Source organism: Heptranchias perlo, unplaced genomic scaffold, assembly GCF_035084215.1.
Source record: "Heptranchias perlo isolate sHepPer1 unplaced genomic scaffold, sHepPer1.hap1 HAP1_SCAFFOLD_56, whole genome shotgun sequence".
Lineage (NCBI taxonomy): Eukaryota > Metazoa > Chordata > Chondrichthyes > Hexanchiformes > Hexanchidae > Heptranchias > Heptranchias perlo.
Window position 1 is genome coordinate 4,859,257 of NW_027139581.1, and position 72,089 is coordinate 4,931,345.

The 72,089-nt window shown below is 45.0% G+C and overlaps 1 non-coding gene, 1 pseudogene and 1 gene segment (V, D, J or C); all 3 read left to right on the plus strand.

Annotated features, from left to right (window-relative positions):
* The first annotated feature begins 14,881 nt into the window (after positions 1-14,881).
* Positions 14,882-33,429, plus strand: LOC137315724 (Ig heavy chain C region-like). The segment is given in 7 exon segments: positions 14,882-14,990; positions 15,279-15,606; positions 16,847-16,896; positions 23,896-24,204; positions 24,318-24,638; positions 25,657-25,965; positions 32,979-33,429. Coding segments are annotated over 7 exon segments (1,755 nt in total).
* Positions 33,430-43,334: 9,905 nt separating this feature from the next.
* On the plus strand, positions 43,335-43,417 carry trnal-uaa (transfer RNA leucine (anticodon UAA)). Its single transcript has one exon. It is a non-coding gene; the product is annotated as a tRNA-Leu (tRNA).
* A 15,932-nt stretch (positions 43,418-59,349) lies between these two features.
* The window catches only part of LOC137315769 (zinc finger protein 84-like), a 19,636-nt pseudogene continuing 6,896 nt past the window's right edge, over positions 59,350-72,089 (plus strand).

Here is a 72,089-nt window from a genome sequence, read left to right on the forward strand (position 1 = left end):
TGTTTGATGGACAGTGTAGAGGGAGCTTTACTCTGTATCTAACCCATGCTGCTTGAGGCTAAAGGCCGTGAGAGAAAAGGCCCGGTTGCTCCCTCTACACTGCCCCATCAAACAATCCCGGGGCAGGTACAGCATGGGTTAGATACAGAGTAAAGCTCCCTCTACACTGTCCCATCAAACAATCCCGGGGCAGGTACAGCATGGGTTAGATACAGAGTAAAGCTCCCTCTACACTGTCCCATCAAACACTCCCGGGGCAGGTACAGCACGGGTTAGATACAGAGTAAAGCTCCCTCTGCACTGTCCCATCAAACAATCCCGGGGCAGGTACAGCATGGGTTAGATACAGAGTAAAGCTCCCTCTACACTGCCCCATCAAACAATCCCGGGGCAGGTACAGCATGGGTTAGATACAGAGTAAAGCTCCCTCTACACTGTCCCATCAAACAATCCCGGGGCAGGTACAGCACGGGTTAGATACAGAGTAAATCTCCCTCTACACTGTCCCATCAAACAATCCTGGGGCAGGTACAGCACGGGTTAGATACAGAGTAAAGCTCCCTCTGCACTGTCCCATGAAACACTCCAAAGAGATAACTCTTCCCATGCACTTCATCTCGATATGTGCAGAACTCAAACTGTTTATCTTTTCCCAAACCGCAAGGAGGAGAAATTGTTCCCTCAATATATTAAAGAATAATGCCCCGTAGTTAGTTTGGAAAGAGTTCAGATGCCTTAGTTTGCAATCTCAACACTTCGCGCGACCACAGAATAGAATCACAAAATCACACAGGAGGTCATTCGGCCCATCGTGCCTGTGCCAGCTCTTCGAAACAGCTGCCCAATCAGTCCCATTCCCCTGCTCTTTCCCCATGGCCTCCACGAGTTTTTCCTTTTCAAGTATTTATCCAATTACCTTTTCAAAGTTACCATTGAATCTGCTTCCACCCACTTTCAGGCAGCGCATTCCAGATCAAAACAACTCGCTGCGTTAAAAAAATTCTCCTCACCTCCCCTCCAATTATCTTAAATCTGTGTCCTTTGGTTACCGACCCTCCTGTCAGTGGAAACAGGTTCTCCCCATCTACTCTGTCAAAAACTGCTTATAACTTTGAACACCTCCATAAAATCTTCCCTTATCTTTCTCTGCTCTCATGCGAACAATTCCAGCTTCCAGCTGCTCTGATGGTGCACTTCACGCTGTGCAAAACACCAGTTTCAGGAGGCGGTCTGCCTCGGTTATTTAGAGCTCTTTGTATTTAGAAATTGCTGACACTTTTATATGGGCCGATTGGAATTTGCTTGCATATTTACAGACGTGGCGGTATAACTCCTGGAGAAGGTAAGAGAAATCGCCCCTGTCAAGGAAACGGATCAGTTTAAGGCAGGGTTCAGGCCCTCAGTTTATGATACGCTGAGCTTAGGAGTCAGCCGTGAATTGGTGATAGCACTCGCTCTCTGTGTTAGAACGTCGTGTGTTCGAGCCCCACTCCAGAGAATTGAGTTCCATATTGGCTGACAATCCAGTGCAGTACTGGCGGAGTGCTACACTGTCGGAAGTGCATTTTTTTGGATGAGACGTTAAATTGAGGCCCTGTCTGTCCTCCCAGGTGGACGTGAAAAATCCCACTGCTATATTTTGAAGAAGAGCATGGGGTTTCTCCTGCGCCAATGTTTATCACTCAATCAGCATCACTGAAACAGTTTATCTGGTCATTTATCTCATTGCTGTGTGTGGGATCTTACTGTGCGAAAATTGGCTGCTGTATCTTTCTCCATCTTGCTTTCTCCCTAACTGTTTCCCCATCTTCCCTCTCCCTTTCTCCTTTTGCTCTCTCTCCCTGTTCCCCATTCTTCCCTCTTTCTGTCCCCTCCCTCTCCCTTTCTGTTTCCACCTATCTTTCTCCTTCTTCCTCTCTCTCCCTGTTTCCATTCTCTCTCCATCTCTGTTCCCCCTTCTCTCTGTTTTTCCCTGTTTCTCCCTCCCTCTGTCTGTTTCGACCTGTCGCTCCCTCTTCTTCTGTTTCTAACTCTCTCCCACTCTCTCTATTGCTCCCTCTATCCCTCTTTTCAGTACTCATTATCTCATTGCTCTTTGTGGGATCGTGCTGTGCGCAAATTGGAGGCCGCTTTTCCCACATTCAACAGTGACCACACGTCGGAAGTACTTCATTGGCTGCAAAGCCCTTTGGGATGTATGGAGGTCATGGAAGGCGCTATGTAAATGCAAGTCTTTCTTTTTAAATGTCAACATTTGAAAATACAAGTTGCGACATGTTAAAAGCTCAGAGATTAATGCGTCTGTAGAACATTGCTCTGGTCATTGCTTTAACCTGTTTACTTTACATGGGTTAAATGTTCCACAAAGTTGACATCCAGAGGAACACCAGCCTCTTTAGGAATGTTCGACTGATTTCTGCAGCCGAACTGGGTTCTTAATTTTCATCTTTTTTCCACTTTGATACAAATAACATCTGTTCTAATTGAACAAAACCGCCACCGATGCCAATGTTCGAGACATTTCTATTTCTTTGGACCAACTGTCAATATTCTGAAAATTAAACATATTTGTGAGATCAAACAAATCAATAACTGACGTTGATGATCTGGGTTTGCTGCCGTGAACATTTCACCGAAACCAAAGGCGCTTATGTAAATAATCACAGAAATAGAAGTCCCAGATTAGAGTGTTGAGCACCGAAAATCAGCACCACATGTTCCCCCAACACAACCCAGAATAAAGAGAGAGAGAAATGCAAATCTCTCAACGAATTCAAACAACAATTGTTTTTGGTCCATTTCTATAAGTTATCGGAGAATTAAATAAAGATAATATCGACGTTCATAATCATGGAATCATAGAAAGATTACAGCACGGACGGAAGCCATTCGGTCCGTCGAGTCCGTGCCAGCTCTCTGCAAGAGCAATCCAGCTAGTCCCACTCCTCCGCCCTATCTCGGTATCCCTACAATGTTTTTCCCTTCAAGTACTTATCCAGTTCCCTTTTGACGGTCATGATTTAATCTGCCTCCACCACCCCATCAGGCAGTGCATTCCAGATCACAACCACTCGCTGTGCAAAAAAAGTTTTTTCTCATGTCGCCTTTGATTCTTTTGCCAAACTCCTTAAATCTATACCCTCTGATTCATGTCCCCTCCGCCAATGGGAACAGTTTCTCTCGACCTACTCTCTCCAGAGCCTTCATGATTCTGAATACCTTTATCAAATCTCCTCGCAACCTTCTCTGCTCCAAGAAGCACATCCTCAGCTTTTCCAGTCTATGCAGGTAATTGAAGTCCCTCATCCCTGGAATCATTCCAGTAAATCTCTTCTACACCCTCTCCAAGGCCTTCACATCCTTCCGAAAGTGTGATGCCCAGAACTGGACACAATACTGCAGTTGTGGTCGAACCAATGTTTTATAAAGGTTCATCACAATCTCTTTAGTTTTGGACTCAATGCCTCTATTTATAGAGACCAGGATCCCCTCTGCTTTCTTAACCACTTTCTCAACCTGCCCTGCCACCTTCAACGATTTTTGCACATGTACCCCCAGATCTCTCTGTTCCTGCACCCTTTTTAGAATTGTGCCCTTCAGTTTATATTGCCTCTCCTCATTCTTCCTACCGAAATGTATCACTTCACACCTTTCTGTGATAAATTTCACCTGCTATGTGTCCGCCCATTTCACCAGCATGTCTATATCCTCTTGCAGTCTATCACCATCCTCCGCACTGTTCACTACACTTCCAAGTTTTGTTTCATCTGCAAATTTTGAAATTGTGCCCTGTACACCCAAGTCCAAGTCATTAATATATATCAAAAAAAGCAATGGCCCGAGTACCGACCCTTGGGGAACACCACTGTGCACCTCCCTCCAGTCCGAAAAACAACCGTTCACCACTACTCTCTGTTTCCTATTACTTAGCCAATTTCGTACCCATGCTGCCACTGCCTCATTTATTCCATGGGCTTCAACTTTGATGACAAGCCTACTATGCGGCACTTTGTCAAACGCCTTTTGGAAGTCCACATACACCACATTAACTGCATTGCTTTCATCGACTTTCTCTGCTCCCTCATTAAAAAACTCAACCAAATTGATTTAACACGTTTTAACAAATCCGTGCTGGCTTTCCTTAATTCAACCACACCTGTCCAAGTGACTGTTAATTTTGTCCTGGATTATCATTTCTAACGGATTCCCCACTATCGAGGTTAAGCTGACTGGCCTGTAGTTGCTGGGTTTATCCTTGCACCCTTTTTTGAGCAAGGGTGTAACATTTGCAATTCTCCATTCCTCAGGCACCACCCCCGTATCTAAGGATGATTGGAAGATTGTGGCCAGCACCTCCGCCATTTCCACCTTTACTCCCCTCAGCAACCGAGGGTGCATCCCATCGGGATCGCGTGCCTCATCTACATTAAGTACAGCGGGCCTTTCTAGTACCTGTTCTTTCTCAATTTTTAGCCTAATGGATAAGGATTCCCTCTCGTATTATGGGGAAGTACTGAGGGAGCATTACTCTGCACCTATCCCATGCTGTATATGAATTGAGAGTGTTTGATCCGGTTGCATCGGAATGAGTTGTACCTTGATTCCAACCTGTATTCTGTCTGACTGAGGCGTGTTTGATGGAAAACTGTAGGAGGAGCTATTTTTTCATGTAACTCTATCTGTGTTACCTGGGAATGCTTATTGGGGTCGTTTAACGTGCTTTGTTTTTGTCTCCAACAAGTATTGTGTTTTAAGTAGGTCTCTTTAACGGGACAGTGTGGGAGCAGATTAATTTTTCAGATAACTTGTGTTGTGCCTGATCTGGGAGTGTTTAATGGGACAGTGCGACTCGTTTACCTCAGCAACATGTTTACAATAAGTGCAACTTCATGCCTATTGCATTAGGGTGTTGTCAGTATGACGTGTTTACATTAACAACACGTCATCGTCGCGTGACATCATCGCAGAGACAATGCCGCGTCATCAGTGTCACTTGAGCGCTGTAGCAACATCGGTGCACCCTCCTAATCTCAGCAAACACGGAGTGCTCAATGTGACCTTATCAGTATGGTAAACAAGGGGTGAAATTGGACATGGTGGGGATGGGGGAGGAGGCGGGAGAGTGTGGCGGGGGGGGGGCGCAAAACGGACGATATTGAAATTGACACCCTTTTTACGTCCCGCCCGATAGTCCAACCCCTGTAATTCCACAGGATTGAGTATCAGGCGTGTCCTATAACGGGCGGAAAACACAATGTAATTTCTTTAATGGAAGAAAAATCAGGGGCTGCTGGCGTGCACACTTGCGACAAGCTGTACAGCTGAAACAGAAAATGCATATCCATGTTTAAAGGCTGAAGGCATTACATATCGGCGTGGGGTGATCAGCAGGCCCTGGTAGTACGTATCCAAAAATTGGAAGAGGTTGCGAGGGAAATAGTGGAGGTAATGGTCAAAAAAAGACTGTGGAAACAGAAATAGTACGAAAGTCGCTGGAGAGTAGCAAGTGTTGCATTCCCCTCCCATTAACGGAAATAATTAAGTTCGAGAATTACACACTTATTAACGTTACATTCATTTCTACCATCACTTGCACAAATCATCACACACTCCAGGTTTATATCATGAACTTTTGTGTGATGCTGAGATGATCACTTGACAATAAATCAGAGAGATTCCATGGTAGCAGGCGTTTGAGTTCCCTCAATGCACCGTCCCCAATGAATATTCTATCCCTGGAACGTTAAAGAGGAACATTTCACCGCTGCAGTCCATTATACGGGATGATATTAATGAACACTTAGAAAGGCGAGGGCTGATCAGGGACAGACAGCATGGATCTATCAAGTGCAGGTTGTGCTTGAGGATTTCAACTGGAGCAGAGATGAAGGGAAAGGGCCTGTTTTGTGTCTATGGATTTTCAGGAAACGTTTCCTAAGGTGTTACATTAGAGACTTGTTGCAAAAAGGAAGGCATATGGTAGTGAAGGGAATGTGGCTATTCGGACAGAGCGGTGGCTGAGGGGCTAAAGTGAAAGTGTAGGTGTAACTGGATTTTGTTTTTGCATTCACAGGAGGTGGTCAGTGGCAGACTATAGGGATCTGTGCTCCGGCCCCTTTTGTTTTATGTTTTTGTTGACATTTACACAAATGGTTTGGATATAGACAAAAGACGAATGCGATCACAGTTTGCTGATGGTTCCAAATTATAATCCCAAAGCTATGAAGAATAATTCAGAAGATTACAGGACTTGGGCCGGTTAGTCGAAAGATGAGATAGGTGACAAATGCTGTCGAATGCAAGGAAATGTGAAGTAACACATTTGTGGGAAAAAAATATTGAAAGCTAGTATAATACAAACAGCAACACACTTGAGAGTTGGAGGGAGAGATCATCAGAGAATCATAGAGCTCATAAGGAGAAGATTAGGCCCATTGTGCTGGTTCTTTGAAAGAGCTATCCAATTAGTCGCATTCCCCTGCCAAGGAAACTGTCTGCTTTTTAACAACTTTATCAATTTGTTCTGCCACCTTCAAAGATTTGTGTACGCGCACCCCAGGTCTCCCTGTTCCTGCAACCCCTTTAAATTGTACCATATATATTGCGTCTCCTCATTCCTCCTTCCAAAATTCATCACGACACACTTCTCTCCGTTAATTTTCATCAGTCATGTGTCTGCCCATTTCATCAGTCTGACTATGCCTTACTTAAGACTGGTACTATCCTCCTCACTGTTCACTGCATTTCCGAGTTTTGCGCCATCTGCAAACTATACCCAAGTCCAGGTCATTAATATATATTAAAAAGAGCTTGCTAATACCGACCTCTGGGGACACCACTTTATACTTCCCTCCAGTCTGATAAACAAGCGCTCACCTCTGATATATTTATAAATATATATAACACAGAGAGTACGGACATTAAAGGGAATAAAAAGGTGACTGTATTACTGAGTTTCATACATTGGGTCATTGAATTTAAAAGCTAGGACGTTATGTTACATTTGTACAAATCATTGGCGATTTGTATTGAGTTCTGAGTACCTCGTTATAGCAATGATATCAAATCCATGGAAAGATACATCGAAAATTCTATAGTTATGGTTGAAACAGTTGATGTTGTTCCCTTCCCCCTTGCCCCACAGAGATAGAGATGATTAAGTGAAGGGACAAAGAGCTTTTCAAAGTTCTGAAAAATTTTGAAAGGGTAAATAATAAAAGATTGCTTCCACTGGTTGGCCATTCACGCGGTATGGGATCAGTGTTATCACGAGGAGAGCAGGAGGATGTGCTGGGAGATTTCTTTTCACGCAGAAGGTTCCTGGATTGTTTTAGCCATCTCCACGATTGAAGGTGAACCGATATCCTCACTTACAAGGTTATTGGTTATGTAATTGCGAGGAAGAACATCGAAAATACACCGTAAATCGCAGGAACATGAAATCCGAAGGCACATTTGAAGGGGAAGCGCCGCTGTTGCCAAACGGCGGCCTTCAGTGTCGCACCTTATATGATTCTAGGATAGGTTTAGCTATTCATTTTGTGATCTCATCACTTTTCCAACAGAACACTTGGGACAAGCTTGCCTTGTTAACAGGATGGTCAGCGTGACATCGTTTTCTAAAGACGAGCACTCAGGGGAATGAGTTATAAATAAATGTTAAAGATATAAACGATCTGTAATGATATTTTTAATATCAGAAAATAAAATGCTGAAAATAATTGGTGAAGATAATAATTTATCTTTGTGGAATGTACTTGTAACCATTAAGAATGATATTCGTTGTACACTCACACACACACATATACAAATAGCAAACACTTTGATTGGGCTCTTTTCAGTTGTTCCTTTTAACCAGATGAGAGTTAGAGCAGTTTGAGGGATTTAGGACCCTGCAGCAGCCCAAACGGCGGTGCTGTGAGTGCACAGTTCCGGGCTCTGCCTAACAGAATCAGTGTTAGCTAATTAGAAAATACTGCAAGAAAAAGATCCTTCACATAAAAACAACTGCGATCAATTGGCACAGTTCAATACAAGTGTGAATTATTAAACATTCACACAGCAGATTTTGCCACAAAGTAGCGCTGTTCCTGCCCTATAGTCTCACTCAATCCCCAATCGTCTCTGGAAGATTGTTGCAAGATTCATCCCCAGCCTTTCAAAGCGAATATTACGACATAATAGTAGATACATTACAAATTGCACGCAGCTGCTGATAGTTATTAACAAGAATAAACGTATGCGCCAAACCAAAAATTATTGTATGCTCCCACCCTCGCAAAATATATATTTATATATATTTATGTTAGTGTCCGTCCGTGTGTCAGTCTGTCTATCTATCAATATATCTTCCTATCTATCTATCTATCTATCTATCTATCCATCCATCTATCCATCTATGTTTCTATCTATCTATCTATCTATCTGTCTATCTATCTATCTATATATTATATGTGTCTGTGTCTATGTAAAGGATATATTACACAGATACACAGATTGATAGATATTGCAGGGCGCACTGTTATGAAGAAAATAGCTTGACCAAAATTGATCAACGTGAAGCACATGCCACAATCTCAGTAATATCTTTTGGGATATGTTCAAACTGATTGAAACAAAGAGAAGCCTGTCTGAGGGATGGAGATTCCCTTCCCTCCTGTTTCACATTTCAGCTGCCCTGCTGTCCGGCGAATTGAGAGCAGCAGCGGGAGAAAATCACTTGGATTGGTCTGGCGCGGCCCCTAATGGACGTTCTCAAGTTCGCATCGGTGTCGCTGAGAGTCAGCTCTTTGTCGGCCCCGTGTGAGCGTGCGCATGCGTGCCCGAGACATTCATGGAAATGCAGCTCAATTTCAAAGGGAATAGTTCGTCATCATTATTTAGTGGAAAACAAAATCACTAAAAAGCTACTAGTAGCAGCGAACTCATAAAAAGATATTCTGCAACTCAATGACTTTGATCTAACTTTCATGGACCTTCTTTATAGGTTCAAAGCCAATAAGTCGGCAGGGACAAATGTTGTATCGTTCAGGCCCCAAAGCTTGAGCGGGGCCGAGGTCAAACCCCCAGCGCTCCCTCCACGTGGACTCCACGACAGGGGCGAAGGAGCTGCCAACAATTCTGTAAATGATCTCGAGAGGTGGAAAATCGGCAGGGGTAAGAGTCACCTCTTTGTAGTTGGCAGAAATCCCGCAACGTCGAAGATACGGCCCAACTTCACAATACAATTACTCCTGGGCCAAGATCTATCAATGGTTGACAGTAATAATCAATGAGTGAATAAATGCAGGAGAGGTTCGACTGCAACGAGAACTAGCCAATGTCGGACCTATTTCAAGGAAGGTGACAAAACAAATTGTTCGCTTTCGGCAAACTAATTTTACAGCAGTGCAGCAGAATCATTGAAAGGGACCAGAAAGAACAACATTGAGAAGAGGTTATACCGAAATTCTCCAGGAAGTGTCAGTCCAGGAATTTCGAGAGGGACAGATCCTGTCTTGTCAAACCTCTTGACTTTTTTCAGGATGTGACATTTCAAGTGGACATTGGACATTCGTATGCTCTGTTATAGGTACATAGGAATACAGGGATTACAGAGAGAAACGGTAATTGCAGCCCATCTTACTGATCCCAGTACTTAGTGAATATAATGCACAATACCTTTCATCCACCTCATGATCAGTCATGATCTATTTGAGTGTCGGAACAGGCTCGAAGGACACCAATAGAGGGAGATAGCTAAAGCTGTGATTGAGTACAGTGATACAGAGAGACACCAACAGAGGGAGATAGATAAAGGTGTGACTGAGTACAGTGAACGATACAGAGACACCAACAGAGGGAGATAGATAAAGGTGTGACTGAGTACAGTGAACGATACAGCGAGACAACAACATCGGTAGATAGGCAAATGTGTGAATGAGTACAGTGAACGATTCTGAGAGACACCAACAGAGGGAGAACGATGAAGGTGTGACTGAGTGCAGTGACTATGATCCACATGCCTTAATCACACCATCATCCTTTAACGCCTTTCCTCTGTTGTCCAGCTTGGCGGGACTCACCTTGCTTCGGTCAACCTTGCCTACCTTATTGTAACCAGAGTATCTTTACCAATGATTTCTCTTCCGACCTCCATACCGTCAAGTCACTTCCTCATTCTCTTATAGACAATTTAAATTGATGACCCCTCATCACTGACTCCCCAAATGGAGGTAATAGTCTTCCCTTATGGACTCACTCAAAACACTTTCTAATTTTCTACAAGGTCTTGACAAAGTCATACTTGGAGAATTGCATTCATACTGATGCCCATACATGTTGGAGGGGAATATAGAGGGGGATATCGATGGGAACATAGAGGGGGATATAGAGGGGGATATAGAGGGGGTTATAGAAGGGGATATAGAGGGGGATATGGAGGGGAATGTAGAAGGAAATATCGAGCGGATTATAGAGAGGGATATGGAGAGTGGGAAATAGAGGGGATTATAGAGGGGACAAAGGAGAGGGGATATAGCAGAGGATATAGAGGGAGATATAGAGGCGAAATAGAGGGAATATAGAAGGGCATATAAATGGGAATATAGAGGAGAATATGGAGAGCGAAATAGAGGGAATATAGAGGGGGATAAAGAGGGAATATAGAGTGGAATATAAAGGGGGATATAGATGGGAATATAGAGGGGGATATAGAGAGGAATATAGAGGGATATATAGAGGGGGATATAGACTGGAATACAGAGCGAATATAGATGGGTATTATAGAGGGGAAAATAGATGGCAATATAGAGGGAGATATAGAGGGGATATAGACTGGAATATAGAGGGGAATATAGAGGGGAATTATAGAGGGGAATATAGATGGCAATATAGAGGGGGATATAGACAGGAATATAGAGGGGAATATGCAGGGTTATATAGTGAGGATTATAGAGGTGGAATATAGAGAGGAATATAGAGGGGATATAGTGGGGGATATAAAGGGGGATATAGAGGGTGATGTAGAGGGACATATCGAAGGGATTATCGTGGGGGAATATAGTGGGATTATAGAGGGGCAATGTCGATGGGATATAGAGGGCGATATAGAGGGGAAAATAGAGGGGGATACAGAGGGGAACGTGGAGGGGGACATTGAGGGAATATTGAGGGGATTATAGAGGGGGATATAGAGGGACTTATAGAGGGGCGTATTGGGGGATTTAGAGTGGGAAATAGAGGGAGGTATAAGGGGGAATCGATAGGGGGATATCGAGGAGAGTTTATGGGGGGATATAGAGAGGGAAAGAGAGAGATATAAAGGGGATATGTGGGAAATGTAGAGCGGAATATGGAGGGAATATAGAGGGGGAAATAGAGGTGAATATAGAAGGGAATACAGATGGGAATATAGAGGAAATATAGAGGGAAATATAGAGGGGAATATAGAGGGGGATATAGAGAGGAAAATGGAGGGGAATGTAGAGTGGAATATAGAGGGAATATGGAGGGGAATATAGAGGGGGAATGTAGATGGGACGAAAGAGGGGAAATCGAGATAATATAGAAGGGATTAGAGAGGAGGAATATAGAGAGGAATCTAGAGGGGTATAGAGAGGGGAGATAGAGGGGTATTTAGAGAGGGATATAGAGGGTGATGTAGAGGGGGTAAAGAGGGATTATAGAGGGGCATATAGAGGAGAATATAAAGTAGATTATAGAGGGGAATGAAAAGGGGGATTATAGAGGGAATATAGATATGGATATAGAGGGTGATGTAGAGGGGGTAAAGAGGGAATAGAGAGGGATATAGAGGAGAATATAAAGTAGATTATAGAGAGGAATAAAGAGGGGGAATATTGAAGGAATATAGAGATGGATATAGAGGGGACCATCATGGCCCTAAGGAGGTGCAGACCAGGGCAAGTAAAATGGCACCCAGTCTCAGGGTATTTAGGTATCAGGCTCGGCTGAAGGAGTTGGAGCTATTTTCATGAGTGAACTCAGGCTTAGAGCAGATGTGACAGAATTTTATATTTTATTTGAAGGAAATAGATTGTGATGAATTGATGGGATATTTGAGACGGAGAGCAATGGAAGAAGTACATTATATGCTTCTTAAACAGGTAGGCAAAGAATTAAGGCAGCTGTTCGGAAGTTATCTTTTAACAGACAGTCTAACTGCACCAGTCTCACAGTAAAATGGGAAGAAGGGAGACATGGAGAAAGAAAGGGTTTTAAAGACCGACCACGTTTCTGTTGTAATTGACTGAATTCAAATAAAGACAGTGTGAAACCTTTTGTCACACACAGATTGACACATGTTGCATGTCTGAGACTCTATCTCTCCTCAACCCGGTCAGATTTCCGCTTTATCTCTTTCTGATGAAGATTTGCCCTGATCAGACTAGACTTACAAGAAGCGGATGGAAAGCCTCAGCCTTCTATTAATGAATAGGTAGAGCAACTCAGGCAATTGGATGTGGATATTGTAGGAGGCCGTATTATCCTGCAAATCAGGAGGGATTGGGGGAATGATTCAGGCAGCGCTTGTGATGAGGGGCCTACCTCAGTCTAGGAAACAAAATTCATGCAAAAATGTGAATGTACACAAGCACCTTTTACATCCCACAAATCGATCCAAATCTACCCGTCCTGCAATCCATCCATCCATTGTTCCGTCCGTCCGTCCATCTCAATTATCTATCAATTACCCTACAACTTCATTGTGCATAATTATAGCTTCTGTTCCGGTTTTCGGCCCGGTTGGTGACTGAACCGCTGAGCTAACTTCCCTCCACGGCCATAAAAGTAATGACAGCTGCGCTTTATTAAAGTGCCTCAATCAATGGCCAATAATTCTGTCTTTAAAAATTGATCTCAATACAACTTAATACAACCAATGGGGTACGTTGTAACGTCAGTATCATTTGTTGCTGGGTAGATCTGTGTACCTTTAGGCTTTACTCACAATGAATGGAGGTTGAACTTGGCTTTCAACTCTGCGGTCAGTTGTCAGGAAACAGATCATGGATTTACTCCACAGAACCCGCAGATGCTTCTTGTAAATTACATTGTGAGTTTTCGCCATTTCCTGACAACAGTAAGACGGACTGCCCGCCAAGGAATGTTTTACAGATATGGCTTGAGTGTGGGTTTAAACAAAACGAGGTTTAACTACTCAGCAAAAGCACGTCTTTAACATGCGATAACATCTAAAGTCTAATTGTCTGCAAATCCCCCCTGTACAATATAATAAAATGCGATTATAGAATGTGAGAACCTTGAGATATTATTTAAATAATTTTCAATCCCGAGTACAGACCATTCTGGCTTTGATTCTTTCCATAACCTACGATAATCCGGCAGTAGGCTGGGGAATATGTGTTACATCCACAAAAATATAAAGGCGGTTATTGATATGAGGAACAGAATAACCGATAAAATACAAGCATTTTATGAAATGATTCTTTCTTTACAGGACTCGGGAATACTGAAAGCTGTTCGTTTATAATCAAAGCGAACAACAGCAACGAACACTGAGACGGGGAAATATAGTTACAAACAGATCTGGTCTGACTGTAATTCCAACACTGAATTCACGTTCAATTTAAAAAATGAAGTATATGTATATATATATATACATATATATACATATATATATCCAGGGAACGTACCATATATAATATCATATATTTAATATATACACACAGAAAAAGTGTATATACATCCATTGACTGTGTGTAATTAAATTGCACAGCGCGCAGAATCTGTTGGTAATTATTCAGTTCCGTTGATTTGTAATTGGAATCAAAAGTTAGAAGAGGCGCTGTAAATTTTGAAATGAATTTACATGTACAGTTTCTGCGATAGAATTAGATATACGTGCGTGTGTTTGTGTGTGTGTGTGTGTGAGTGAGAGACATAGACAGACAGACAGAGACAGAGAGAGAGAGAAATAGAGAGAGAGAGAGAGAGATTGGGAAACGAGTTAACTGTTGCCCACGACACGAATTTTACCCAGCACTGGGAGTCACGTTCACTGGAACCAAAACAGCTGCATCTCTGATTAATTCAACAATGAATCAAAGATCAGAGGTGACCTTTAACTGGAACGTGTGAAATAATAATCTCACTTTCCTTGTAAAAATTAAAAAATCTATCCAACATAAATAAAACAATATCGACATTTAATATTTTTTGTTTCACACTTTTCAATAGTCTTTAATTTTTTAGTATTCAGGACATTTCCAATGTGCAATATGGTAATTCTCATTAGAAATCAAGGCGTTTGAGAATTTAATTCTGAGGGAGACAGTTTTGGAGAAACTGTGTCGTCTCCTGCACAGACAGGTGGATTGCTTCACAATTTACAATCGTTCAATATCAGTAACTTTACCCCACTACCGATAGTAAAGTTAGTATCAGGGGCCCGAGTGATGGGGAGAGCTCACATTAAGTAAAGAACTGCATAGAAACGATATCTGAGACCTGAAAATAAATGCAATAGTTTCCCAAAGTTTGTTAAACATCCTATAGAAATGGTACAATAATAATTACTTCCTCTCTCCTTTTGCATTCTATTCAGTGAGACCAACTGTACAGGGAATAAAAATGTGGGAAGAATCAGACTCCTTATACTATCTTTTAAACTAAATTTGTTTTGGATTAACTGTATTATCCAGATCGATAATTAGCCAATACAAAGCAAAAGTAATTTTGAGAGGTGAGCACAGAAAATGGATTATTGGTGCTAATTTTTTGTTGATCGAAAATCAGACATTTGAGCTGAGAAAGGAAAAGAGAGGAGGAGCCAAACGACTGCTGAAGGAGGCGGGTGATTTCCAGCCCCGGACTTCAGCTCACGGAGCTCCAGGCCGTTTAAATAGTGGAGCGCTCGTCTTCAGGTCAGCAATCAGGAGGCTGTTGTGGGGAGCAGAGAGTTTGATCAAGAAACCAGACGATGGCGCTTGGCTTCTACCTCTGTTTACTTCTGTCTTACTTTACCTGTGAGTATTCTTTCCCTTTTCAGCTCTGGGTGGGGGAAATTCCTCTGATTGTAATGTGAAGATTATCTCAGCGAAATTGCAAATACATCAGGAAAGAATCGATTTATCAGTTCTCCAGCATGACAACAAAATTAAACCTTCAATAATTCCTTCAAGATATTGTATAAAAAGAACGAGAAGAGGGATGATTAACCCAGCACTCGCTTTTAAATATTCTGTTTTACTTTTATGACTATCTTTAATTTTGCCTGTTTTAATTGACATCCGATCTTTTTCCCCCACTCTCAGATGTCCAATGCAACATCGTGCTGACTCAATCGGATTCCGTTACCGCAAAGCCCACGGAGACTCAAACACTGTCCTGTTCGGTGACTGGGTTCAATGTCAACAGCAATTACATGGCTTGGGTTAAGCAAGTTCCAGGGAAAGGGCTGGAGTGGTTACTGAGCTATTGGAAGCCCTCAGCTAATTATTACGCACCCGGAGTTCAAGATCGATTCACCCCTTCCAAAGACAGCACGACCTTTTATCTGAAAATGACTAATTTGAAGACCGAAGACACCGCCATGTATTACTGTGCAAGAGACCCACGGGGAGGGAGTCCGGGGCTGGACCTGTACAAAAACAGGAGGAGAAATCCAACCGTTCCAACTATAACCTGACGGTTAGTAATTAAATAAAGTGCAATGTTAATAGTAGTACTTTCAAATAGACGGTATTTCTTACCAAAGCATCTTGTTTAAGGACAGTTAACTGATATAAAATATGAACTGTTGTTGTAATAATGAGGAGAAGGGACTCTGCTGTATGTCCAGCACTTCTATGTGTGAGGAATGGAAATTTGAAGTTAATACTTGTTTCAATATATTCCACCACTGGTCGCTGATGTGCACAGATGTGCTCTCTTTCTCTCACCCTGAGTGAATTTCTAGTCCGGTTGCAGTCCCAATAAGGGTTTTTTGAAAGTGAATTTTGACAGACAGTGCTGAACAGAGAGCGAGTGCAGTATTTGTGCTGGCGTGTGTCATTGTGATAATACAGTGGATCCACAGTGCTTCATATCGACATCTCGTTATACAGTAACACTGAGCGGGATCCTGCTGAAATCTGTGATCACAAAACCATCATGAACAGCAACATTAGTGTCATTCCATATATATCACTGTCAGAAATATCTCCAAGTTTATAAAACCAGATATAAAGGGTACATTGAAGTGACGAATTTAAATTCCATGCAAAGACTGGTTGTGTGTCTTAACAGTAAAACGTGGCTTTTTATAAACATATAACAAGTTATACTGATACAAGCATCACATTAATGCATCCACTGGTGAATCTGAGTCGAGTTTTTTGTAAGCTGTTTGGAATTTAGATCTACATACCAAAGCTATATGTTAGCAGCAGTATTTGACACGGTGTGTATCATGGTGTATACCTGGGTGGCACAGCATTAACTGTCAATACAAAAACCCTTTCAACATTCATGTGGTGAAACTGAGGCAGTGCTCCGGTTGGAATATAACTGCGAATGTATTAAAGGAATATTCATGTATTGCTATCTCGCATTGCAGTCCTGGCGAGGATTAGGCAGATCAACTATAAGAATTATTCACGAAATTGTTGGCGATTTGGAAAAATGTTCATCAAATAATGTATGACATAGCAAACATCAAAGTAATTTATAAACAATCAAATGTGACCATTTGTTGCTGTATATAATGATTTTTAATATCACATAAATCTATCGTAACATTACCTTGCCTCTGGAATGTCAAATCTTAAAATAATGTCGACTGTTTTCTATACCGTATGCAGAGCCCCTTATTGTGTGACCCAGGTGAATGAATGTAACACAGTGATTACTTGGACTACTGGGGACAAGGGACCATGGTGACGGTGACTGCAGGTAAGAAACATGCACTCATTTAGTAGCAGTGTTTAATTTGTATGTTTAATCTTATATTTCGTTTGCTTTTAATAGTTAATTATTTCCACGATCCTGTGAAGTTGGTACTGTTTCCTTCGATTTATTGGTGTGTAACTTTTGATTGTGCATCTGAGATTTTATAGATCAAAGCAGCTATTTCACTCCTGCATTTCTCCTTGATTATTGTGGGATCTTGTTTATCTGCTCGTATGGGTTATTGGAAACGAGAAACCTGATGCTGAACTGTGTTTATTTTTGTTTCTGCAATGTTTAATTTGATCACATCTGGCTAATGCAGTTCTCGGTTATAATGTCTTCCCGAATGCTTTGGGCTCAGTACGAGATCATGTACATCGGGCTCCTTTCAGGATATACTGAAATTCTTTATGAGTGTAGAGTACTCGCTCGGCCGTATAGAAAGCTGCTTAAAAATCCACTTCTGGCTCCATCATGTGAAAGACACTGTGAAAATCCGCAGAGTCTATATTGTTTCAATGAGCTCAGAAAACTAAAGAGATTCTAATTGTGTAGAGTCAGAGCATAAAATTATTAGAAGCTCGATGCATCATAGTATCATAGTGGTTACAGCACAGGAGGAGGCCATTCGGCCCATCGTGTCTCTGCCAGCTCTTTGAAAAAGCTATTCAATCAGTCCCATTCCCCTGCTCTTTCCTCGTAGTCCTGTTTTTCCCCTTCAAGTATTTATCCAATTCCCTTTTGAAAGTTACTTTTAAATCTGCTTCCACCGCCCTTTCACTGCATTACAACTCGCTGCATAATTTAAGACTCATTTCTGTGCCTTTATTTACATAAAACTAATGTATTAATCTATTAGTATAATATTCGATTCGTTGACATTGAATATCTGTCACGAAAATTTTGTTAACATTTCCACAATGCACAAGGTTCCGGGCAGAAGCAGGTTTAAAATGAATATTGGATTTTATTATAATTTAATACAGCATCAGTTAATATCAATATTAACTTACAATATAATCAATTAAACACAAACCGCCTTCCAAAATTATACCATACACAGCACCGTCAGGAGAAAATATCAGAGATGGCAGAAAAATCAATCTATTATGTTACAATGAATTTAACAAATCACCGCCTTTCTTATTCAGTTGTGATTGAGCTCCATAAGGTCTCACTGCAGATTTTAATTAGTTGCTGTATCCTGGTTTGGTCTTGATGATTTTATATATTATATTTAATTAATGAAGAAAGTGGAGCCTGTGGCTGGATAGATTTCAATTTAAAATACCATTGGTTTATTAAGTACTTACTCTTCAATGGAGGAAGTTTTATTGTCAGTAAACTGTCCAAAAATGTTGGCTCTTTGTATATTATCTCTTTTAGGTAGTGAGACAGGCTTTACTAAAGATGTGTAGAAAATCATAAGCAGAAAGAGATAAACTGGTATAGAAGCCAAACAGAATTTTTAAAATGAATGGGGGTAATTTTGACTTTGGCGACAGTGCGAAACGGGTGCTGGGGAGTCGACAGTCCGTTTAGCATCTCTCCCGGCTTTTATTTCCAATGACGTGAATCACCAGTTTTACACTGTCCCACCAAGTCAAAATTACCACCAATATATTTTAATCAAAGAACTTTCAGACTTCACAAGGTTGGAAATAGACAAGAAATAAACTAGGCAGAGTGGAGGAAATTATAAGGTTGGAGGCAGCGATGCGGATATTGCTGGAAATCAAGCAGAACTGTTGAAATGATCTTCGTTAAATTAAATTACATTAGTTAATTAAATTTTAAAAACTACAGACCTGTTAAGGCTGGAAGGAAACTCGAAACAATTTTAAACTTCAAACAGAATTGTTTAACTAAAATGACGTTAATATCAACATTAATTTATTATCAGCACTCTGGAGGTAAAATTCAACTTGTGCGGTGCGGAAAACGGGCGGTAGCGGATGGGCTCTCCGAATTACACAACGCCTGGTTTTCCCTGTATTGCGCTCCCGCCGAAGTTGGAAGTTCGAACCAAAGGCTCGTTTCTCCATTTGCTCCGTTATATTCAGGGTCTCTGATAATTAAACGAAGCGCTGTTCTGTTTTACACGGATCCTTGTGTAGTTTCAATTAAACTTGAATTATACTGAATTCCACATTTCGAAGTTAAAGTGTGAAGATGTAGATTACCGCCCCCGCGTTAAACAATCCCTGCTCTGTGCACAGAGAGGAAATTTGAGTGGGGAGGATTGCATCCCTGCTACAAAACTCTCCCGATTTTACTTCCATTAGTTTAAATAGGAGGAAGTTCAGGTGGATTCTGTGAGGGACGTCTAGTTTTCCCGATCAGATTTCCCTCCCCCCTCCCCCCACCGCAGATTGTTGTTCAGCGCGACGCTCAGATTATCCTTAATGTCCAGCCAGCGAAGACAAAAATTTAAGAAAAGGAAGAGCGCTAGTTTAGCAAATAGAGGTTACGCAGCTCATCTGTCTTCGTGAATTGAGACCCGAGCCAGGCGGTAAACAAAGAATACAGAGACCCCAGACTCGGATGTGTTGAGGGCGGCGGGAGAATAGGACAGGGAACAGTTCTGATCCAAAGGTCCTACCCGCATTTACAAGGCGTTTCTTGGCTGACATTATTAAACGTTATTATTCTTGCTGTTAATAATAATATTATTACTACCACATTATTAGTATTGCTTTTATTATTGTTGTTGATATTATTATTATTTATGTATCTTGAAGTGACGGGACATTAGGAGTAAACAGTAATTACCGCGAAACTTGGCCCAATATTTGATTACAGCAAGAAAGCAAATGGGAGAAGTTGCTCGGTGCATCATGAGAGAGAAAGGGTTCACATTAAGAGGTGACATTATTTCTCTCCACCGTTCTTTCGACCATGAGAGAGAAAGGGTTCACATTAAGAGGTGACATTATTTCTCCATACACCGTTCTTTAGACCATGAGAGAGAAATGCAAAATCAACGACAGCCAATCGGCAGCTCGTTTTCCCCCTGCCCGAGTTTCATTTCCATTTAAGGCAGTTCAAAACGGGTCACCGATTGGCTGTCGCCAGTTTTGCCCCACAGACATGATGAATTGATACCCAATGGGCGGTAGCTCACAACTGGCGGTATTGCACTCGCCTCCCATTATACTTCAATGGGAGTGAATATCAGGCGGGGCGACAAACATGCGGCCGATTCGATACCGCCCCCTTTGCCCCACTGCCCAAGGTGAATTGCTGCCCCGATATCACACCCACAATGAACAAATTCCTTTTCACTTAAATAGAAATGAAAGTTTGGTGGATTGTAAAATGGGCTGCAATTCGTTATCGTCGATTTTGCGCTACTGCCAAAGATGGATTTAAATATCCCACTTGTCATCCTGTCCATGAGACCCACCTCCTGCTCCCTCGACCCTATTCCCAACAAACTGTTGACCACCAAATTTCCCTTCCTGGCCCCAATGTTAGCTGATATTGTTAACGATACATGTTAGCTGATATTGTTAACGGTTCCATCTCCTCAGGTACTGAACCCCTCCCCTTCAAATCTGCCGTCATCACCCCCGTACTGAAACAACCCACACTTGACCCTTCTGCCCTTGAATAAACCGCCCCATCTCCAACCTCCCTTTCCGCTCCAAAGTTCTTGAACTTGTTCTCACCTCCCGTAAGAGACCATAAGAGATAGGAGCAGGAGTAGGCCATTCGGCCCCTCGACCCTGCTCTGCCATTTAATGAGATCATGACTGATCTGATTTTTACCTCAACTCCACTTTCCCGCCCTTTCCCCATATCCTTTGATTCGCTTGCTGATCAAAAATGTGTCTAACTCAGCCTTGAATGTATTCAATGACGCGGCCTCCACAGCTTTTTTGGGTAAAGAATTCCAAAGATTCACAACCCTCTGGGAGAAGAAATTCCTGCTAATATCCATCTGAAACGGGCGACCCCCTTATTCTGAGACTATGGCCCCTAGTTTTAGATTCCCCTATCGAGTCCCCTCAGAATCTTGTACGTTTCAATATGATCTCCTCTCATTCTTCTAAACTCCAATGAGAACAGACCCAACCTGTTCAATCTTTCCTCGTAAGACAAACTTTTCATACCCGGAATCATCCGAGTGAACCTTCTCCGAACTGCCTCCTATGCACGTCTGTCCTTCCTTAAATAACGGCACCAGAACTGTACGCAGTACTCCAGGTATGGTCTCACCAGCATCCAGTACAGTTGTGGCATGGCTTCCCTGCTTTTATACTCGACCCCCTGGAAATAAAGGCCAATATTCCGTTTGCCTTCCGGATTACCTGCTGCACCTGTATGTTGACTTTTTGTGTTTCATGTACGAGGACACCCAGATCCCTCTGTACCGCAACATTTTGTAGTATTTCTCCATTGAAATAATATTTTGCTTTCTTATTTTTCCTCCCAAAGTGGATGACTTCACATGTTTCCACATTAAATTCCATCTGCCAAATTTTTGCCCAAAAGCTTAACCTGTCAATATCCCTTTGCAAACACTTTGTGTCCTCATCACAACTTGCTTTTCATCTACCTTTGTATCATCAGCAAATTTGGCCACAAGACACTCTGTTCCTTCATCCAAGTCATTGATATATATTGTAAATAGTTGAGGCCCCAGCACTGAGCCCTGCGGCACCCCACTAGTTACAGATTGCCATTTTGAAAATGACCCTTTTATTCCGACTTTTTGTTTTCTGTTAGTTAGTCAATCCTCTATCCATGCCATTATATAACCCCCAACACCATAAGCTCTTATCTTATGCTATCTCTCCTCATCCTTCTCGATCTGTCTGCAGCCTTTGATACGATTAACAACATCATCCTCTTCCAAAGCCTCTTCTCCGTCGTCCAGCTGGGCGGGACTGTGCTCGCCTGGTTCCATTCTTATCTACCCAGTGGTAGCCAGAGAATCACCTGCAATGGTTTCTCTTCCCGCACCCGCACCGTTAACTCTGGAGTCCCCCAAGGATCTATCTTTGGCCCCCTCCTATTTCTAATCTACATGCTGCCTCTCAGCGACATCAAACGAAAACACGACGTCAGATCCCACATGTACGCTAACGACACCCAGCTCGACCTCACCACCACCTCCCTCAACCCTCCACTCTCTATGATTTGTCACAATGCTTGTCCGACATCCAGTGCTGCATGAGCAAAAATGTCCTCCAACCAAATATTGGGAGGACAGAAGTCGTTGTCTTTGGTCCTCGCCACTAACTCCGTTCCCGAGGCCACCGACTCCATTCCTCTCCCTGGCCACTCTCTGAGGCTGAACCAGGCCGTTCACAAACTCGGCGTCCTATTTGACCCTGAATTGAGCTTCCAACCACAAATCCTCTCCATCATCAAGACCGCCGAATTCCTCCTCCGTAACATCACCCATCTCCACCCCTGCCTCAGCACATCTGCTGCTGAAACCCTCATCCATGCCTTTATTACCTCTAGACTTGATTATTCCAATGCTCTCGTGGCCGGCCTCCCATCTTCCGCCCTCCATAAACTTGGGCTGATCCAAAACTCTGCTGCCCCGTATCCTAACTCGCACCAAGTTCCGTTCACCCATCACCCCTTTGATCGCTGACGTCCATTGGCTGTCGGTCCGGGAACGCCTCGATTTTAAATTTCTCATTCTTGTTTTCAAATCCCTCCATGGCCTCACCCCTCCCCATCTCTGTAACCTCGTCCAGCCGGACAGCCTTCCGAGGTCTCTGTTCTCCTCCAATTCCGGCCTCTTGCTCATCCCCGATATTAATCGCACCACCATTGGTGGCTGTGCCTTTAGCTGTCTTGGCCCGAAACTCTGTAATCCCCTCCCTAAACCTCTCCGCCTCTCTACCTCTCCCTCCCCTTCAAGATGCTCCTTAAAACCTACCTCTTTGACCAAGCTTTTGTTCACCTGTCCTAATATCTCCTTATGGGCCTCAGTATCAAATTTTGTTTGATAATCGCTCCTATGAAGCGACTTGGAACGTTTTACTACGTTAAAGGCGCGATAGAAATGCAAGATGTTGTTGGTGTACAATCGCATTTTTAAGAATCATATATTTGCACTTTAGGTCTGTTTGCATATCCGAACACTTAGTTTCATATCCCTGAGTTTACAGTCCCACATTCTGCACACTTACTAAATTATATCTGCCACATGCCCGCCCATTCTCCTATCCTGCCTCTGTCTTCATGAAGATTTTTACATTCCTCCTCGCTGCTTGCCAAATCATGTACTTTTTTGTCGTTAGCAACTTTCGAGATTCTATTCCCTGTCGCCAAGTATAAACCATGGAATGTAGGTAAACAGAAGTGCCCCGAATACTGACACCAGGAGGACTTCACTTTCCAGCCGTTCTCCAATCTGAAGGACACGTTAACCGTTTCTCTGTGTTTCCTGTCCATCAACCAACTTTCCATCCCTGCTGCTAACAGTTCCTCTAAACGTATACGCCTGATTTTTTATCTAGCCCCCTCTTGGCCTCGATGGATATTCAGACTTACATGCCGAGAAATTCGTCAGAGCTGCTCCCGCTCCGCCTGCGAGACTTCGTGGGAAGTAGAGTGGAAACTCTGTTTACAGGGAGTAGCCTGGGGGAATTTCCAGACCAGTGATATTAATATTTTTGCCTGAACTTTATTTGAGAACAGGTAGGGGAGAGAATATGTGCTCGTTATTGGAGTGGCGACAAGGAGTTGGGCGAAGTCAATGATACAATTTCCTTGTACTGAGTCTGGGTGGATGGAGCTTGATGGGCCGAATGGACTTTCCTGTCGCCGGACTTTCGGATGCACCAGACTGGGGTTCGGTGAGCCCATTTCAAGTCAGGCCTCACAATCAGCAGAGGCTCACTTTTCATTGTTGTTTGTGATCCTCAAATGATGCAATTGGTGCAGATTCTGGCGGATATTCAAAACATGCGGGCGTTTCATGTAAATGTGATGGCGGACTTTCACTTTTGTGTTCAATTTGTTCCTCTTTCACAGCTGAACCGTCTGCTCCGACACTCTTCGCCCTGCTATCGTCCTGTGGAGAACCCAATACTGAAGGTTTGGTGACGGTCGGGTGCTTGGCGATGAACTATTCCCCCGAAAAAGCCATCCTTTCCTGGACCAAAAATGACCAAAGCATCACTAGTGGATTCATGACCTACCCGTCAGTGTTCAACAAGAAGGGAACCTACACCCTGAGCAGCCAGTTAACGATCCCCGAGTCAGAGATGGAGAGCAGCAAAGTCTACTGCGTTGTTCGGCACAGCGGATCTGCCTGGGAGACAGTGAAGCTGTCCATTCCAGGTTAGTGTGAGCTCGATGGCGACCAAGATGTGAAAAGAAAACAGAATTTTCCAATACAGAATTATTTAATTTTGAAATGGTGAAATCTCCTTTGTTTCCTTGAATTCCCATAGAAAGATTGCCTGCGGTCCCTCCAACTGTTATCCTCACGCAAAGTTCACCTCAGGAAATCTTATCCAGCAAACATGTAACGGCCGTGTGTTTAATATCCGGATTCCGACCAAAACCCATCGACGTGCAGTGGCTGAAGGGCGGATTGCCCGTGAAGTCCGGGTTCGTCACCTCTCCTCCATGTGAAGAGAACGGCAACTTCAGCGTCAGTAGTCGGCTGGAAATCACCTCCAGGGAATGGTTCAACGGTGCGGTATACACCTGCTCCGTCACTCACAAAGCGAGCAAGAGCATCCAGAGCAAAAATATCACGAGTTCTAATGGTAAGAGGCAAACCGGGAGCTGAGGCCAGATGCATCGAAGTGCCAAATTCTACCGAAATTTACAGTCAGTGTTCCGTGGGGTGGGGGTGAGGGTGTGTGGGGGGACTGATAACTTATTTCACCAATTATTAGGAACATATCATTGATGTTATTGATCATCTCTGAGTCAGAAGGTCGTGGGTTCAATCCTACTCCAGAGACTTGAGCATAAAATCGAGGCTGACACTCCCAGTCAGGACTGATGGAGCGCTGCACTATGGGAGGTGCCATCTTGTTGAGACGTTAAACCGAGGCCCCGATCTGCCCTCTCAGGTGAAAGGAAAAGATCACACAGCAATATCTAGAAGACAAGCAATGGAGTTCTCCCCTGTGTCCTGGCCAATATTTATCCCTCAACCAACATCACTAAAAGAGATTACCCGGTCATTATCACATTGCTGTTGGTGGGAGCTTGCTGTGAGCAAATTGATAGCTGAGTTTCCAACATTTCAACAGTGACCACACGTCAAAAGTAGTTTTTTGTCTGTAAAGCGCTCTGGGACGTCCTGAGGTGATGAAAAGCGCTGGATAAATGCAAGTTCTTTCTTTCTTTACCGAGTATCTAGTTACTTGCTTCCTTCTCCTGGAAGGCCTGACTCTCTCTGCCTCTGTTACAGTTCAGTGAGCACTGCAGACGTTCCAGAGCCCCGCCCCAGAAGGGATTCCTCTGCGGACATGTCATCGGATCAGTCTGCGATCCTGGTCCCAGTTTTGTTCTCAGTGAGCCGAAATCAGGCGGTGCGCAAGTAGAGCATCAGAGCTGTGCTTCAACACAACTGTTCCAGGGAATGGGGGAGTCACCAATGGTCACATTCCTGATTAGTGGCACGGAAAATCAGGCGCACTGTATAATGGGAGGCTGAGTCCATATCGCCCAAAGTAAAAATGACTTTCCTTGTCTTTAATCAAACAAAGGCTGAACGTTCGCTTCACAATTCTCCAGAGAATAGATCGGTTCACATTTATTTTCCTCTCACAGATTGTCCTCCACCCGGTGAACCAGAAGTCACAATTCTGCCACCATCACAAGAACAGGTTTTACTGGAGGCGACGGTGACTTTGACCTGTGTCGTGTCTGATGCTCCGAATGGGGTCAACGTGTCCTGGACCAGAGAACAGCAGCCTTTAAAATCAGAGATTGCCGTCCAACCTGGCGAGGGCTCCGACAGCCTGATCAGCAAAGTAGACATCTCGACACAAGCGTGGCTGAGTGGGGATACGTTCTATTGCGTGGTGAGCCATCAGGATCTTCCAACTCCTAAAAGAGCGTCCATACACAAGGAACGAGGTGAGCAGTGACGTTGCAGCAACAAGTGCCACATTGTGAATCTTCTCAGTGCGTGTACATGACTTCTATTCATTAAATATATGCATAGTCTATCCCCATGATATAGTTTAGTCCATCCACCACCTTAAACATCCATTCCCTCCACCACCGGCGCACTGTGGTTGCAGTGTGTACCATCTACAGGATGCACTGCAGCAACTCGTGCAGGCTTCTTTGGCAGCACCTCCCAAATCCGCGACCCCGACCAACAGGTGCATGGGAACACCATCGCCTCCAAGTTCTCCTTAAAATCACAACTCATCCCGATTTGGGCATATATCGCTATTCCTTCATTTTCCCATTCAAATTTCTGGAACTCCCTCCTAACAGCACTGTGGGAGTACCTTCACTTTACGGACTGTAGCGGGCCAAGCAGAAAGCTCACCATCACTTTCTCAACGACAACTATGGATGGGCAATAAAAGCCGACCTCACGAGAGGCGCCCACATCCCGGGAATGAATAAACAATAAAGTTGGTAATTGGACAAAATGGAAAGGAAACTCTTTTATTCCAAACGAAACGCTTTTCTCAATCACTCGATCCCCTCTGCAGAGCCTGGATTGGAGGAAACTCTTTTACCCCCACCACGGCAAGTAGCGAAATTGAACTCAATAATCCTGTAAATTCGCTGGCTGACACCGGAGAAACTGAGGGAGTCCAGAACAAGGGGCCATAACCTTAATATTAGCGCTAGGTCGTTCAGGGGTGATGCGAGGGAACATTTCTTCACACAAACGGCAGTGGGAATCTGGAACTCTCTCTCCCAAAAAGCTGGTGAGGCTGGAGGTCAATTGGAAATTTCAAAACTGAGATTAATAGTTTGTTGCTGGATTACGTGCAATCCGGAGCAAATCCACTGCACCACGGGAGACTCGGCTGAACAGCGAGCGAAAGACATGCAGTTGTTATAGGGGGTTCAATAGTCTTACTGAAATTGTACAGGGCTTTGTTGAGACCTCACCTGGAGTATTGCGTGCAGTTTCGGTCTCCTTATCTGAGGAAGGATACACTTGCCTTAGATGCAGTGCAAAGAAGGTTCACTCGATTGATTCCTGGGATGAGAGGGTTGTCCGATGAGGAGAGATTGAGTATAATGGCCCTGTACTCTCTGGAGTTTAGAAGAATGAGAGGTGATCTCATTGAAACATACAAGATTCTAAGGGGGCTTGACAGGGTAGATGCTGAGAGGTTGTTTCCTCTGGCTGGAACTAAGTGGCTTAGTCTCAGGATAAGGGGTCGACCATTTAAGACTGAGGTGAGGAGGAATTTCTTCACTCAGAGGGTTGTGAATCTGTGGAATTCTCTACCCCATAGGGATGTGGATGCTGAGTCGTTGAATATATTCAAGGGTGAGATAGACAGATTTTTGGACTCTGGGGGAATTATTGTTAAAAAAAAATTGTGCTTCCGAAATCATTTGGGCTAAAGGCTGACAAATCCCCAGGGCCTGATAATCTACATCCCAGAGTACTAAAGGAAGTGGCCCTGGAAATAGTGGATGCATTGGTGATCATCTTCCAAAATTCTATGGACTCTGGAACAGTTCCTACAGCTGGAGGGTGGCAAATGTAACCCCACTATTTCAAACAGGAGGGAGAGAAAAAACAGGTAATTACAGACCAGTTAGCCCAACATCAATAGTGGGGAAAATGCTATCGTCTTTATGAAAGATGTGATAACAGAACACTTGGAAGTCATTAACGGGATTGGACAAAGTCAGCATGGGTTTATGAAAGGGAAATCATGCTTAACAAATCTACTGGAGTTTTTTGAGGATGTAACTAGCAGATTACATAAGGGAGAACCAGTAGATGTGGTGTATTTGGAATTTCAGAAGGCTTTTGATAGGGTCCCACACAAGAGGTTAGTGTGCAAAATTAAAGCACATGGGATTGGGGGGAATATATTGGCATGGATTGAGAATTGTTTGACAGACAGGAAACAGAGAGGAGGAATTAAGGTGTCTTTTTCCGGGTGCCAGGCAGTGACTAGTGAGGTATCGCAGGGAACAGTGCTTGGGCCCCAGCTATTCACAATATATATCAATGATTTGGATGAGGGAACTAAATGTAACATTTCCAAGTTTGCAGACGATACAAAGCTGGGGTGGAATGAGAGCTGTAAGGAGGATGCAAAGAGTGATTTAGACAAGTTGGGTGAGTGGGCAAGAACATGGCGGATGCAGTATAACGTGGAGAAATGTGAGGTTATCCACTTTGGTTGTAAAAACAGAAAGGCAGATTATTATCTGAATGGTGACAGTTTGGGAAAAGGGGAGGTGCAACGAGACCTGGGAGTCCTTGTACACCAGTCGCTGAAAGCAACAAGCAGTTAGGAAGGCGAATGGTATGTTGGCCTTCATTGCAAGAGGATTTGAGTACTGGAGCAGGGATGTCTTACTGCAGTTATACAGAGCCTTGCTGAGACCAAATCTGGAGCACTGTCTGAAGTTTTGGTCTCCTTATTTGAGGAAGGATGTCATTGCCATGGAGGGAGTGCAACGAAGGCTTACCAGACTGATTCCTGGGATGGCAGGACTGACGTATGAGGAGGGATTGGGACGACTAGACCTATATTCACGAGAGTTTAGAAGAATGAGAGGTGATCTCATCGAAACATATAAAATTCTAACAGGACTAGACAGGCTAGATGCAGGGAGGATGTTCCCGCTGGCTGGGGAGTCCAGAACCAGGTGTCCCAGTATCAGGATACGGGATATGCCATTTAGAACCGAGATGAGGAGAAATCTCTTCACTCAGAGGGTGGTGAACCTGTGGAATTCTCTACCACAGAAGGCAGTGGAGGCCAAGTCATTAGATGTATTCAAGAAGGAGATAGATATATTTGTTAATGTTAAGGGGATCAAGTGATATGGGGGAAAAGCGGGAACAGGAATAGCCGAATAAGACAGGCTAACGCCTGGAGAAATGTAGCAGCAGGTGAGTTTCCGATACCTGGGACATTCGGAGCAGTTGCGGGGCAGGAGGGATCTGTTCAAGATGGAGGGGTTGCACCTCAACAGAGCTGGGAAGTTAACTACTGCTATGGGGGAGGGTTTAAACAAATTTGGCAATAGGGTGGGCACCAGGATGAAACATTATAGAGAAGAAGCAAGGTGCACAGAGGACTGGGAGGGAGAAATAGCACTTGAGCAAAGAGTACTTCAGAAATAGAAGGGATCATACAGGGGGAAATTTAGGCAGTCTAAGATGAGCTTGGAGTACATGTGTGTAAATGCACGTAGCGTGGTAAATAAGGTTGGTGAGCTGCAGGCTCAAGTCGCCACATGGGACTCTGATACAGAGGCAATAGCAGAGACATGGTGCAAAGATTGGGGGGAATGGGTACTTATTATTCCTGTCCACACGGTATTCAGGAAAGATAGTGAAGGATGAAAGGAGGAGTGGCAGTATTGATCAATTAAACTATTATAGCACTAGAAAGTGATGATGAAGGTGAGGGGGGGGGGGGTCAAAGACAAAATCCATTTGGTTAAACTTAAAGAACAATGGAGGAGCTATTACACTACTGGCTGTGTACGATAGGCCACCAGATAATGGGAAAGAGATACAGGAACAAATTTGCAGGCAAATTACGGAAAGATGCAAGAACGATAGATTAGTGATAATGGGGGGACTTCCATTATCCCAATATAGGTTGGGACAGTAACAATGTATCGGGCAAAGAGGGGAAGGAATTCCTGAAATGTGTACAAGAGAACTTTGTTGAACAATGTGTTTCCAACCCAGCGGGGAAGGAAGCAATGCTGGATCTAGTTCTTGGAATGAAGTGGGGCAAGTGAAGCATGATTCAGTGGGGGAGCATTTGGGGAACAGTGATCATAATATCATTAGGTTTAGAATAGTCGTGGAAAAGGACAAGGAACAATCTAATGTGAAAATATTTAACTGGAGGAGGGCTAATTTCAGTGAGTTACAAAGGGATCTTAGTCCTGGTAGATCGGAATCAAAGATTGGTTTGCAAAATAGTAATTGAACAATGGGAGGCCTTCAAGGAGGAAATGGTTCACATCCAGTCCCACGAGGGGGAAAGGAAGGGCATCCAAAGCTCGAGCTCATTTGATGACTAAAGATATAGAGATTACAATGAAACACAAAAAGGAGGCTTATGACAAATGTAAGGCACATAATACAGTTTAGGACTAAGTTGAATACAGAAAGTACAGAGGAGATTTAAAAAGGAAATAAGAGCGGCAAAGAGAATATGAGAATGGATTAGCGGCCAGCACAAAAGGGAAACCAAAAGTCTTTTATGAAGATGTAAATTGTAAAAGGGCAGTGAAAGGAAGGGTGGGACCGATTAGGGACAAAAAAAGAGATCTTCTTGTGGAGGAAAAGGGCATGGCTGAGGTACTAAATGAATGCACCGCATTGGCCTTCACTAGAGAAAAGGATGCTGCCACTGTAACAGTAAAAGAGGAGTCAGTAGCGATATGGGATAGGATAAAAATAGATAGACGAGGTACTTAAAAGATTGGCAGTACTCAAAGTAGAAAAGTCACCCGGTCCAGATGGGATGCAACCTCGGTCACTGAGGGAAGTAAGGGTGGAAATTACGGAGGCTGTCACCACAATTTCCAATCCTCCTCAGATATGGGGATGGTGCCGGAAGACTGGAGGATTGCAAATGTTACACCCCTGTTCAAAAAGGTAAACCCGACAGTTACAGACCAGTCAGCCTAATGTCGGTGGTGGGGAAACTTTCAGAGAGAATAATCCGGGACAAAATTAATTGGCACTTGGAAAATTGTGGGCTAGTAAATGAAAGTCAGCAGGGATTTGTTAAAGGAAAATCGTGTTTGATAACTTGATTGAGCTCTTTGATGAAGTAACGGGAAGGGTTAATGAGGGTAATGTGGTTGATGTTGTGCATATGGACTTTCAAAAGGCATTTGATAAAGTACCACATAATAGACTTGTAAGCGAAATTAAAGCCCCCGGGATTAAAGGGACAGCGGCAGCGTGGATACAAAATTGGCTAATCATAGAATGGTTCCAGCTCAGATGGAAGCCATTCGGCCCATCGTGCCCTTGCCAGCTCTTTATAAGAGCAATCCAGTTAGTCGCATTTCCCCACGCTTGCCCAGTAGCAAAGTATTTGTCCAATTCCTTTATAAAAGCCACGATTGAATCTGCTTCCACCACCCTTGCACTCCGGTCCCAAAACTGGTCCAATTGCCCCAAGACTCTGAAGCCATCCATCCTGCGCCATGTCTGTAGCCACGCATTAACCTGCCTTATCTTCCTATTTCTGCACTCACTAGCGGGTGGCACTGGGAGTAATCCAGAGATTACTACCTTTGCGGTCCTGCTTTTCAACTTCCTCCCTGGCTCCTGAAACACTGACCGCAGGAACTCATCCCCATTTCTTTCCTATGTCGCTAAGGGACAGAAAGCAAAGAGTAGTGTTGAACGGTAGTTTTTCAGACTGGAGGGAAGTATAGAGTGGTGTTCTCCAGGAATCAGCATAAGGACCTCTGCTCTTTTTGATATACATTAATGACATGAACTTGGGTATACTGGGTAAAATTACAAAGTTTGCTGATGACACGAAACTCGGAAATGTAAATAATGTGAAGGATAGTAACTAACTTTAGGAGGACATAGACAAACTGGTGAAATGTGCAGAGACATGGCAGATGTAATTTAACGCAGAGAAGTATGAAGTGGTGCATTCTTTGGGAGGAAGAATGAAGAGACACTATATTAACTAAATGGTTGAATTTTAAAGGGAGTGCAGGAACAGAGAGAGCTGGAGTGTACGTACAGAAATCTTTGAAGGTGGCAGGAGAAGTTGAGAATGTTGTTAATAAACCGTATGTGATCCTGGGCTTTTGTAATAGAGGCACAGAGTACAGAAGCAAATAATTTATGCTAAATCTTTATAAATCATTGGTTAGGTTTCAGTTGGAGTATTGTGTTCAATTCTGGGCACCACACTTGAGAAAGGATGTCAAGGCCTCAGAGAGGGTGCAGACGAGATTTACTAGAATGGCACTAGGGATGAGAGACTTCAGTTATTTGGAGACTGGAGAAGCCGGGATTGTTCTCCTTCGAACAGAGAATGTTAAGGGGAGATGTTATGGAGGTGTTCAAAACCATGAAGGGTTTTGATCAGGTAAATAAGGAGAAACTGTTTCCAGTGTCAGAAGGTTTGGTAACCAGAGGACACAGATTTAAAGTGGTTGGCAAAAGAGCCAGAGGCGACATGAGGAAACATTTTTTACGCAGCGAGATGTAATGATCTGAATGTTCTGCCTGAAAGGGTGGTGGAAGCAGATTCAATAGTAACTTTCAAAAGGGAATTGGTTAATACTTGAAGGGAAAAAATTGGACAGCTATCGGGAAAGAGCAGGGTAATAGGAATAATTGGATAGCACTTTCAAAGAGCTGGAATAGGTACGTTGGGCCGAATGGCCTCCTTCTGTGCTGTACCATATTATGATACTGTAATAAAGGGTATTGAGAGATATGGAACCAAGCGGGTAAATGCAGTTGAGACACAGATTAGCCACGTTATAATTGAATGGCGGAACAGACTCGAGGGCCTGAATGGCCTCCTTCTGTTCCTATGTTCCTGAACTGACTGTTAAAAATCCGAACTCTTTGTCCATTGTTCTTTCACTGTCCATATCCGAAGGGAGGCTATCACCCCTATGCGATCTTCGCCACATGTGGCTTTGCTCCAGGACGATGTAGTTGTCCTCTCAAATTATCTACAAGCCACTCAGTTACATTTCTCAAACGATGGCCTTCTCAAGGCACGTAGAGGAGAGGAGAGGAGAGATGTCACCTTAAGTGACTCGTGCACAAAGCAACAAACAGAGTTTTTAAAATTAGGCAAGGGAACGATATCTCCGAGTGCAAAGTGAATCTTCACAACCTAAAGCTGCGCTTTATTCCCTCTATGATCGCCTCTCACTTATTAATATCCAAACATTTTTTTCTGCAGATCCAAATCCACATGAACCGTCTGTGTTTGTCCTCCTCCCGTTAGCAGAAGAAATCTCCGCTCAGCGGTCTATGACCCTCACCTGCTTAGTGAGAGGTTTCTCTCCCAGAGAGATCTTTGTCAAGTGGACCGTTAATAACAAGACGCTGAATTCCAGCGGCTACAAGAACACTGAGGTGATGGCGGAGAACGACAGTAGCTCCTTCTTCATGTACAGCATGTTATCCATTAAGACGGAGGATTGGACCAGCGGTGCTTCTTACTCCTGTGTGGTCGGACATGAAGCCATTCCCTTGAAGATAATGAGCAGAACGGTTAATAAATCGAGCGGTAAACCGAGTTTTGTGAACATTTCCCTTGTACTGATGGACACCGTGAATTCTTGTCAATGAGATTATCACATTTCCATTCCTCAATTAAAAGCAAATAAAGACCCTTTTTCTGTTAACGAGTCAAATGTATGGGAATTGATTTATTTTTGTTGGTCGGGAGCAGGATATGTTCCCTTTGGAGACCCAATGCGCCAACATTCCGTTGAAACGCAAGAACAGGAGGAGGCCATTCAGCCCCTCGAGCCTGTTCCGCCATTCATTGAGATCATGGCTGATCTGTATCCTAACTCCATCCACCCGCCTTGGCTCCAGATCCCTTAATACCCTTGGTTAGCAAAAATAAATCAGCTTTAAAATTATTAATTGAGCATCGACTGCTTTTTGTGGGAGAGAATTCCACACTTCTCCCACCCGGTGTGTGAAGAAATGTTTCCTAACGTCTCTCCCGAATGGCCTGGCTCTGATTTTAAGGTTATGTCCCCTTGTCCTAGACTCCCCCGCCAGCGGGAAAAGTTTCTCTCTATCGACCCCATCAATTCCTTTCAAAATCCTAAAAATCTCATTCAAATCACCCGTTAACCTTCGATATTCCGCCCTTCGAGCTTATTTACAGCACATGCTAAATGCAGACTAAAGGTGCTTCCAATACCAGACCCCTTAACCCGAACATAAGAAAACCGCTTCCAAACACAATACAATGGCTGTTTCCAATTCCCACAAAAACAATACATTGCGGCTTCTCTTCGTCATTACACCGATTTCTTCCGATTGAAGCCAGTTTTGAGCTGTTAGATGATGCCCGTTGGGAACTAGTGTGAGGCCACTCCAACTAATTTAATAGAAGACCATTAAAACAACATTCAGTGGGTAATTTCTATCCAATAAAATGTTGCATTTCTATCTTCACTGCATTGAATCCAGGCAGTAGTGACGGAAGGGCATTGGTCGGCACAGACCATCTCTCCTGTCCTCATGAAAGAGAGACAGACACTGCCCTTCTGTTGTACACGAACCCCCGGGACCAGCGGGCGGTCAGTTTCTAAATAACAGAACCACATGGTCTGCAAATATAAACGTCGCTTTACATCAAATAAATCAACGTATTAAATAAATATTTATGAATAAAAATATCTATTCAGGGGTATTGAGAAAACATTGCCTGACTAAACTTGAGATGAGAGGTGTGGCGTCAATAATCTAAATTACATTGACCTAGTCTTTGAGGTGATAACGATTGCACCCACACTTTGTCCCTGAAACAGAGCACATTAGAAACCGCTGGAGATCAATATTCCAGAGCAGGTGGTCGTTCATTGTCACAGGCCGTGCCCACAGCTGTCAGAATTTCTGACAGCCGTGAAAAGCCACGTTCATATCCTGAAGTGGGAAAACTAACTAATCTCACTGAACTGATCGTTGAAAATATACTAAATGGACCGATTTTCTAAAACCCAGTTCTTGGTATTCTGAGAAACTTTGATACCATAACATCTTCCTGCTCCCTATACATGCACTGAAGCAATGATCTCAGTTGGAAACTGATACAGATAGATAATGTTCAAAGTATTTCCATCACAAATAAACGACCAAGATTGGAACTAACATCCGATCTCTTACCCAGCACCATGCCAGCCGTCAAATAGGAGATATCGAAACCTATCGATAAAATAATCGACATAAATCACTGAACATCCCTCGATATCTCACCATAATATCCCCGAATGATCGATCTACGAAATCGATTGAAAATACATTAGTGTCTGACAATTAAGAAAAAAAATCACCTTTACCAACACGGAATGTATGAGGATCATAAAGGAAGCGAGGCTGTGAAGTTAGGAACAGAGACAGATTACTGAGCGGGATTAACTGAACAAAAGATACACCTTGGAAATTAAATTAGAGACCAAAATAATACAGTGAGGAAAGAAAGAAACAAATAATAATAATATATCCTGGTTTAATAAACGATCTGAATATATTTCCTCCTCTCCATCCCCGTAGATTCCATAAACCAGGTCTGGGTCGAAGACTATGAGGAAGAGAGCGGCAACATCTGGACAACCGCTTCCACATTCATCATTCTGTTCTTCCTGAGCATTTTCTACAGCGCTGTCGTCACTCTGGTGAAGGTGAGAAGATTCAATCCAGTGACACTTTGATCTGAATGAAGCGGTTTGAAAAGCCTCTAAAAGTTTCATTCATAAAAACCCTGAGATAAATGCACGGACCACTAAATATCTGCTTCATTCTTTTATCCCTCTTTTACAGGTAAAGTGATCGGTTGAATTTCGGATTTTGCACATCTGTTTATTAACATCTCAAAGTGAAACGCCGTCAGTTAATATATCGACATCTATAGCTGAGAAAAACATCAACGGGATTTCCGTCTTTCTGATTGAAATGTTTATTAATGTGTGAGATAACCATCGCTATAATGTAAATGATTCTTAGAGTTTGAGTCCCCTTTCACCTTTGTTTTAATAATTCATGTGTAAATAAATATTTTTTCTCATTTCTTATCCACAATTGTTTCCTTCCCTTTATGTTGAGCCTCTGTTTTCCTTCTCTGCTGTCTGTTGCAGTTGTGCAGACAGCTGGCAGCTCAGACCGGCTCTGTTCTATTCTCAATGTGACACTGAGTTGTTACATTCAGTTCGTGTTAACTTTTTAAAACTTCTTTGTAAATTGTAAACTTTTAAATTGTTAATAAATCTTGAATGACAAATGGACTAATTTGGACTTTGCTGAATTTCTTTCTCCAAGATTAAGCCACATTGTTACATTTTGCCGATATCAATTCTTTTTCCCTGACAGATATTTTGCATCCGTCCTGTTTCGGTTGTGTTTGAACCCAGGACCCTTCAGTTAAGGACCCACTGCGCCACCTAGTGTCCCATCAGAGAAAAGCGACCTCTATCTTTTCATGTCAAGCTCCAGAGGCGAAATGACTGTGCAGTCACCAGGCGCACCTCGCAGTCTCCTCTCACGTTATGGTCCGCCGCAGTCACATGCTAAATTCTGTTAACAATACAAACAACAACATCTTGCATTTATATGGCGCCTTTAACGCAATAAAACGCCACAAGGCGCTTCACAGAAGCGATTATCAAACACAACTTGACACCAAGACACATAAGGAGATATCAGGACAGGTGACCAAAAGCTTAATCAAAGAGGAAGGTTTTAAGGAGCATCTTAAAGGAGGAGAGAGAGATAGAGACGCAGAGAGGTTTAGGGAGAGAACTCCACAGTGTAGGGCGTAGACAGCCGAAGGTACGGCCGCCAATGGTGGAGCGATTAAAATCGGGGATGCGCAAGAGGAACAGAGATCCCAGGAGATTTTCGGGCTGGAGGAAGTTACAAACAAAGGGAGGGGTGAGGCCATAGAAGCATTGTTGGATTGGGAGCCAATGTGGGTCAGCGAGTACAGGGGTGATGGGTGAACGGGACTTGGTGCGAGATAGGTTATGGGCAACAAAGTTTTGGATGAGCTCAAGTTTACAGAGGGTGCAACGTGCGAGATAATCCAGGAGATCAATGGAATAGTTGAGTCTATTGGTAACAAAGACATGGTTAGCTGAGGCAAGGGCGGAGACGGGCGATGTGACGGAAGTGGAAGTAGGCGGTCTTGGTGATGAAGACGACATGAGGTTGGAAGCTCAGCTGAGGGTCAAATCGGGCGCCAAGTTTGCGAACAGTCAGCTGTTTAATGTGGTCAATGCACCACAAATAATTAGAACCCGAACGACAAATGATACACAATATTAGCAGATTTTTCTGTTACTGTGGCAACAAAGGGGTTTTTAATCCTCCAATAATTACTTCCACGTGATTCTGATATGACTAGTTATTAACCTTTATCGCTGTTTACAAGCTATTTGTTCCTCTGAGGAATGCGGAGGTCTTTGGTTACCACATCTCTTGAGATGCTGAACCATGCCCCCCTCAACATCACCCTCTTGCTAAATGTCTCGGGCATTATGCGAGCTATGCGAGGTGGGACACTTAACTAGTTTTAAACCATATTCTTAAAGTCCCTCCTCTTGAACCTGAGTGAAACCACTCTGGTTCAATTTTCACTTTAACCCTCAACTTTCTCCTTGGCTGCCTAAGATCATCCTGAGTTTATATTTTATCATCATCAGATTTACATAAGCACAGAAAGACATGTACATATTGCTCCAAGTTTCATTTGGTTAATATTATACATTATGATATAGACAAAGAAAATCATAATACCCTGTACAGGAAACTAAGGTGTGCCATATTATCAAGAAGTCATGGACTTTAAAGATTCTCCAGTTATCCTGTTGCTAATATCCACCTTATGGATAATTTTTTGCTGAGTATTATTTCCCCCCAGCCCAATTTAATTTTTAACTCAAAGGAACCTAACCCTGCACATTGAAAATCCAAATATCTATGCCCCTCTTTACTTTAATTTCAACCCCCTGTTATGTTCCAGTGTTACCCCATTATTTTATCACTTCATCTCATTCATCGGCTTTGGAGGAATTTCAATGTCCAATACAATATTTACAGTCTGCTCCAATATCTCAATACATTTTATTGTTTATAGAAGCATTGAAAATTTATGGCACAGAAGGAGGCCATTCGGCCTTTCCTGTCTGCGCTGGCTGAGAACCGAGACACCCGGCCTAATCCCACTTTCCCGCATTTGGTCCGCAGCTCTGCAGGTGCACATCCAGGTATTGTTGAAATGAGTTAAGGGTTTCTGCCTCAAACAACTCTTTCAGGTAGTGAGTTCGAGACCCCCACCAACCTCTGGGTGAATTTTTTTTCCTCATTTCCGCTCTAATCCTAAAAGTAATACCAATCACTTTAAATCTATGCTCCTTGCTTATTGACGCCTCCGCTGAGGGAAATAGGTCCTTCCTATCCACTCTTTCTCGGCCCCTCATAATTTTGTACACCTCAATCAAATCAACCCTCAGCGTCCTCTGTTCCAAGGAAAACAACCCCAGCCTGTCCAATCTGTCATCAGAGCTAAAATTCTCCAATCCTGGCAACATCCTACTAAATCTCCTCTGCACCCTCTCTAGTGCAATTCCATCCTTCCTGTAATTTGGTGACCAGAACTGTGCGCAGTACTCAAGCTGTGGCCTAACTAGTGTTTTATACAGTTCTACCATAACATCCATGATTTTGCATTCTATGCCTCGGCTAATAAAGGTAAGCATTCCGTATGTCTTTTTAACCACTATATCCACCTGTCCTGCCACCTTCAGAGATCTGTGGACATGCACTCCAAGGTCCCTCAATTCCTCTGCACCTCTCAGTATCATCCTATTTATTGTGTACTCCCTTGCCTTGTTTGCCCTTTCCAAATGCATTACCTCACAATTCTCCGGATTGAATTCTATTTGCCACTTTTCTGCCCATCTGACCATCCATTGATATCTTCCTGCAGTCTATAGCTTTCTTCCTCACTGTCAACCGCACGGCTTATCTTTGTGTCATCCGCAAATTTCTTAATCATGCCCCCTACGTTTAAGCCCAAATCGTTAATGTAAACCAGAAAAAGCAAAGAGCCTAATACAGGAGCCCTGCGGCACCCCACTGGAAAAAGCCTTCCAGTCACAAAAACACCCGTCGACGTTAACCCTTTCCTCCCTGCAACTGAGCCAATTTTGGATCCAATTTGCCACATTCCCTTGGAACCCATGGGCCTTTACTTTTTTGACCAATCTTCCATGTGGGACCTTGTCAATAGCCTTGCTAAAATCCATGTAGACTACATCAATTGCGCTACCCTCATCGATCCTCCCTGTCACCTCCTCGAAAAATTCATTCAAGTCAGTCAGACGCAACCTCCCCTTAACAAATCCGTGCTGACTGTCCTTGATTAGTCCGTGCCTTTTAAATGACAGTTTATCCTGTCCTTCAGAATTGATTCCGATAATTTGCCCACCACCGAGGTGAGAATGACTGGCCTATCTTTCGGTCCCTTTTCAAACAACAGTGCAACATTAGCAGTCCTCCAATCCTCTGGCAATATGGTTGTATCCAGTGAAGTTTGGAAAACGAAAGCAGGAAGATATCAATGGACTGGTCAGATGGGCAGATAAGTGGCAAATGGAGCTCAATCCAGGGAAGTGTAAAGGTAATGCAATTGGGGAAAGCAAACAAGGCAAGGGAATACACAATAAATGGGAGGATACTGAAAGGTGTAGAGGAATTGAGGGACTTTGAAGTGCATGTCCACCGATTCCTGAAGATAGCAGGACAGGTAGATAAGGTGGTTAAGAAGGCAGACGGGATACTTTCCTTTATTACCCGAAAGCTTGTGAATTTAAAATAAAATTGCTGGACTATAACTTGGTGTTGTAAAATTGTTTACAATTTATTAGCCGAGGCATAGAATATAAAAGCAGGGAGGTTATGCCAGAACTGTATAAAATACGAGTTAGGCCACAGCTTGAGTACTGCGCACAGTTCTGGTCACCACATTAAATGAAGGATGTAATTACAATAGACAGGGTGCAGAGGAGATTTATTAGGATGCTGCCTGGACTAGAGCATTTTAGCTATGAAGACAGATTGGATAGTTTGGAGTTGTTTTCCTTGGAACAGAGGAGGCTGAGGGGTGATTTGATTGAGGTGTACAAAATTATGAGGGACCTAGATAGAGTGGATAGGAAGGACCTATTTCCCTTAGCGGAGGCTTCAATAACAAGGCAGCAGAGATTTAAAGTGATTGGTAGAAGGATTAGCGGAAATGTAGAAACATTTTTTCACCCAGAATGTGGTGGGGATCTGGAACTCACTGCCTTGGAGGGTGATAGAGGCAGAAACCCTCAACTCATTTTTAAAAATACCTGAATGCGCACCTGAAGAGCCGTGACCTGCAGGGCTACCGGCCAAATGCGGGAAAGTTGGATTCGGCTGGGTTGCTCATTTCTCAGATGGCGCGGACACGATGGGCCGAATGGCCTCCTTCTGTGCCGCAAATTTTCTAAGATTCTATGATGGCTGTGTGTCTATCTGGGTGTGTCTCACTTCTTCAAAGCTTTTCAGAGTGTCTCTCTCTCTTTCTTTCTCTCTGTCACTCTTTCCCCCGCTCCGCACATCATTTCATCTTTACTGACAAAGAGATAGAAATGTGAAAGACAAGCCTTCTTTCAGCAGATTGTGTGCTCGCTGCCGAGAGTGCTGCCCACTGAGCGACGGCTGATAACTGGACCAGTTCTGCGGCTCTGTGTCATTTTCCATCACTTTATAGAATCATAGAATCATAGAAGTTACAACATGGAAACAGGCCCTTCGGCCCAACATGTCCATGTCGCCCAGTTTATACCACTAAGCTAGTCCCAATTGCCTGCACTTGGCCCATATCCGTCTATACCCATGTTACCCATGTAACTGTCCAAATGCTTTTTAAAAGACAAAATTGTACCCGCCTCTACTACTGCCTCTGGCAGCTCGTTCCAGACACTCACCACCCTTTGAGTGAAAAAATTGCCCCTCTGGACCCTTTTGTATCTCTCCCCTCTCACCTTAAATCTAAGCCCCCTCGTTGTCGACTCCCCTACCTTTGGGAAAAGATTTTGACTATCTACCTTATCTATGACCCTCATTATTTTATAGACTTCTATAAGATCACCCCTTAACCTCTTACTCTCCAGGGAAAAAAGTCCCAGTCTGTCTAACCTCTCCCTATAAGTCAACCATCAAGTCCCGGTAGCATCCTCGTAAATCTTTTCTGCACTCTTTCTAGTTTAATAATATCCTTTCTATAATAGGGTGACCAGAACTGTACACAGTATTCCAAGTGTGGCCTCACCAATGCCCTGTACAACTTCAACAAGACATCCCAACTCCTGCATTCAATGTTCTGACCAATGAAACCAAGCATGCCGAATGCCTTCTTCACCACCCTATCCACCTGTGACTCCACTTTCAAGAGCTATGAACCTGTACTCCTAGATCTCTTTGTTCTATAACTCTCCCCAACGCCCTACCATTAACGGAGTAGGTCCTGGCCCGATTCGATCTACCAAAAAGCATCACCTCACATTTATCTAAATTAAACTCCATCTGCCATTCATCGGCCCACTGGCCCAATTTATCAAGATCCCGTTGCAATTCTAGATAACCTTCTTCACTGTCCACGATGCCACCAATCTTGGTGTCATCTGCAAACTTACTAACCTACTTTGTGAGTCAGAGGTCCTGAGTAAAACGCTGTTGGGAGCGGGGGAATGAGTGACAGCGAGAACGAGAGAGAAGCACTCAGAAAACTGCAAGAGAAATGAACGTGAAGCTTTTAAAGGCAGCACATTTATAACCTCCCCGTCGAAAAATTGAACCCAGGTTTCCCTCGTGATAAGCGGGGATATAGACGACCGAGGAATCGGTACAAATCCATAATGGACACTCACCCAAGATGTCGTTAGACACGCTTGAAAGTTCAGTGAATCTATTTTAACCATTTATTTGATGACCTTTCATCTCTGTTTTTCAATCTACACGTACGTGTCTGTCTCTCTGTGTGTGTACCTGTGTGTGTGTATCTGTTTGTATATCAGTGTCTGCGTGTGTACCTGGCTGTGTATGTGTGTGTCTAAAATGAAAATGCTAGAATCCATTATTAAGGAAATTATCCTTCCTCCCTCAACTAACACCACCAAAACGCAGATTAACTGGCCATCCATTTCATTGTTGTATGTGGGATCTTTCTGGTAAACCTCCACTTGGAGATAAATTGCAAGAGGAATGAAAGTGAAGCTTTTAAAGGCAATAAAACTGTAACCTCCCAGACGGGAAATTGAACCCTGGTTTCCACGGGCCACTGTTAAAAGAAAACTCACCTTTCACATTTCCATCTTTCTGTTCGTCAAGGTCGAGAATAAAGTGATGTGGGGAGAGCGGGAGAGAGTGACAGAGAGAGAAAGACAGAGAAACAGAGACTCACTCAGAAAACGTTAGAAAAAGTGAGACACACACATACAGGTACATTGCAAACAGAGGCTTAATCGTTAAATCTCTCAGGATCAGTCTTTGTCTCTCTCTCTCTGTCTCTCTCTCTCCCCCTTTCTCTCTCTCTCTCTCTCCCTCTGTCTCTCTCTGAGAATCACAGGGTCCAAGAAGGAAACAGTTCGGAACACATTTGTGCTCTGCAACAGACGGGCCCCAAGAATTCAGTCCCCAAACAGTCGCCGCTCAATAATATTCTGAAAATGATAATCACCTGTTTCATTCTTTTTCTGCTCTATTTCTCTCTGTCGTTTTTGAAGAAGAAGCGAGGCAAAGGATTAAAAATTGTAGTCGGCCTCTTAAAAATGTTCCCTCCCCGTCGGGGAGCTAAATCCCTGGATAAGGAGGGATATCTCACCACGATGGAGAATATCCAATTCGAAATGATTTTTCTGAAGCCTTTTAATCGCCCCACGTCCCCGTGTCTCCCCATCTCAGGGAGGAGGTCAAACTCGCCGGAAAAACTTTGACCATTTAACGATTCTACCGGAGCCGTTTTCCTGGGAGTCGGTTTTGAAACAGGACACAGGCTCAATGTGTTCCAATCTGTTTCCTTCTTTGACCCTGTGATTCTCAAATCTGCGGGTATTGGACAGATGGAGGGAGAGAGACTGAAACAGACTCAGACAGACCGAGAGAGTCTCTTTCTGTCCCAGTGTCTCTCTCTCTTTCTGAGTGTCTCTCTTTATCACTCTTTTCCTCGCACCTCACATCACTTTATTCTGGATCTTAACTAACAGAGAGATGGAAATGTGAACGGTAAGTCATCTTTCAACAGTGGCCCGTGGAAAGTTCAACAAACTTTCAGACACATCACACACTCACACATAGAGGTGTACCTGGCTGTGTGTGTGTGTGTGTGTCTTGTGTCTGAGGGTGTGTGTCACTTCTTCAACGCTTCTCAGAGTTTCTCTCTGTCACACATTCCCCGCTCCACACATCATTTCATCCTGGACTTTGACTGACAATGAAAATGAAGCAGTGAGACTCAAGAATATTACACACCACACCAAACTGTGAAGAGACCAGGATGGCCGAGTGGTTAAGGCGTTGGACTTAAGATCCAATGGGTTTATACCCGCGTGGGTTCGAACCCCACTCCTGGTAGTTGCTCCATTTTGATACTGCTCATTGTCACTCCTCTTCCATTTGAATGAGAGAAACATGGAAAGGAGACAGCACGGAAGGAGGCGATTCGGCCATTCGGTCCGTGCCGGCTCCATGCAAGAGCATTCCAGCTCGTCCCAATCCCCGCAGCCCTGATATTTTTTTCCTTTCAAGTACATATCCTGTTCCGTTTTGAAAGCCATGATTGAATCTGCCGCCACCACCCCCTCGGGCAGTGCATTTTCCTCATGTCACCTTTGGTTCTTCTGCCAATCACCTTAAATCGATGTCCTCTGGTTCTTGTCCCTTCCGCCAATGGGAACAGTTTCTCTCTATCCACTCTGTCCAGAACTTTCATGATTTTGATGATCTCCATCGAATCTCCCCTCAACCGTCTCTGTTCCAAGGAGAACAACCCCAGCTTCTCCAGTCTATCCACGTAACTAAATACCCTCATCACTGGAATCATTCTAATAAATCTCTTCTGCACCCTCTCGAAGGCCTTCACATCTTTCCTAAAGTGCGGTGCCCAGAACTGGACACAATACTCCAGTTGAGGCCGAACCAGTGTTTTATAAAGCTTTGTCATGACTTCCATACTTTTGTACTCCGTGCCTCGATTAAAAAAGCCAAAGATCCCGTATGCTTTTTTAACCACTTTCTCAACCTGCCCTGCCACCTTCAACGATTTGTGCGCATACACCCCCAGATCTCTCTGCTCCTGCACCCCCTTTAGACTTTTGGCCTCTAAGTTATATTGCCTCATCTCATTCTTCCGACCAAAATGTATGACTTCGTATTATTCTGCGTTAAATTTCACCTGCCATGTATCCGCCCATTCCACCAGCCAGTCCATATTCCCTTGAAGTCTATCACTATCCTCCGCACTCTTTACGACTCCTTCAAGTTTTGTGTTATCTGCAAATTTACAAATTGTGCCCTGGACATCCAAGTCCAAGTCATTAATATATATCAAGAAAAGCAGTGGTCCCAGCACCGACCCCTGGGGAACGCCATTGGACACCTCCTTCCAGTGTGAAAAACAACCGTTCACCAGTTATCTCTCTTTCCTGTCCCTTAGTCAATTCTGTATCCATGTTGCTACTGCTCTCTTTATTCCAGGGGCCGCAATCCTGATGATAAGCCTACCATGCGGCACTTTATCAAAAGCCTTTTGAAAGCACATTATTATCGGAAGAGATATCTGTGTGAAGACTTCGTTTCAGTAAGGAGGCAATCGGCCGCCTCTGTGAGATGTTACAAGAGGACCTTCAGCCACCTTCTACTTCCTGCAGGGCCTCGTCAGTGGCATGTGGGTCATTTCAGTCAGGCCCTGGTGACATGTGCAACATCACCCAGAGCCATGTGAGAGTCTGAATTCATCAGGTCACGGATACACCATCTCCCAGAGCCCTGTGAGAGTCTGAATTCATCAGGTCACAGACACAACATCACCCAGAGCCCTGTGAGAGTCTGAATTCATCAGGTCACAGACACACCATTACCCAGAGCCCTGTGAGAGTCTGAATTCATCAGGTCATAGACACACCATTACCCAGAGCCCTGTGAGAGTCTGAATTCATCAGGTCACAGACACACCATTACCCAGAGCCCTGTGAGAGTCTGAATTCATCAGGTCATAGACACACCATTACCCAGAGCCCTGTGAGAGTCTGAATTCATCAGGTCACAGACACACCATTACACAGAGGACTGTGAGAGTCTGAATTCATCAGGTCACAGACACACCATTACCCAGAGCCCCGCGGGAGTCTGAATTCATCAGGTCACAGACACACCATCACCCAGAGCCCTGTGAGAGTCTGAATTCATCAGGTCGCAGACACACCATTACCCAGAGCCCCGCGGGAGTCTGTATTCTTCAGGTCACAGATATACAATCACCCAGAGTCCTGTGAGAGTGGATTGATGAGGTCACGGGCGCGATATTCCGCGCGGTTTCCCAGTTGATCAAACTTGACATGTCCCCAGCGCGGTAAAGGGAGAGGTCGACCGTGTTCCACAGGATCGCTGGATTCCCCAATGGGAGATGTCTACCGCGTTCCACACAATCGCTGGATTCCCCAAAGGGAGCGATCTACCGTGTTCCACAGGATCTCTGGATTCCCCAAAGGGAGAGGTCTACGGCGTTCCACAGGATCGCTGGATTCTCAAAGGGAGAGGTCTACGGCGTTCCACAGGATCGCTGGATTCTCAAAGGGAAAGGTTTACCGCGTTCCACAGGATCGCTGGATTCCCAGATTACAGGGGGCTGTCGACGGATTCCATGTGACATGGAAGACACCCAATGAGGCACCTGTCACTTAAATCAACAGGAAGGGGTCCATTCCCAGCGGCATCTCGTCTTCCTGGTCAAAGGTCAGTCCTTCCCGCAGTGTAAAGTTGTGCAATGCGCATCAGACAACCACAAATTGGTTAAATGTGAGGATCCTTTGCGATGCCGACCTGTGGATCATGAATGTAAATACAGATCAGAAGGGAAGTGCCCATGATGCCTTCGTCCTTCGCCACTCAGACTTGCAATGATACCTTCACCGGAGAGCAGCAAGGATCTGGATGGATATCAGGTGACAAGGGCTACCCGCTGAAGCCGTGGCTGATGACACCCGACCGCAGGACCAATAGTGCAGCTCAGGAGAGGAACAACCGTGCCCACGTGAGCTCGCGCCAAGTAGTGTGGAGGAGAATCTGGGAGCTGAAATCACGCTTTCGATACTTGGACAGGTCGGGGGAACTTTGCCGTACTCACCTCTCAAGATGTCCAGGGTTGTGGTTGTCTGATGCGCATTGCACAACTTTACACTGCGGGAAGGACTGACCTTTGACCAGGAAGACGAGATGCCTCTGGGAATGGATGAGATGCAGGATGACAACCCGGATGTTGCTGGGGCCATTGTTGGTTCCCCCATCCCCACCCCCGGGGAAACCGTGGCTGCAGGAGACAGGGCAGCGAGAGAGCACCCAGTGGCTGATGCTTTTTGACATCGATGAAAATGGGTAATTGCCTCCCCGCCCCCTCCCAGGAAAGCAGATAACAGGACAAGCAAGATTGAAAGTGAAACAGTGAGCTTTAATTGCAGCATCAAAAAATTAGTGCAAAACTTTACATTAACATTTTGAGGTATTTAGTTGTTGCAAAACTTTATTGTGAACATTGAGGTGTGTAGTGCAAAACTTTAAATAAAAATTAGGTTAACTTATTAATTTTGTTGTTTGAAAGCATTTGTGATGTTAACATGGTTTATATTCAGAAAATCTTCGAACAATTACAAATGACTTCTGATTAAGTTTGAAGGGCAGCAGCAGCAGCAACAAAAATTATCACACAAACAATCAGAAGAGATTCATCACATAACAAAATATCAACAAGCGAATAAAAACAAACAACCAAAACATCAACCGAACAAACAGCAATATGATTTACAGACGCCCCCTTGCGGCATGCTCGAGGGTCGCTGTGACACTCTGAACAAGAGGACGTGAACTCTGTGCTCGAGGAGCATCCTATTTCCTCCTGGCCCCCATCCCACCCTGTGATCGAGCCCCTCTTGAGCCAAGGGCACGAAATCTGTGTCTTACAAAATGGCTGTAATCAGGGAGTTCGGAGCTGGGGTGCTGCTGTTCCACGGGGACATGAGTAAAAGCAGCGTTAGGTGCAGGAATAGCTCCTGGCTCTTGGGCCTGCAATCTGTCTGCGGCAGGAGGTGGCACGGGGGGTGTCACGGGCTTCAGGTGCAGCACAGCCGTACTCGCATTCACCTCCATGAAATGTACGAGAGCCTGGTGAATATTTGTCAGCTGGGCAATGTTCTGTCCAGTGTGGGCCAGCTGGGCAATGTTCTGTTCAGTATGGGCCAGCTGGGCAATGTTCTGTCCAGTATGGAGCAGCTGGCCAATGTTCTGTCCAGTATGGGTCAGCTTGGTAATGTTCTGTCCAGTATGGGCCAGCTGGGCATTGTTCTGCCCAATATGGGTCAGCTGGGCAATGTTCTGTCCAGTCGGGCCAGCTGGGCAATGTTCTGTCCCGTATGGGGCAGCTGGACAAAGTTCTGACCAGTATGGGCCAGCTTGGCAATGTTCCGTCCAATATGGGCAATGTCCTGTCCAGTCTGGGCCAGCTGGGCAATGTTCTGTCCAGTATGGGCCAGCTGGGCAATGTTCTGTCCAGTGTGGGTCAGCTGGGCAATGTTCTGTCCAGTATGGTCCAGCTGGGCAATGTTCTGTCCAGTATGGGCCAGCTGGGCAATGTTCTGTCCAGTCTGGGCCAGCTGCGCAATGTTCTGTCCAGTATGGGCCAGCTGGGCAATGTTCTGTCCAGTATGGGCCAGCTGGGCAATGTTCTGTCCAGTATGGACCAGCTGGGCAATGTTCTGTCCAGTATGGGCCAGCTGGACAATGTTCTGTCCAGTCTGGGCCAGCTAGGCAATGTTCTGTCCAGTATGGGCCAGCTTGGCGCTAATGTTCTATCCAGTATGGGCCAGCTTAGCGCTAATGTTCTATCCAGCATCCTTGATCTCCTGTCTCATGGAGACGAAACAGTCATGGTAATTGTCGCTCTCATCAGCCGTCAATCGTCTCACTTGTTGACCGTTGATGTCCTCTCCCAATTCACCATCCACATGGGGGGGGGGGGGGGGGGGGAGGAGGGGGGAGGGTGATGACGTCTACTTCGACTCACGGGGGACTGGGGTGCATCTACCCCAACTCGCAACGGTTCCTCACAACCCGACAGGTCGGACTCAGCTGGCGGCTGCCTGTGAGAGGGGGATTGTGTGTGTCTCGCACAGAGCCAGAGGGGCCTGGAGTTGGAGAGGCGGTGAGGTGAGGCTCCTCATGGTCAAGCGCTTCTCCCACATCAACACCCTGAGGGTGGCAGGTGGGCTCAAGAGCTGAAACATCATCACACTCTGCAGTGCTAACACCATCACCCTCTGCAGCCCAAACTCCATCACTCTCTGCAGCCCAATCACCATCACCCTTTGCAGCCCAAACTCCATCACTCTCTGCAGCCCAAACACCATCACCCTCTGCAGCCCAAACACCATCACTCTCTGCAGCCCAAACACCATCACCCTCTGCAGCCCAAACACCATCACTCTATGCAGCACAAACACCATCACTCTCTGCAGCCCAAACACCATCACTCTCTTCAGCCCAAACACCATCACACTCTGCAGCCCAAACACCATCACTCTCTGCAGCACAAACACCATCACCCTCTGCAGCCCAAACACCATCACTCTCTGCAGCCCAAACACCATCACCCTCTGCAGCCCAAACACCGTCACACTCTGCAGCACAAACACCATCACTCTCTGCAGCCCAAACACCATCACCCTCTGCAGCCCAAACACCATCACTCTCTGCAGAACAAACACCATCACTCTCTGCAGCACAAACACCATCACTCTCTGCAGCACAAACACCATCATCCTCTGCAGCCCAAACACCATCACTCTCTGCAGAACAAACACCATCACTCTCTGCAGCCCAAACACCATCACTCTCTGCAGAACAAACACCATCACACTCTGCAGCACAAACACCATCACTCTCTGCAGAACAAACACCATCACTCTCTGCAGCACAAACACCATCACCCTCTGCAGCCCAAACACCATCACCATCTGCAGCCCAAACACCATCACTCTCTGCAGAACAAACACCATCACTCTCTGCAGCACAAACACCATCACTCTCTGCAGCACAAACACCATCACTCTCTGCAGCCCAAACATCATCACTCTCTGCAGCACAAACACCATCACCCTCTGCAGCCCAAACACCATCATCCTCTGCAGCCCAAATACCATCACTCTCTGCAGAACAAACACCATCACCCTCTGCAGCCCAAATACCATCACCATCTGCAGCCCAAACACCATCACTCTCTGCAGCCCAAACACCATCACTCTCTGCAGCCCAAACACCATCACTCTCTGCAGCCCAAACACCATCACCCTCTGCAGCCCAAACACCATCACCCTCTGCAGCACAAACACCATCACTCTCTGCAGCACAAACACCATCACTCTCTGCAGCCCAAACACCATCACTCTCTGCAGCCCAAACACCATCACCCTCTGCAGCCCAAACACCATCACCCTCTGCAGCACAAACACCATCACCCTCTGCAGCCCAAACACCATCACTCTCTGCAGCACAAACACCATCACTCTCTGCAGCACAAACACCATCACCCTCTGCAGCCCAAACACCATCACTCTCTGCAGAACAAACACCATCACTCTCTGCAGCACAAACATCATCACTCTCTGCAGCCCAAACACCATCACTCTCTGCAGCACAAACACCATCACACTCTGCAGCCCAAACACCATCACCCACTGCAGCCCAAACACCATCACTCTCTGCAGAACAAACACCATCACCCTCTGCAGCACAAACACCATCACTCTCTGCAGAACAAACACCATCACTCTCTGCAGCACAAACATCATCACTCTCTGCAGCCCAAACACCATCATTCTCTGCAGCACAAACACCATCACACTCTGCAGCCCAAACACCATCACCCTCTGCAGCCCAAACACCATCACTCTCTGCAGAACAAACACCATCACTCTCTGCAGCACAAACATCATCACTCTCTGCAGCCCAAACACCATCACTCTCTGCAGCACAAACACCATCACACTCTGCAGCCCAAACACCATCACCCTCTGCAGCCCAAACACCATCACTCTCTGCAGAACAAACACCATCACTCTCTGCAGCACAAACACCATCACACTCTGCAGCCCAAACACCATCACCCGCTGCAGCCCAAACACCATCACTCTCTGCAGCACAAACACCATCACTCTCTGCAGCACAAACACCATCGCTCTCTGCAGCCCAAACACCATCACTCTCTGCAGCACAAACACCATCACCCTCTGCAGCCCAAACACCATCACCCTCTGCAGCCCAAACACCATCACTCTCTGCAGAACAAACACCATCACCCTCTGCAGCCCAAATACCATCACCCTCTGCAGCCCAAACACCATCACTCTCTGCAGCCCAAACACCATCACCCTCTGCAGCACAAACACCATCACTCTCTGCAGCCCAAACACCATCACTCTCTGCAGCACAAACACCATCACCCTCTGCAGCCCAAATACCATCACCCTCTGCAGCCCAAACACCATCACTCTCTGCAGAACAAACACCATCACTCTCTGCAGCACAAACACCATCACACTCTGCAGCCCAAACACCATCACCCTCTGCAGCCCAAACACCATCACTCTCTGCAGCACAAACACCATCACTCTCTGCAGCACAAACACCATCACCCTCTGCAGCCCAAACACCATCACTCTCTGCAGCACAAACGCCATCACTCTCTGCAGCACAAACACCATCGCTCTCTGCAGCCCAAATACCATCACCCTCTGCAGCCCAAACACCATCACTCTCTGCAGCACAAACACCATCACTCTCTGCAGCCCAAACACCATCACCCTCTGCAGCCCAAATACCATCACCCTCTGCAGCCCAAACACTTTCAACCTCTGCAGCCCAAACACCATCACTCTCTGCAGCACAAACACCATCAGCCTCTGCAGCCCAAACACCATCACCCTCTGCAGCACAAACACCATCACCCTCTGCAGCCAAAACACCATCACTCTCTGCAGCCCAAACACCATCACCCTCTGCAGCCAAAACACCATCACTCTCTGCAGCACAAACATCATCACTCTCTGCAGCCCAAACACCATCATTCTCTGCAGCACAAACACCATCACACTCTGCAGCCCAAACACCATCACCCTCTGCAGCCCAAACACCATCACTCTCTGCAGAACAAACACCATCACTCTCTGCAGCACAAACATCATCACTCTCTGCAGCCCAAACACCATCACTCTCTGCAGCACAAACACCATCACACTCTGCAGCCCAAACACCATCACCCTCTGCAGCCCAAACACCATCACTCTCTGCAGAACAAACACCATCACTCTCTGCAGCACAAACACCATCACACTCTGCAGCCCAAACACCATCACCCGCTGCAGCCCAAACACCATCACTCTCTGCAGCACAAACACCATCACTCTCTGCAGCACAAACACCATCGCTCTCTGCAGCCCAAACACCATCACTCTCTGCAGCACAAACACCATCACCCTCTGCAGCCCAAACACCATCACCCTCTGCAGCCCAAACACCATCACTCTCTGCAGAACAAACACCATCACCCTCTGCAGCCCAAATACCATCACCCTCTGCAGCCCAAACACCATCACTCTCTGCAGCCCAAACACCATCACCCTCTGCAGCACAAACACCATCACTCTCTGCAGCCCAAACACCATCACTCTCTGCAGCACAAACACCATCACCCTCTGCAGCCCAAATACCATCACCCTCTGCAGCCCAAACACCATCACTCTCTGCAGCACAAACACCATCACTCTCTGCAGCCCAAACACCATCACCCTCTGCAGCCCAAATACCATCACCCTCTGCAGCCCAAACACCATCACTCTCTGCAGAACAAACACCATCACTCTCTGCAGCACAAACACCATCACACTCTGCAGCCCAAACACCATCACCCTCTGCAGCCCAAACACCATCACTCTCTGCAGCACAAACACCATCACTCTCTGCAGCACAAACACCATCACCCTCTGCAGCCCAAACACCATCACTCTCTGCAGCACAAACGCCATCACTCTCTGCAGCACAAACACCATCGCTCTCTGCAGCCCAAATACCATCACCCTCTGCAGCCCAAACACCATCACTCTCTGCAGCACAAACACCATCACTCTCTGCAGCCCAAACACCATCACCCTCTGCAGCCCAAATACCATCACCCTCTGCAGCCCAAACACTTTCAACCTCTGCAGCCCAAACACCATCACTCTCTGCAGCACAAACACCATCAGCCTCTGCAGCCCAAACACCATCACCCTCTGCAGCACAAACACCATCACCCTCTGCAGCCAAAACACCATCACTCTCTGCAGCCCAAACACCATCACCCTCTGCAGCCCAAACACCATCACCCTCTGCCGCCGCCGACTCACCACCTTCTGCAGCCCGAGTGTCCTCAGACGGCTGTGAACCTGTGGGACGGAAGAACAAAATGTTCCACTGGTGAAGCATGTTCATCGGTCACATCACAGACGCCCACACGCTGCACGAGCATGGTCAGACTCGAATCTCCTTTTCCCATCCTTCAGACAACACGCAGGTTTTGAACATGCAGCTGGCCAATAGAGGAATGTGAAACTCACCTTTCCTCGCTCCAGTGTCTGATCGGACACCAGGCACGAAACTGGAAGTGATGCCCTGCAGCTGAGTGGCCCTTTCTTCATGCTCGGTCATCTCCCTCATACAGGCTGAACTGCCGCCGGTCTTCGACCTCTCACGGTTGTTAAAAGCCATTTTACACGACATGACATTAAACAATAAAAATCAGTTCGTGCTTGTTTGTGAGAGAGATAAGTTGGGGGTTTGGAGACAGGGTCTAATTCACTAATTGTAATTTAACATCTCAAATCTCTGGAGTTGGGATAAAAGATCTCTGAAGGCATTTAGTGAGGCCCGTCCACAATGGCAACTGAGTTTTACGACCAGTTGCCATTAGATTGAACCTTGACCACACCACCCAGAAACAACCTGTGTTTCTGCATTGGTAAAACTAAGCTCATTTAAATCTGAACTTTTGAATTTCTAAAACTCTCTATACATCCTGGCCGACTGCATTAAATCATTGATTTTTTGCGGCCCTGTTCCGCTCTCCGTGACACGGTGCTGTTCGTGCTCAGAACCTGTGCCACCTCCTTCCACACCAACACGCTAACTTTCTGTGCCGCCCGAGACTTCCGTTCCCCAGAAGCCGCCGAAGCCTCACCTCAACCTCATTGAGGAGTGTGGAGAGGTCTTCATCACAACATTTGTTTCACCTCTTCTCATTCATCTTTTGCTGTTCCATCATTTTTCTCAGTGTAAAAACAGCCTTTTCAAAAACAGTTCATTTTATTTTACACTCCTTTTTAAAGACTGTTTATTTAAGTTTCCACTGCTTTTTAAAAATGCATTTAAATTCGGCTTTTTATAAAAAGTTTATTTTGAATTTACAATTGCATGAAGAACACTAACTTTCAATGAGAAGTCTGCTCACCTCTTTGAGCAACAAAGGCTGGAGCTGTGGGCGTGACTTCACTTCCTGACAGATTTTGTGGGCGTGTCTTCTCCTCTCACAGACATTTCCAGACGCAGCAACCAACGCTGCTCAGAGGCTCGGGGGACAGAGCAGGATTGGATTCATGGTCCAATTCAAACAATTCGACGCCGAAGAGCCCGCCGGAAGGAATTTCGTTAATTTAAATCGAAGGAGCGGCGGTGAACGTTGATTCGACGCTCCGAACAATTTCTGGCAAGATCTGCCTCATGCTTCCTCACTGACCATTGCATTATCAGACTCCATGTATACTTACTGACCATTGTATTATCAGTCCACGTGTACACTTATGACCAGTGTATTATCAGTCCACATGTACAGTTACTGACCATTGTATTATCAGTCCACATGTACACTTACTGACCAGTGTATTATCAGTCCACATGTACACTTACTGACCATTGTATTATCAGTCCACATGTAAACTTACTGACCATTGTATTATCATTCCACATGTACACTTACTGACCATTGCATGATCAGCCGCGGCGTATACTTATTGACCATTTTATTATCAGCCCCCATGTATACTGACTGACCAGTGTATTATCAGTCCACATGTACACTTACTGACCAGTGTATTATCAGTCCACATGTGCACTTACTGACCAGTGTATTATCAGTCCACATGTACACTTACTGACCATTGTATTATCAGTCCACATGTACACTTACTGACCATTGTATTATCAGTCCACATGTACACTTACTGACCAGTGTATTATCAGTCCACATGTACACTTACTGACCAGTGTATTATCAGTCCACATGTACACTTACTGACCATTGTGTTATCAGTCCACATGTACACTTACTGACCAGTGTATTATCAGTCCACATGTACACTTACTGACCAGTGTATTATCAGTCCACATGTACACTTACTGACCATTGTATTATCAGTCCACATGTACACTTACTGACCAGTGTATTATCAGTCCACATGTACACTTACTGACCATTGTATTATCAGTCCACATGTACACTTACTGACCAGTGTATTATCAGTCCACATGTACACTTACTGACCAGTGTATTATCAGTCCACATGTACACTTACTAACCATTGTATTATCAGTCCACATGTACACTTACTGACCAGTGTATTATCAGTCCACATGTACACTTACTGACCATTGTATTATCAGTCCACATGTACACTTACTGACCATTGTATTATCAGCCCCCATGTATACTTACTGACCATTGTATTATCACTCCCATGTATACTTAAAGACCATTTTATTATCATCACCCATGTATACTTAAAGACCATTGTATTATCAGCCCTCATATGTACTTACTGATCATGATATTATCAGCCCCCATGTATCCTTACTGACCATTGTTTTATCAACCCCCATGTATACTGACTGACCATTGTATTATCAACCCCCATGTATACTTACTGACCATTGTATTATCAACCCCCATGTATACTTGCTGACCATTGTATGATCAGCCGCCATGTATACTTACTGAGCATTGTATTATTATCCCCAATGTATACGTACGGACCATTCTATTATCACTCCCATGTGTACTTCAAGACTATTGTATTATCAGCCCCCATGTATACGTACTGGCCATTGTATTGTCAGCCCCCGTGTACACTTACTGACCATTCTATTATCAGCCGCCGTGTAAACTTACTGACCATTGTATTATCAGCCGCCGTGTATACCTACTGGCCATTGTATTGTCAGCACCCTTGTATCCTTATTGACCATTGTATTAACACTCCCCGTGGATAATTACTGACCATTGTATTATCGGCCCCCATGTCTACATACTGACCACTGTATTATCGGCCCCCATGTATCCTTAGTAACCATTGTACTATCAGGCCCCATGCATCCTTACTGACCATTGAATTATCAGGCCCCATGTATCCTTCGTAACCATTATATTTTCAGGCCACATGCATCCTTTGTAACCATGATATTATCAGCCCCCATGTATCCTTGGTAAATATTGTATTATCAGGCCCCATGTATCCTTACTGACCATTGCATTATCAGCCCTCATGTATACTTGCTGACCGTTATATTATCAGCTCCCATGTATACTTCCTGACCATTATATTATCAGCCCCCATGTATCCACACTGACCATTGTATTATCGGCCCACACGTATCCTTACTGAACATTGTATTATCAATCCCCATCTTTACTTACGGGCCATAGTATTATCAGCCCTCATGTATCCTTACTGACCATTGTATTATCAGTCCCCATGTATACTTACTGACCATTGTATTATCAGTCCACGTGTACACTTATGACCAGTGTATTATCAGTCCACATGTACAGTTACTGACCATTGTATTATCAGTCCACATGTACACTTACTGACCAGTGTATTATCAGTCCACATGTACACTTACTGACCATTGTATTATCAGTCCACATGTAAACTTACTGACCATTGTATTATCATTCCACATGTACACTTACTGACCATTGCATGATCAGCCGCGGCGTATACTTATTGACCATTTTATTATCAGCCCCCATGTATACTGACTGACCAGTGTATTATCAGTCCACATGTACACTTACTGACCAGTGTATTATCAGTCCACATGTGCACTTACTGACCAGTGTATTATCAGTCCACATGTACACTTACTGACCATTGTATTATCAGTCCACATGTACACTTACTGACCATTGTATTATCAGTCCACATGTACACTTACTGACCAGTGTATTATCAGTCCACATGTACACTTACTGACCAGTGTATTATCAGTCCACATGTACACTTACTGACCATTGTGTTATCAGTCCACATGTACACTTACTGACCAGTGTATTATCAGTCCACATGTACACTTACTGACCAGTGTATTATCAGTCCACATGTACACTTACTGACCATTGTATTATCAGTCCACATGTACACTTACTGACCAGTGTATTATCAGTCCACATGTACACTTACTGACCATTGTATTATCAGTCCACATGTACACTTACTGACCAGTGTATTATCAGTCCACATGTACACTTACTGACCAGTGTATTATCAGTCCACATGTACACTTACTAACCATTGTATTATCAGTCCACATGTACACTTACTGACCAGTGTATTATCAGTCCACATGTACACTTACTGACCATTGTATTATCAGTCCACATGTACACTTACTGACCATTGTATTATCAGCCCCCATGTATACTTACTGACCATTGTATTATCACTCCCATGTATACTTAAAGACCATTTTATTATCATCACCCATGTATTCTTAAAGACCATTGTATTATCAGCCCTCATATGTACTTACTGATCATGATATTATCAGCCCCCATGTATCCTTACTGACCATTGTTTTATCAACCCCCATGTATACTGACTGACCATTGTATTATCAACCCCCATGTATACTTACTGACCATTGTATTATCAACCCCCATGTATACTTGCTGACCATTGTATGATCAGCCGCCATGTATACTTACTGAGCATTGTATTATTATCCCCAATGTATACGTACGGACCATTCTATTATCACTCCCATGTGTACTTCAAGACTATTGTATTATCAGCCCCCATGTATACGTACTGGCCATTGTATTGTCAGCCCCCGTGTACACTTACTGACCATTCTATTATCAGCCGCCGTGTAAACTTACTGACCATTGTATTATCAGCCGCCGTGTATACCTACTGGCCATTGTATTGTCAGCACCCTTGTATCCTTATTGACCATTGTATTAACACTCCCCGTGGATAATTACTGACCATTGTATTATCGGCCCCCATGTCTACATACTGACCACTGTATTATCGGCCCCCATGTATCCTTAGTAACCATTGTACTATCAGGCCCCATGCATCCTTACTGACCATTGAATTATCAGGCCCCATGTATCCTTCGTAACCATTATATTTTCAGGCCACATGCATCCTTTGTAACCATGATATTATCAGCCCCCATGTATCCTTGGTAAATATTGTATTATCAGGCCCCATGTATCCTTACTGACCATTGCATTATCAGCCCTCATGTATACTTGCTGACCGTTATATTATCAGCTCCCATGTATACTTCCTGACCATTATATTATCAGCCCCCATGTATCCACACTGACCATTGTATTATCGGCCCACACGTATCCTTACTGAACATTGTATTATCAATCCCCATCTTTACTTACGGGCCATAGTATTATCAGCCCTCATGTATCCTTACTGACCATTGTATTATCAGTCCCCATGTACACTTAGTGGCCATTGTATTTTCAGCCACCATGTATCCTTAGTAACCATTGTACTATCAGGCCCCATGCATCATTTGAAACCATTGTATTATCAGCCCCCATGTATCCTTCGTAACCATTGTATTATCAGCCCCCATGTATGCATACTGACCATTGTAAAATCAGACCCCATGTATACTTACTGACCATTGTAATATCAGACCCCATGTATACTTACTGATCATTATATTATCAACCCCCATGTATCCTTACCGCCCATTGTATTATAACCCTCAAGTATCATAATTGACCATTGTATCATCTGCATTCAAGTATCCTTATCGACCATTGCATTATCACAACTCAAGTATCCGTGCTGACCGTTGTATTATCACCCCTACACATTATTAGTGACCAGTATATTATCTGCCCCATTTACAGTTACTGACCATGGCAGTATCACACCCCACGTATCCTTACTGACCATTGTCGGATAAACACCAGGTGTTCTTCCTGACTGCTGTATTATCATCCCGCTGTGTTCATACTGACCGTTACATTATCACACAAATGTGTTCTTTCTGACCATTGCATTAGCAAACCCCGTGTTTCCTTACTGATCATTGCATTATCTGCATTCAAGAATCCTTACGGAACATTCAGTTGTCACCCACATGTATCCGTACAGGACATTGCATTATCACACCAAATGTGTTCTTACTGACCATTATATTATCAGCCCCCGTGTACCCTTACTGACCATTGTATTATCAGTCCCCCTGGACCCGAACTGACCATTGTATTATCAGTCCCCATGTATCCTTACTGACCATTGTATTATCAGTCCCCATGTATCCTGACTGACCATTGTATTATCTGCCCCCATGTATCATCACTGACCATTGTATTATCAGTCCCCATGTATCCTTACTGACCATTATATTATCAGCCCCCATGTATCATTACTGACCATTATATTATCAGCCCCCATGTCTCCTTACTGACCATTACTTGATCTGCTTCAATCTATCCTTGTTGTCTTTTGCACTTTTGTTAACTCCACCCCAGAAAACGTATTTGAAACATTCTGAAATTGCCGGCTGAATTCAAATCACAGAAATATTCTGAACTCTGTCAGTGAAGCTGCTCTCTCTTCACATCAGCACTGTAAGACTGCGGGATTCATATTTTCTTTTTTCCGTCATTTTCTTTCAGTAATATTCAGAACTTTCGGTAGCTTCACTCCACATCAGTAAAATGCTTGTTTACCTGTAATTTTCAATATGGAGTGACGGTGTTAAGGGATTAACCGAACCTGTTTGTTCACTGACCTTAATTAATGTCAATGTGTCGTTTAATTGTCTCACTGGAGAGTTCCCTCTGGGCCATAAATAGGGACTGTTTTCAAGGCGTCACAGCAGAGTGTTTGATGCAGCTTTGCCTCCAGTACAAACAGTGATCATTGGATCTCAGAGATAATGAAGTCATGTTCTGGTATATTCCAACTGAGCTTCGGATTCTGTGGGCAATTTTTGATGTACAAAAGATTTACTATCCGCTCCTCGCTGCTGTTGGTGTTCCTGGTAAGTCATTATTTCAGCAATTAATTCTGTAAACCATATTTAACTGTATTTACTGTCCTTGTTCTTTAGACCCGGTTATTAATTGTATTCAGTGTAATCCTCTTGTTCAGTGTCTGTTAATGCACCTTGTTTCCTTCATGTAACATGTGAACAGTTGCCGATTCATTGGTCCCAGTCCAATGAACAGTCTGTTCTTTTTATGACTTTCTTCAACTGATGGTCATTTTTTAGGATTTGCCTGTTATTTGAGTCTCGTGCACAAGGAATGTTGGTGGACGATTCTCTTTATTGAACAGTTTGCCGTCTGCTCTCTGCACTGAACCCTAGTATCGGATCAGAAATATGTGTTCATAGAGTAAGACAGCTGCCTGGAGCTGAATCATTATTGGATATTGTCCAATATTTCAGAGTGTATTGGTGACCTATCTGTTAGCGCTGGTTTCCACAGATCAGTGTCATTAACTATAACCAGCAGACCTTAAAACTCCTGTTACCTGTGAACAAGTAACTTGAATTGTCTTTCCCAGGGGTTTCTAACTGTTTCAGCATTGTTTTTTCCAAGTTGTTATCTGTTAAGGTTCTTAGTTGTTTTGAGAACCAAAAGCCAGTTCGAAGCTTTTCGAAGCTTCCACTCATCGTTGCTTTCATTCAGATCAGTTGTTGTTGAAAACCGAAGCTTCTCAAAGTTTCTGCACATTGCTGCCTTTGCAGTTTAAAATTACAATGTCCAAATGTAATGTCCAAAGGGGGAAAGTTAACCCTTTTATTCACGGTTCTCTCTCGTCTCCTCTTCAAATCTGCCGTCATCACCCCATCCTCAAAAAAAATCCATGATCCCTCGGTCCTTGTAAATTACGGCCCCATCTCCAACCTCCCTTTCCTCTCCTTGAACGTGTTGTCGTTTCCAAAATCTGTGCCCATCTTTCCTGCAAATGCATTAGCAACCTCCCCAATCAGGTTTCCACCGCTGCCACAGCACTGAGACGGCCCGAATCAAAGTCACAAATGACATCCCATGTGACTGACCGTGGAAAACTATCCCTCCTCTTCCTTCTTGGCCTGTCTGCAGCCTTTGACACGGGTGTCCGCACCAGCCACCTCCAACGCCTCTCGTCCGTTGTCCAACTGGGTGGGACTGCCCTCGCCTGCTTCCATTCCTATCAATTCAGGATTCGCGAGGGAATCTCCTGTAATGATTCATCTTCCCGCCCCCGCACCGTTATCTCTGGTGTCCCACAAGGAACAATCATTGACCTCCTCCCATTTCACAAATTGAAGCTTCCCCTCAGCGACATCATCCGAAAACACAAAGTCAGATTCCACATGGAACTGACACCCAGCTGTTTCTCACCACCGCCTCTCTCGACCCCTTCACTGCGAATCCAACGTCCAGTCCTGGATGAGCAGAAATTTCGTCCATTTAAACATTAGAAAGACTGAAGCCATTGTCTTCGGCCCCTATCACAAATTCCGTTCATTCGCAACTGATTCCATCCCCCTCCCTGGTCACAGTCTGAGGCTGAACCAGACCAGTAGGCGTTCTATTTGACCCTGAGCTGAGCTTCTGTCCCCATGTCCTCTCCATCACCAAGCTCGCCGACTTCCACCTCCCGAACATCGCCCGTCTCCGCCCCAGCCTCAGCCCATCTTCTGCTGAAATCCTGATCCGCGGTTTTGTTACCTCCGGACTCGACTATTCCAATGCTCTTCTCGCCGGTCTTCCCACCACCCTCCATAAACTTGAGCTCATCCAAAACTCTGCTGCCCGCATCCAAACTCGCACCTAGTCCCGTTCACCCATCACCCCTCTGCTTGCTGACCTACATTGGCTCAAGGTCGAGCGAAGCCTCAATTTAAAAATTCCTAAACTCGGGTTACATAGAATTACATAGAATTTACAGCTCACAAACAGGCCATTCGGCCCAACTGGTCCATGCCGGTGTTTATGCTCCACACGAGCCTCCTCCCATTCTACTTCATCTCACCCTATCAGCATATTCTTCCATTCCTTTCTCCCTCTTGTACTTAGTTAACTTCCGCTTAAATGCATCTATTCAATTCGCCTCAACTATTCCTTGTGGTAGCGAGCTCTACATTCTAACCAGTCCCTGGGTAACTCAGTCTCCCCTGAACTGATTATTGGATTTGTTGGTCATTATCTTATATTTATGACCACGAGTTTTGTCCCCCCACTCCACCACAAGTGAAAAAAAGGAGAGAAAAGAGTCCCAGCCTGTTCAGCCTCTCCTGATAAGTATATCCTCTCAGTTCTGGTATCATCATTGTAAATCTGTTTTGCACTCACTCCAGTGCCTTTAAACCATTGTTATTAATGGAGATCACAACTGTGCACAATACTCCAAGAATGGACTAACCACTGGTTATAAATCACTGGTCAGGCCTCAGCTGTCCAATTGTCTCCAATTATGGGCATCACACTTTCGGAAGGATTTCAAGGCCTTGGAGAGGGTGCAGAGGAGATTTAGTAGAATGTTCCCAGGGATGAGCGACCAGGCTGCTGCTTTTACTCTCAGTCTGATGCACAATTCCCTGTTTTTCTCTTCCTCACAGTGAACTTAGTAACGATTGTGATCCTGTCTCGAGGAAGGTGCGGTCTCTCCAAATGTGTCACTCGTTACCTGGTGTCCATGGCAGCGGCGGATCTACTGGTCGTTATCACTGATCTGATATTCATGCAAATTCCTATTCATTATTCGTCTCAGTTTCAGTTCATTTGGAACTTTAAACTGTGTAATATCCACGCCGTCCTGCTGTACTCAGTCACAGACTGTTCTGTCTGGTTCACAGTCACTTTCACCTTTGATCGATTTGTGGCCATTTGTTGCCAGAAGCTGAAAACAAAATATTGCACCGAGAAAACGGCGGCTGTGGTTCTGGGAACAGTGAGTATGCTGTTCTGTGTGAAGAACACTTTCTGGTACTTTATGCTTGGAGGTGAATATTGGATGAGTAATTCTCCCTGGTTTTGTTATGTATCAGATTATGTTATTTATTCACAGGTGTGGGCAGTAATTGAATTCCTTCATTATATTGTAACCCCATTTGTTCCATTTGTTCTGATTCTGCTGCTCAATGCTTTAACCGTCAGACACATTTTAGTGTCGAGCAGAGTCCGCAGGAGACTCCGGGCCCACAGCAGTGCGGAGTGTCCCAGTGACCCAGAGATGGAGAAGAGAAGGAAATCCATCATTTTACTGTTCGTTATATCGGGGAATTTTATCCTGTTATGGGCGGTGTTTCTGTTGTATTCTGTATGGAACCGATTGTATCTGTTAGACTTTATTCTTGTGTCTCTACCTGAATTTGTACAAGAACTGGGATTTATGCTCCAGCTCCTGAGTTGCTGCACCAACACGTGTATTTATGCCGTGACCCAGACTAAATTCAGAGAGGAGTTGAAGAATGTGGTGAAATATCCCTTTACTGTAATTGTTAAATTTATTAAATAATGAGAAGACTTTCCATCATCACAAGGTGTTGGTCTGGTGTTCTGCCCAATCCCCTCATCTCTGTGATACAAACACAGTGAGGCCGGTTTTCATCTTTCACCGCCCTGATTTAGTGACTAACAGGGACGGTCGAGGTGGGGAAGTCCGCGGAGATCAGTCCCGCTTGATTCCAGCTGATTTTTAGCCCCGTTCAGTCCTCTGGTGCGGCCTGGGGCGGGTGGATGAAGCTCCTGTCCGCCAGGCTCTTGTTTCATGTGTTCACACAAATCGGGCGGGCGGGGCACACATGCAGCCCGTGGAGTGAGGACCAGAGAATCATATTTTAAGAATCATTTTCCGTCTCCTTGGGAACAGAGGAACAGGAGTCGGCCATTGAAACCCTCGAGCGTGTTCCCACATTCTATTCGATCAAGTTCGATCTGTATATTAACTCCATTTACCCGCCTTGGATTTGAACACTTTATACCCTCGACTAACAAAAATCGATCAATCTCAGTTTTGAAATTTTCAATTGATCCCCAGCCTCAACAGCTTTTTGGAGGAGAGGGTTCCAGATTTCCACTGCCCTTTGTGTGAAGAAATGATTTCTGACATCACCCTTGAACGGTCTACCTTTAATTTTAAGGTTATGCCCCCTTGTTCTGGACTCCCCCACCAGAGGAAATAGTTTCTCTCTATCTTCCCCATCAAATCCTTTAATCACCTTAAATACGACGATTAGATCTGCTCTTAATCTTCTATACTGAAGGGAATACAAGCCTGGTCTGTGCAGTCTGTCCTCATAATTTAACCTTTTTAGCCCCGGTATCATTCAGGTGAATCTGTGCTGTACCCCCTCCAAGGCCCATATATCCGTCCTGAGGTGCGCTGCCCAGAACTGAATTCAGTCTCCAGATGGGGTCGAACCAGAGCTCAGCACAGCTTTAACATAACTTCCACCCTTTGTGTTCCAGCCCTTTTTGATCAGGCTCAAAGTTCCATTTGTGTTTTCAATTATTTTTTGTACCTATCCTTCAGCTTTTAGTGATTTCTGGACTTGGACCCCACAATCTCTCTGCTCTTCCGCAGTCCCGAGCATCTCACCATTTAGATAATCTGATCTATCTTTCTTAGGTCGAAAGTGGATGACCTCACACTTTCCCACATTGAACTCCATCTGCCACAGTTTTGACCATTCATTTAATCTTTCAACGTCCCTTTGCAGCTATCTGCTCCCATCTACAATATTTATTGTGCTTCCTAACTTACTGTCGTCAGCGAGCTTGGATACACGGCTCTCTATTCCTTCATCCAAGTCATTTATGAACATAGTGAAAAGCTGCGGTCCCAGTACAGATCCCTGGGGACACCACTGGTCACATCCTGCTGATTTGAGTCCATACCCATTATCCCCACTCTCTGTCTCCTACCTCCTAACCAATTCCCTGTCCAAGCCAATGGGTTGTCTCCAATTCCATGCACTCTCGATTTTGTCAACAGACTCTTATTTGGAACCTTGTCGAACGCCTTCTGGAAGTTCATATAAATAACATATATAGACAGTCCTAATCTACCACATTAATTCGCTCCTCAAAAAAATCAACTGGCTTCGTTGGACAAGGTAGCAGGAGAGGTCGATACGGTGGTTAAGAAGGCAGATGGAATGCTTTCCTTTGTTAGCTGAGGCATAGAATAAAACAGCAGGGATGTTATGCTGGAACTGTATAAAACACTGGTTAGGCCACAGCTTGAGTACTGCGCACAGTTCTGGTCACATTACAGGAAGGATGTACTTGCACTCGAGAGGGAGCAGAGGAGATTTACAAGGATGTTGCCAGGACTGGAGAATTTTTACTATGATGACAGACAGGATAGTCTGAGGTTGTTTTCCTTGGAACAGAGGAGGCTGAGGGGTAATTTGATTGAGGGGTACAAAATTATGTAGGGCCTCGGTAGAGTGGATCGGAAGGACCTATTTCCCTGAGCAGAGTGATCAATAACCAGGGGGCATAGTTTTAAAGTGATTGGTAGAAGGATTAGAGCAAAAATGAGGAAAATATTTTCACCCAGAGGGCGGTGGGGTCCTGGAACTCACTGCCTGAGAGGGCGGTAGAGGCAGAAACCCTTCACTCATTTAAACAATACCTGGATGTGCACCTGAAGAGCCGTGACCTGCAGGGCTAGGGACCAAACTCGGGAAAGTGGGATTCGGCTGGGTGGCTCGTTTCTCATTCGGCGCCAACACGATGGGCCGAATGGCCTCCTTCTGTGCCGTAAATTTTCTATAACTCTATGATTCTAAGAGGTCCAGGATCAATTTACAGCTTATTGAGTAAGACTTGTCACTGTCCCGGACACTCCCTGTCCCTCAGTATCTGTGTCCGGGGAGAAGCTGATGGATTTGTGTGACCTTCTTCAGGTGAATCTTTGTGTTCATCGAGGTGATGGATGTCAGAGTCTGGAAATGGGACATTTAATCAGTCCGAGCACCTCTTGTCAGTATCCGGGACTCCCAGGCCAGGTCAGCAGTTCATATACAACAAAATAACTTGCATTTATGTAGCGACTTTAACATAATAAAAGGTCCCAAGGCGTTTCATAGGAGCGATTATCAAACAAAATTTGACACTGAGCCACATAAGGAGATATGAGGACAGGTGACCAAAAGCTTGGTCAAAGAGTTAAGCTTTAATGAGCGTCTTAAAGGAGGAGAGAGAGACGGAGATGCGGAGAGGTTTAGGGAGGGAATTCCAAAGCTGAAGGCCGAAGCAGCTGACGGCACGGCCGCCAATGGTGGAGTGATTTCGGAGAAGGGCAGAAATCTCGGAGGGTTGTAGGGCTGCAGGAGGATACAGAGATAGGGAGGGGCGAGGCCGTGGAGGAATTTAGAAACAAGGATGAGAATTTTAAAATCGAGGTGTTCCCAGACCGACCAAAGCAAGCACAGGGGTGATGGATGTACAGGACATGGTGCGAGTTGGAATACGGGCAGCAGAGTTTTGTATGAGCTCAAGTTTATGGAGGGTGGAAGATGAGAGGCCGGCCAGGAGAGCATTGGAAACGTCAAGTCGAGAGGTAACAAACGCATGGATGAGGGTTTCAGCAACAGATGAGCTGAGGTGGGCTGGAGATGTGCAATGTTACGGAGGTGGAAGTAGGCAGTCTTGGTAATGAAGAGGGTATGTGAGTAAATCTCCATTTACGCCGTACTTTCAAACACTCTCAGGGCAGGTACAGGTTTAGATGCAGAGTAAAGCTCCCTCTACACTGTCCCATCAAACACTCCCGGGCAGGGACAGCACGGGTTAGATACAGAGTAAAGCTCACTCGACACTGTCCCATCAAACACTCCCGGGCAGGGACAGCACGGGTTGGATAGAGAGGAAAGCTCCCTCCACACTGTCCCATCAAACACTCCCGGGCAGGGACAGCACGGGTTAGATACAGAGTAAAGCTCACTCTACACTGTCCCATCAAACACTCCCGGGCAGGGACAGCACGGGTTGGATAGAGAGTAAAGCTCCCTCCACACTGTCCCATCAAACACTCCCGGGCAGGGACAGAACGGGTTAGATACAGAGTAAAGCTCACTCTACGCTGTCCCATCAAACACTCACAGGGCAGGTGCAGCACGGGTTAGATACGGAGTAAATCTCCCTCCACACTATCCCATCAAACACTCCCGGGGCAGGGACAGCACAGCTTTGCCCCGTATCGAACTCGTGCTGTATTTAACTTGTGGGTTTTAGAGATATTAACACAACATGGCATGAATACATTAACATCAAATGTCTGATACAATGTGCATTCTGGGAAAGAGGAGTTTAGTCTGAGATGGAAACTCAAAAGGCCCTTCACTGCAGACAGGTCACCATGGCAACACAGATCAGACATTCCATGCCCCAGAATCGGCTGGTTGGAATCTCTGATCAGATGAGGAGAAAGAACAGGACCTTGTCTGTTATTAACCACAAGATAAGTTTCAAACAGTGATAATGGAACAGGTTAAATTAGAATGTGTGATGTTTATATCTAGAATTGTGTAAATATAAGAAATAACATAATTAACAGTCGGCAGGGTGGTTTAGGGATAATGAGAAAATTACTGGAGAAGAGTAATTTCTGTGAAACAAGGAATGTGTCTTCCTGTAAATCACAGATTAGAGAAATTCCGACTGTCTTTTCCTGCCGAAACCCATCAGAGAAGACAAAGAAGAGAGGTGCAGAGATGGGTCACGACAGGGTATAAAAGTGAGGGGATAGTGATGGAAGGGGAGAGTCGGGACTGGAGACACCGGGGATCAAGCTCAGGGCGCCAGAGGTTCCATCCAGCGGGCTGACCTGGTGGAAGTTACTGTGGACACGGGGGACTTGGATGTTTACTCTGATTGATGGATGGATATAAGATACGATCGAGGACAGAGAATCTGCTCATCTCATTTTTCTTAACAAAGTATTAAAGTTGCTGATGCGAGACTCTCAAACCTGCTAATTAATAAGACAAAGTGTTCGCTACAATCTTAAACCCTGAAGTCTCTCTGCTCCTTTAATCATTTTAAAGTTTTACCATTTAGTGTACATTTCATCTCCTTATTCTTCATCGGTAAAGAACGTAGATATGGCAGGACGGACAGTCCCCCGAAACCTCCATCTCACACCAGCACATACAGTCCCTCGACACCTCTATCCCTCACCAGGACATTCAGTCCCCCTACACCTCCATCCCTCACCAGGACATACAGTCCCTCTCCACCTCCATCCCTCACCAGGACATACACTCCCTCTACACCTCCATCCCTCACCAGGACATACAGTCCCTCTCCACCTCCATCTCTCACCAGGACATACTGTCCCCCTACACCTCCAACCCTCCCCAGGACATACAGTCCCTCTACACCTCCATCCCTCACCAGGACATACAGTCCCTCTACACCTCCATCTCTCACCAGTACATACAGTCCCTCTACACCTCCATCCCTCACCAGGACATACAGTCCCTCTACATCTCCATCCCTCACCAGGACATACAGTCCCTCTACACCTCCATCCCTCACCAGGACATACAGTCCCTCTCCACCTCCATCTCTCACCAGGACATACAGTCCCCCTACACCTCCAACCCTCCCCAGGACATACAGTCCCTCTACACCTCCATCCCTCACCAGGACATACAGTCCCCCAACACCTCCATCCCTCACCAGGACATACAGTCCCTCTACACCTCCATCCCTCACCAGGACATACAGTCCCTCTACATCTCCATCCCTCACCAGGACATACAGTCCCTCTCCACCTCCATCTCTCACCAGGACATACAGTCCCCCTACACCTCCAACCCTCCCCAGGACATACAGTCCCTCTACACCTCCATCCCTCACCAGGACATACAGTCCCTCTACACCTCCATCCCTCACCAGGACATACAGTCCCTCTACACCTCCATCCCTCACCAGGACATACAGTCCCCCAACACCTCCATCCCTCACCAGGACATACAGTCCCTCTACACCTCCATCCCTCACCAGGACATACAGTCCCTCTACATCTCCATCCCTCACCAGGACATACAGTCCCTCTCCACCTCCATCTCTCACCAGGACATACAGTCCCCCTACACCTCCAACCCTCCCCAGGACATACAGTCCCTCTACACCTCCATCCCTCACCAGGACATACAGTCCCTCTACACCTCCATCCCTCACCAGGACATACAGTCCCTCTACACCTCCATCCCTCACCAGGACATACAGTCCCTCTACACCTCCATCCCTCACCAGGACATACAGTCCCTCTCCACCTCCATCTCTCACCAGGACATACAGTCCCCCTACACCTCCAACCCTCCCCAGGACATACAGTCCCTCTACACCTCCATCCCTCACCAGGACATACAGTCCCTCTATACCTCCATCCCTCACCAGGACATACAGTCCCTCTACACCTCCATCCATCACCAGGACATACAGTCCCTCTACACCTCCATCCCTCACCAGGACATACATTCCCTCTCCACCTCCATCTCTCACCAGGACATACAGTCCCCCTACACCTCCAACCCTCCCCAGGACATACAGTCCCTCTACATCTCCATCCCTCACCAGGACATACACTCCCTCTCCACCTAAATCTCTCACCAGGACATACAGTCCCCCAACACCTCCATCTCTCACCAGGACATACAGTCCCTCTACACCTCCAACCCTCCCCAGGACATACAGTCCCTCTACATTTCCATCCCTCACCAGGACATGCAGACCCCCTACACCTCCCCCTTGAATTTCATATTAAAATGAAAAGCATTGTTTACGATCCCTGTTTCAAGTAGACAAAATGATGTACCGATATTACTGGGCAATACACCGAGCTGAGGATATTCCAGGGCCTCCCCCACTCTATTAATGAGGGTGTTGGAACAGGCCAGGTTATCAGCACAGTGATTGTCTGATTGGTCAGATTTTGGACTCTAGGAATAACCATTGACGTTTCCAACCATCACAGAATCGCCCAGAATGAGTCTGAACCGGACGATTAATCTCCCGATCTTTGAGGGCACTATATTCAGGAGGAATGAAACCTTTAAAGGATGTCCTTCGGCGCTTTATAAATGCAAATTCTTACTTTTTTCCAACAACTATATTTAGATTCTCCGATACTCAAAGCAACAACTCCGGTTACTTGAATTATTCTCAATATTCACGACTTATTTACTTTCATTCAGCTTAAATGACTGACTCCTTCTTACGGACGATTAACCCAGAACTGACAATTGTTACATGACCAACTCATGTGAGTGTAGAAGTGAACCCAGTCAGAGTCAGCACCTTCAGGGGAGGAGAGAGAGAGGGGAACCAGTGAGTGTCGAACTGAACCCAGTCAGAGTCAGCACCTTCAGGGGAGGATAGAGAGAGGGGAACCAGTGAGTGTGGAACTGAACCCAGTCAGAGTCAGCACCTTCAGGGAGGAGAGAGAGGGGAACCAGTGAGTGTAGAACTGAACCCAGTCAGAGTCAGCACCTTCAGGGGAGGGGAGAGAGGGGAACCAGTGAGTGTCGAACTGAACCCAGTCAGAGTCAGCACCTTCAGGGGAGGACAGAGAGGAGAACCAGTGAGCGTGGAACTGAACCCAGTCAGAGTCAGCACCTTCAGGGGAGGAGAGAGAGAGGGGAACCAGTGAGTGTCGAACTGAACCCAGTCAGAGTCAGCACCTTCTGGGGAGGATAGAGAGAGCGGAACCAGTGAGTGCAGAACTGAACCCAGTCAGAGTCAGCACCTTCAGGGGAGGAGAGAGAGTGGAAACAGTGAGTGTCGAACTGAACCCAGTCAGAGTCAGCACCTTCAGGGTAGGAGAGAGAGTGGAACCAGTGAGTGCAGAACTGAACCCGGTCAGAGTCAGCACCTTCAGGGTAGGAGAGAGAGTGGAACCAGTGAGTGTCGAACTGAACCCAGTCAGAGTCAGCACCTTCAGGGGAGGAGAGAGAGGGGAACCAGTAAGTGTAGAACTGAACCCAGTCAGAGTCAGCACCTTCAGGGGAGGGGAGGGAGGGGAACCAGTGAGTGTAGAAATGAACCCAGTCAGAGTCAGCACATTCAGGGGAGGAGAGAGAGGGGAACCAGTGAGTGTGGAACTGGACCCACTCGGAGTCAGCACCTTCAGGTGTGGCTTAAAACTCGGAGAAGGAAATATTTTGGAGATGGTGCGATGGGTTTGGATTTCAGCACAGGGAGGAGGGAGAGTGTGTGGGACGGGGATTTACAGTCTGGTGGAATGAGCGGGAAGAATATTCGACAGAAACAAGAATTGTCTGTTCCGAATTTCTATCCTGATTTAAAGTGATGACTTTTGTAAACTCCTTTTACAGGGTATTGGAAGGGGAGGAATTACAGACGGGAAACTCAAACCAAACATCACGTCAAGATCTGACCGAGTCACTCGATTCTTCAGGACCTGAATATCATCGGCCTTTGAATGTGGAAGGAGAAATGTTTGTCTGTTGTGTCTGTGGGAAAAGATCAAACATCCGTGTGAGTGGAAAATCACCGAGACACACACACCCGAGTGAGAGTGTTCCAGTGCACTGAGTGTGGAAAGAGCTTTAACCAGTCACACAGCCTGAAAAAACATCGCACCGTTCACAGCGGGGAGAAACCGTCCACGTGTTCTGTGTGTGGACGAGGCTTCAACTGATCGTCCAACCTGGAGAGACACAAGGACACCCGGACCACGCAGAAACCGTGGAAATGTGGGGACTGTGGGAAGGGATTCAATTCCCCATCCCAGCTGGAAACTCATCAGCGCATTCACACTCGGGAGGGGCCGTTTACCTGCTCCCTCTGTGGGAAGGGATTCACTCAGTCATCCACCCAGCTGCCACACCAGCGAGTTCACATCGGGGAGAGGCCGTTCACCGGCTTCGTGTGTGGGAAGGGATTCACTCGTTCATCCCACCTCACTGTGCACCGACTTGTTCACACTGATAAAGGACCCTTCAAATGTTCTGACTGTGAGAAGAGATTTAAAAGCAAAAGGAATCTGCAGAGAGACCAACGTATTCACACTGGAGAGGCTGTTTAAAATGGTCTGAGACACCAGTGAGTTCACCTGTGATGCAGGGGTTGGATTCTGCTGTGATTTCTGCTGTTAATCACATCCAGGACTGAACCATGTTCATTCTGACAGTTGGGGTTTGTTTCTGCTGATGTAAATAACCCCTATAACTGGACTGTAGTTTAATATTCTGGATACACGGTGAATAAATCAGCTTTGTTTCAAACACATTGTTGTCGATTTTTGTATTTCCCACTTGAGTGTTTAGCATCACCTGACTGGAGCTCAGAAAGGACAATCTGGGGGGAGGATCGTCCGGTGGGAACAGAACTTCAGCCCGGACACAGTCCTTCAGGGCCGCACTGAGAGGGGCAAACGGCACTTTGGGATTTCTCGCCTCTCTTCACTGACAGCAAAGTCACCGTGAGGATCCTGGCAAGCGGCTCACAGAGCACCCGTCCCATCTCTTTAAACACCCTTGGGTGGATATCATCTGGACCTGGAGCACAATCTATTTTGAGATTTGTTCTTTTATCCAAGATGACATCCCTTTCTATTTTAATATTTCTGATATTACTGTTGACAGCACATCCCACAGAATGAAACAGGGCCAATAAGGAAAAAAGTACTCCTTAAAATTCCTCTTTGGC